Source organism: Clarias gariepinus, chromosome 14 (assembly GCF_024256425.1).
Source record: "Clarias gariepinus isolate MV-2021 ecotype Netherlands chromosome 14, CGAR_prim_01v2, whole genome shotgun sequence".
Classification (NCBI taxonomy): domain Eukaryota; kingdom Metazoa; phylum Chordata; class Actinopteri; order Siluriformes; family Clariidae; genus Clarias; species Clarias gariepinus.
The window spans coordinates 7,591,957-7,655,904 of NC_071113.1; the positions used below are offsets into that span (position 1 = coordinate 7,591,957).

The window sequence follows — 63,948 nt, forward strand, 5'->3', positions numbered from 1 at the left end:
CTACTTCCTCTATAAATGGAAGTCTTTGATACATCATGTAGAGTATTTACAGCTGGGTTTTTGTAATCGAGCTCCAGTCCAGGATGTGAAAAAGATTATTTAAGCAGAATTACAATATCAACTTTGTGTCTTTCACCTTTATATATTTGCTCAACTTTTACTTGTGCAGAACTTTTCATTTCCGGTGTCCCATTTACTCTCAGGTCTTACAGTTTGACAGTAGGCGAGGTCGTTTCTCTTGAAACTTGGGTCTTTTTGCTTAACTGTTCCTGGCTTAAAATTCCTACAACCCACCTTCTGTCCCACAAAAGCCATCACACCTCCCCAGATTAACTACTGGCTATGCAAATCAACATTATGGTTGTATCATCTCATGTCCACGTCCTTACTTTCTTTGTTCTTCATTCACATTGCTTCTTCTTTACTTTTTCTTCTTTTTGTCCTTCTTTTCTGTAGTTACACAAGACAGGTTCCGTTGTATGTTTAAAATGTTAAAAAAAAAATTAAAATGATTTGGAAAAAAGGCTTGTAAATAGTACCATTAAAAAAAAAAAAAAAATCAAACCCCTCCAACTGTTGTCGGTTGTCTGACCTGTGTATGATAGTTTCTCATGTGTGGTGTGATCATTAGGGCCATCATTTTAACACCCTACTTATTTTTGCTTAATTATTGATCTTTGTAAAGCAAAGCATCGCTTGTATTATCTTGCAGGCTCCCCCCGTAAAACTTTGGCACATAACTAGTCCCATATTGTTTGTTGTAGACCCATGAAAGAGGTGTTAAATTGTGCGGCTTATTCGGGAATGAGGTGCTACAGTAGGACTTTACTCACCAAAACATCCCATAGACTTAACATTGAGACCAACTCTGACAGATTGTAGTGCAATAAATTTTTTATAGAAATCTTAAATTTACCACATTAGAAGTGGCTTGCAAGTTGTGTCAGGACGTACCACAGGAGGGTACAAGTTGTGCCCAATTTTGCCCCGTTGACGCATAATAGTAAAGGTACTTCTTATTGAAACAGGAAGTGCTCACAGTTGCATTCTCTGCTGTGGTAACTTCCATAGGAACCGAACCTAATTGTGGATATAGAGACTTGGGAGGGGGGCTCATTTTACTCAGGCGACCAATCAGTCTCTTAGGATCATCGTGAAGCTGTCAAGCCCGCCCTAGCAACCACTTCTGGGCACCTTAGCAACTGATCCTGTAAACTCGTTATAAAAGGCCCAGAGGCCTGAGTTTTGCCACAGCAAGCACACTTACCTACACTTACTCTTTTTATAAGACGAGTGTCTTCGTAAAATCACATGGTAAAATCATCTAAATACAACTGAAAATATTTCTTCAGTGCAAGAAATTCTTGCCTTGAACAGCAGACATTTCAGTGTTGGAATTAGTGGTCATAATTGTTGAAAATTTTAAATTGCTTAAAAATTTCATTCTAATTATGATTTACAATGTTGGTAAAGACATGGGTCATACAGAAGCACAGTCATCAGTTTATGCTATATATAAAATAATGGATGTTGGTGCTTGATCCACCTGGTGGTTATGGAAGGCCTTGGTTGCCTCTTGTTTAATTTCAACAAACTGCACATTTTGAAATAAAAGTTAACCAAAGAAAGGCTTTGTCATGCATTATCAAGCTATTATTAGTTGTAATCAAAGTAACCAATGTAGCATGGCTTACTTTCATCACACACTGAGCTCCAGGTAGCTACCGTCATAAACACTGGAACAGTAATGCTTTGGCATTAAGAGGCTGTTCGAAATGCTTTGCTTATGCACACCATTAGCCAGTAAAAACCGGCTTAAACATGCTATATAAAGCACCTGATGACTAAACATTAAATGTGATGGATGTTTTGCAGATAGTGGTGCAGGGACCCTCCAGGGTCCGGGGTTCGATTCCCGGCCAGGCTCGATTCCCGTCTATGTGTGAATGGAGTTTGCATGTTCTCCCTGTGCTTGGTGGGTTTCCTCCGAGTACTCCGGTTTCCTTCCACAGTCCAAAGACATGCAGATTAGGCTAATTGGCGTTCCCAGATTGCCCGTAGTATGTGTGTGGGTGTGTGCCCTGCGATTAACTGGCACTCTGTCCAAGGTGTACCCTGCCTCGTGCCCCAAGCCTCCTGGGATAGGCTCCAGGCCCCCATAACCCAGGATAAAGCGGTATGGAAAATGAGTGAGTGAGTGAGTGGTGCAGGGACAATTAGTGGCATCAGGAATTTTACACCAAATGTCATATTTCATCCTGAAATCTGGTCACCTTTCCTGGGAAGATAAAGGGGGGACCTATGATGCAAAAGTCAATTTGTAATTATTTTAAACTTATGGACAAAAGAAGTCTTGCACCTATAAATGTCTTACAAAATGTGTTTCGGTCAACTAAAGAAAGTTCTATTTTATGAAATAATGTCTACACTGTGGTTTAGTGGTCAGCGTCAGTGTCCCGGTTCGAGTCCCGTCTCGGGTCTATATGCATGGAGTTTGCATGTTCTCCCCGTGCTTGGTGGGTTTCCTCAGCGTACTCTGCAAGCACGGGGAGAACATGTTGTCCAACAAATTATCCGTAGCATGTGTCCGCGTGCTGCGATGAATTGGCACCTTATACGGGGCCTCGTGCCCTAAGCCTCCTGGGATAGGCTCCAGGCCCCCCGCAACCCTGAATACAGGATAAAGCGGTATAGACAATGAGTGAGTGAGTGAGAATGAGTCCATTAGCACCAAAAATTAAAAAATCTTTTGTGACCCTGTTACACCAGCAGCAGTAATGGCAGCATTTTCTGTGGTGGTGTCATTTCTGGCCTTCCTGACCGAGAGCAATCAGCAGTGGAACCAGTTTGGAATCTGTTCCATAGCCTGCAAATGGTATTCCTGGCAGCTCCAAACCATCCGATGACGTCTGCTTGGTTGGACCATGGCGAGCATTCCGTTAAAGCTTTCCGATGGCGCTGTGTCTGCTAGCATTGTCTAAAAGGGGTATGATCGAGTGCAGACAAAACCGCAAAATCAGAAACAAGTCATGCCACCTGGACATAATCACATGGCAAGTGTGTTATGCAAGTGTACTGTACAGTGCCCCTTAAAAAGATGTGTGTTAGGGTATCCATGATAAAATAATACTCTATTTAGAATGATAGTAATTTTAAAGTACCTGTGTTTTCATGTAGTAAGGCAATCATCAATTCCTGTATATTTCAGGGGGAATAGGGGTGACCACTGATCTATACCCCTTTATTCTGTAAACAGGGTCACGAGGGGGGCCTGGAACCTATCCAACGAGACTTAGGTGCATGAGGCGGGGTACACGCTGGACGTGCCACTGTAATAAAAAAATGATATAGGCGTCATGGTGACATAGTGTTTGGCATCGTGGCCTTGCACCTCCAGGGTCGATGGTTAAATTCCCACCTCTGCATTCCCAAATTGCCTGTTGTGTGTGTGTGTGCGCGCACGTGTGCCTCGTACCCAAAGTTTTCTCTGATAGACTCCAAGGCCCAGCTGCGACCCTGTATACAGGATAAAGTGGTATAGAAGATGAAAATAAATAAAATTTATATAATTTATAAAGATATGTATTAATTATTATTATTATTATTATTAATTATAATTAATATAGAACATATATTGTCACATTACCAAGGAACAGGGAAACTCCTTTCTCCTGAGGAATTTCCAGATGATGTAACACAGATGACTGATGATAGTGATGATTGACTTTAACAAGGTCTTGACACTAAAGACTCCTTACATAGTTTTTTTTTTAATATTTGCAGTTAAGCGTTCTAACAACCCATTGTTTTTCCTCCATCTACTATTAATCTTAGATTACTGTGGTTTATGCGTTGTTGATATAGAAATGAGCACAAAAGTATAAACTTGTGTGTTTTGAATCAAAGCCGGTACTAATACCAGAGCTACTGAGGTGGAGTCAGTGTTCCAGTTGTTCAGTAGTGTTGAGTCCACTCCATTTACTCTCCAAGTAAATCCATGTTTCCATGTTTGGGACATTCCATAGAGTTGTATGCTTTCAACTTTGTGGCAACGAGTCTGGAGAAGGCCCAGATACAGTACGGATGTCTTCTAATGTGGTACGTGTAAGGTTTGGAACAGCACCAAAACCAGCAAGACGAGTTCCCCAGTTATGAATGTTAAATGTAAGTCAACACAGGTGTTTAGAAACGTTGTGTTGGAATGCAGGAACGTTTCGATTTTCGCCCTGGAACAAGACGCAGATGAATCACGGCTGCAGTGTTTCCCGCTTGCCCCTCTGCGTGTGTGCAGTTTATTGTATTTGAAGAACAAGCAATTACCGCAGATTGCCTGTTGATGTTGGCCTGCTCACCTGGAGTGAAGTTTCACTTCATGTATAATGGTAAGTGATATTATATTTATTCTGTGGTTTCCATTTAAAAAAAATAATAAAACAGTTATAAAGGTACAGTGGTTGCATTAGAGCATTTGAAATCATGTTACATTATATGGATTTATGTGGTTTCTTTAGGGCAACTTACGACAAGGGCATTGGTGGCTCAGTGACAGACTTCTCGCTTGGAATGTGGACGACCCCAGCCAAAGCCAAATGCAAATAACTTGGCACAGGTTTTACGCTGGATGCTCTTCCTGACACAACCCTCCTATTCTATGCAGGCTTGTGACTGGCACTAGAGATGCCCTGTGTATAAGAGGGCATTGGATCTCTGTGGCATCGGACTGGACGGGCAGGGTCCCCACAGGCATGGGTAAATCTTGAATTCCCATGATCCTATCACAAGTTTGCTGGGATAATCAGCGTTAATGTTATGGGCGATGGGTCTATCTTTGTACTTTTAACTTTCTAAAGGGAAACACCTTAATTAGAGGTTCTAAATAGATAATTCAAGGAAGAAAATAACTAAACGCCCCCCCAGGAGCATAACAGAGCCACTTGTATTTCTTTGACTTCTGATTTGTCTGTGTTATAAATCCCTCTATCCATAGTGGTTTACCATCTTAACACCAATCAAGGCCATTTTATAAGGAACATCAGCCAAAAGCACTGTTATTCTTTATAGCCTTTATTTCCAAATTCACATGTACATTAACAAGAATCAGTTATTATTAAAACACACAAGAACAATATTGACAATCACATTTCTCAAGCTAAAATGTACAAGCGCAGAATTAGGTGAATGGTGTCAATGAAAGCAGCATGGCAAACCCACCAGGTCCGGAACAAGACCTTACCCTCAAAAGCGGCGGCCACTTGTGGATCGCGGTACCTTCCCTCGACCCACTCTTGTACATGGAACACAACTTCGTTCACCCAAGGCAAAACGTCCAGTAGCCCACATACCACATACAGTATACAAACCCCATCCAGGAACGTTCAAAAACACACTGCCGATCCATATAAAACAAACAAAAAAACCCATAAAAGACCAGATAACGTAGCATGCAGATAATCGTGGTGCAAGCAACAACCGCTGAACTGCTCTGCTTTTTTTTTTTTTGCTTTTTTCATTTTTTGTTTTTCAGCACTCATATTCCTTGGCAAATAGATGAATCATAAATGTTAATACACATACATTGGATAACTAAGCTATCTATACAGCTCCTCCTCCATCACAAAGAAAGTGGGGGGTCGTCTTCTGAATAATATATTCCCTTCTATTTCTATAACAGCGCCGAAAAAAAAGCACAATCCAGATTACAGAATATACAGTAAAAAGAATGTTGTTCAAAAAAAAAACAACAACAAAAAAAAAAACCTGGAGGTGATGCAAAGGCATGCAAGGAGCATAGATAGACATTTGGAAGCTTGATGGACGTGCTGTGACAAATCAGTCTAAACTACGAAAAAAGAAAAATTTAGCAGTGTCATTGGTTGAAAGCTTGATTTTGCAGAAATCAAATCGCCGTGTGCCGTGAAAAACTTTTTTTTTTTTTAGAGTTTTTAGATTTGTTCCAAATGGGAGTGTACACACAATGTGCCTTCCATGCGATTCAACTGGGGTTTGAAGGACAATACAAGAACACCGTTGACAGTGAATGTGTAAAAATGTGACGACAGATCAGTTTGGAAATATGTTTTCGGGTTTTTTTTTTTTTTTGCTGATAGTTCTATGACCACCTTTTCACAGTACAGGAGTCTGGACGTGAACAAAGCACAAAAAACGGGTACGGAACACTTTCGGGTTAAACATATACTCTTTGCATGTACTCCAATTTCATGAAGCATTTCAACTCATAATCATCCCTACAACTGAATTATCACCAAAGCACACATTTCTAAATAACCAACAGCAGCCCCGTCATTACAGTAATGATAAAAATGGTTCGGAACTTTTTTTTTAAATGTCAAATCAGGTACATATTTGTGTACAAAATGTTTAATACTAATAACCTCTATTCCCGACACTGGGTGAAGGTGAAAATGCTTAATGTTAGAATATAAATGCAAGTGATTTATTATCACCAGCGCTACACTGCTGCAATGAGCGAAAAAGTTAAATAGGAGAGGCATCTACAATGCAGCACAAAACCAAAAAAAAAAAAACCTTAAGACTGCCAGCAGGTTCAAACACTTGTTTTCATATCAAATACATCTCATATGCACAGAATAATACTGCAAGAAAAGTGCCTGACAAAACAGCGTCTCATTTACATCAAGCTTGCAACTCCATTTTCAGAAATATCTCATAAATCCTGTTTAGGTATTTTGAATACAATCCCCCTTGCATGATGAACTGCAACCTAATGTTAGATGGAAATTTGGAGAGATATTAAAAGCCTTGACTTTTTCTTGAAGCAAAACACTTTCCTACCACTGTAATACCCTGTTTCTTACTAATACTTGCTTTGCAAATACCTATTTTGAAGCCTGTTTTTGCGAGACCCTCCATATACAGGGGGCGTTCAAGTCAAATCGGGACTTGTGATGAAATTGCATGTGAATAAAGGAGTAAAACTGATTTTTTGTTTTAAGCAGAGTACGATGATGAGACTCACTGAATGGTGAAATGTCCAGGAACAACGATCCCGGCCGTGGTGCCTCGGAGCCCACTATAATCACTACAATCAGAGAACATTCAGGGAGTGGAACTCCTGATTCTTGAACATTGACGAATGACATGCAGCCAACTTGCAGATGTGACACATCTGTCTGTGGGAACTGTGCACACAATCATTCACCAACACCACTTGCACTTACAGGGACTTTGCTGCAGGTTATTGCCATATCCTGACCTCACTCCAAGCCATTTTCCACACGGTAAAGGAGTTCCTGGGAGGCTAGCATTTCAGACAGAAAGCAGGCAGTCTGCTCATGCCTCAGGTACTGAGAAAACTTTATACCTTAATGAAATCCAAGCACCGAGAGAAATAAAGGTAGTTTTTACTGTTATTCTGCACAATCAAAAGTCCTGCTTTGACTTGAACTACCCTCATACAATTCCTACTTCATAGGAGAAAGTGAGCAAGAACATAAGAAGTGAAAAATACAATATTTCTCCTATTTTGTGAGACTGGGACCAATCGAAAATCAAAAGATTTAGAAATCGTAACAAAGCAAAATGAGATCTTTGAAGGTAAGAGGTACAGCTAAAGAGAGACTTTTAGCAGTCACAGGCATGATGCTCAGGACATGGTAAGGCCTAATACAAATCTTGTTTCAAAACTTTAACAGTGATAATGAGGGCTCCTCGATAAGGGATCCTCGTCAGCCACAGGATGGGGAGATGAAGACTTCCGTATGTCCGTAAGTGACTGTAACAGGTGGGTTTAGGACTGAGGAAGGAGGACGTGGGGAGAGATCACAAGCCCTGCATGGCCAACGAGGCGCTCACCTCGTCTGCAAGGGTGGAGAGCTGAGGTGGGTCAGCCATGTTGATGCTGCCAGAGGAGGAAACAGTGCTGAGCTGCCGGGGAGACTCTTCCAGAGAGATGATCTCAGCGCCATGGTCAGTTCGGGCCTTCGCCTGCTCGCGGAACATCAGCTTATGTGTCTCAATCTGGGGCGAGCAAAAATAAAACCTAATGTTCACTGGGTCTTACAAACCGAGTTATACAGAATTATATACTTTTTGTTGTTCTGCGATTTATATAGTCAATGGCAACATCTGGAGAAAAGGGTGCTATAGTTCGACTCTGGCGGAACCTTAAATCTATTGACGTTAACCATCCAAAGGACATTTAAGGACATATTTTTTCTCAACATGAAAGTTGAGAAAAATTACAGTAAAAACAGATTAACAAAAATATAACAGTTGTCGCTTGTGGACAAAAACAAATCCTTTTTATTCCACTGATAAACTCAAAAAATATATCTGTAGCATGGTCACAAATCTCATGAAGATTCATGGATATATTGTATTTATACTGTATATGTACATTGCTTTAGAACATCTCTAGACGGCTTTGAAACTAACAGTAGAAGATGGAATAAAGCCAAATCTAACGCCATGCATCTTTTTCTTCATTGCGGTCAAGTGAGGTCAGTATTTTATCAGAATTGTCCCAGAACAATGTAACAACACTGATTCTGATGCATTTGGAAATGTTTAACGTTCTTGTATTCAGTCTGTACACAAGTACCGCCAAGCCAGGAGCCGTTAGTTTGAGCATCTGTTGTCGTTAATAAGTTTTTGCCTTTGGTTCCAGACTTTCGGGCCACCCTGTATAAAAACCTGTAAAAATTTGAATGTGTCATCGTTTATGTGTTGATGGAAATCAACAGTTATTGAAAACGTTTGTCGGCACACTCAGAGGAACATCTGTTCAATCAAACTTCAGCTATTGTTAGCCAAAAAAGTAAACCTAATACTGTGTCAAGTAATTATTAAAACATGGTGTAATGGTTTCCTATCTAAAGTTGATTTATTTTTTTCCTTTAACAGCAATGTGTTTTATTCTTCTGATACAAAAACGACTTGCTGAAGCTAAATTAATTCATGGCAGACGCTTATCCAGAGTGACTTTTTATCTTATTATACAGATACATACGTATTTATCTCATTATGCACTTGAGCAGTTGAGGGTTTGGGGGTTTGCTCAAGAGCTCAGCATTGGCAGCTTGGCAGTGCTGGGATTTGAACCTGTGACCTTCTGATTTGTAGGCTGCCATCCTAAACACTAATAATCCATAAAACACAATAGTATCTGTTTTTAAATATGTTCTATATAAACATTCCTTTTTTTCTCTTATGAAGTTAATAATGATATTAAAAAATCCTACTAGTCACTACTGAGAGAGGTTCTCTGTTCCATCTTCAGAAACTGTTACAGACACTGGAGCCTCCTTCCTTACATATATCCTCACCGAAAACAATTACACATTTCATGTGGCCTATCCCTCATACACATCCATATGTAACGTCTTATTATAGAAATTATAGTACGTTAGAGCAAATATAAAATATAACCTGCAGTTATATAGAAAAAAAATCAGCCATGTCTACTCAATCAGAATTAATAATTTAATAGCAGTAACAATAAGTAGCATCTGATCACTAAACATAATAGCAATAACAGAAATTCTACAGTTACTCTATGTAGTCACAACATTTTAAACCCTTGCCTTTTGTGTTTTTGAGGTCCTGCTGTTGTGATGCAAACCTTCTAATTTAAAAAAAAACTTCCACATATAAATATTCCTAACAGTGCCATAAAAAGTTTTTTCTCCCATCCGGATTTTTTGTTGTTGCATATTTGGCACAATTAAGATTAAGAGCATCAAACAAATTTAAATATTACACAAAGATAACCTGAGTAAATACAAAATGCAGTTTTTAAATGCTGATTTCATTTCGAAAAAAGCTGCCCAAACCTACCTAGAAAAAGTAAGTGCCCCCCTTGCTAAATCATGAATGAACTGTGATTTTTTTGGAGTTAAATCTGTTTCCTGAACCCAGGCCTGATTACTGTCAGGCCTGTTGAATCAAGAAATCACTTGAACAGAAACTGTCTGACAAAGTGAAGATCTAAAATCTGCACAATCTAAAGAAATTTAGAAACAAATGAGAAACAAAGTAATCGACAAGTATTAGTCTGGAAGGGGTTACCCAGCCATTCCTAAGGCTTTGAGACTCCAGTAAGCCAACAGTCAAACATGGTGGTGGTAGTATGACAGTATGATGGTCTGGAGCCATATGTGATGGAACCATGAATTCTGTGCTCTACCAGAAAATCCTAAAGGATAATATCTGGCCATCAGTTCGTGACTTGAAGCTCAAGCACATTTGAGTTATGCAGCAGGGCAATGATCCGAAACACACCAGCAAGCCCATCCCTGAACGGCTCAAATAAACGGAAGTTTTAAACGTGGCCTAAACAAAGTCCAAACTTCGAAGATCTGATTGAGATCCTTAAACAGGCCATTCATGCTTTAAAACTCTGAAATGTGGCTGAATTAAAAGAATTCTGAAAAAAAAGAGTGGGCCAAAATTCATCCACAATGATGTCAAAGACGCATTGCCAGTTATCACAAACGCTTTGATTGCTGTTGTTGCCACCACGGGTTTAGAGGGCAATTAGTTTTTCACATAGGGCCAGAAAGGTTTGGGCAGCTTTTTTCCCCTTTTTACATTTAAAAACCACAATTTGTATTTCCGCGGGTTATCTTTGTGCAATATTCAAATTTGTTTGTTGATCTTAATTAATTAGGTGTGATTTAAAATAAAAAAGGAGCAAATATTTTTTCACAGCACTGTAAATAAAGTCAATTATTCAATACCTATCACGCCAGCAGAAAAGAACATTTATAGCATTATATATCAAAGACAGTTATGTAAACCAACCAGTGAGTTCGATATGCTTAAAGTGCTCTTCACTCCTCACACACCCATCACTGCTTTTTCCGAGAAGGTGTTTACGGTATTGCTTCATCAAGCATTTATGAGGATGGATTTCACACACACACACACTTTCTTCCTAGATACTTACTGGAGTCTTCAATCTTTATCTGGGGGTTGCTGAGGTGGATAGGTTCTGGGGAGACACTGATGGATGATGGGGTGGTGGGGTCACTGGGGTCTGGGGAGAGAGAGCCCTCATTTTGGGGTGTGCCTGCACCTCTCCCTTTCTCTCTCTAATCACCCAGCCCAACGAGGCAAATGAATGGTGACATTAGCAACATATGGAACCAAAAACATAAGAAATGAAAATTAGATGGTTGCAACATAAATTTAACAGGGAATGCAAAATGAGAACAAATTCTTGAGGAGACTTGAAAAAATAAAGTGCAATAAAGGAAACAGAAATGATAGAAAACGTTTCCAACAGAAATAAACCGGAAGCAAAATGGGGCAAGGATTATACACTATATGCCCCCCCCCCCATATGTTAAACTTAAGTGTTCTTCACAGAGCGCTGGTCTTTTAACCCTCTGGGACGAACTGGGATGCTGACTGCACCTTAGGCCTCATCATTGTGGTTGAATTATATGTGTTTCTTAAGCATCCTAATGACATAGGATGCTTAAGAAACACATATAATCAGATGTCCACAAACTTCTGGCCATGTACTGTAGATTTACCGTCACCTCTTTATGGACTGGTATGAATTATGGATAAGGAAAGTTATGTAATCCTCTAGGTCTTGTATTTCCTTTAACCACACCCAAAAGTTCAGGCATTTTATGTGTGGAGGCAAAAGAAAACCAGAAAAGAGATGAAAGAAAGCAATATGAGAAAATGGAAGGAAAGGAAGCAGCCACTAACAGTTCTCATGGTCTATACCACTTTATCCTGCATACAGGGTCACGGAGGGCCTGGAGCCTATCCCTGGAGACTTAGGGAAGGAGGCGGGGTACACCTGGACAGGGTGCCAATCCATCACAGAGCGCACACACACACACATTCACACACTGCGGGCAATTTTGGAAACACCAATTAGCGTGGGAGGAAACCAGCAGAATGCAAACCCGGATCCTGGAGGTGCTAACCACTAAGCCGCTGTGCCACCTATTAGCTGTTCCGTTAACTTTGAATTCTCTCAGACTAGACTAGCTCGACTTCCTCCATGAAACTATGGAAGAAAATATGATCGTAAAAAAAAACAAAAAACAAAACATTAGATATCACTGGCTGAATTCTCCTAAAAAAGTTAAGTCTAATTTTCAAATTTGTAATATGAATGAACGTTAACTTTTAGAAAACTCATTCTTGAGCCCTAAGTATGATTAATAAACATAGTCCTAATGCAATGTTTAAATGTCAGGTAAATACTTGTGACAATATAGAATTTCCAGGTGGTTGGAAATGTTGAAGGGAATGTTGATGGAAGCACCAAGCATTCTGTGATTAAACCATTTGACTTAATGGTTTCTGATAAAACCCTTTTGTTTTGCCTACCTTCCTCTGACCACCTCCAGCCACATGGCCAATGTTGTCTAGAGAGCGGATCTTCGACTGTGCCTTGAATTCCAGTTTCTCAGATCTGATCTCAATGTTTCCACCCCCTAAAAGAAACAAAAAAATGAGAGGCATTGAAATCATACTGGGACTTGTGATAAGGGCACCGATTCACATTTACAGAAGACTTCAAGCACAGTACGCTGATGAGACTCTTAGCCGCAGGAAAACATTTGAAGGGCGCAAATGTTCTTTAAAAACATCCGATCTCAGCCGAGGTGGTTCAAAACCCAATGCAGTCGATTCCATAAACATTCAGCGACTTGGAAAATGGACGACTTGTTGCCAACTTGTTGAAGAGACGTCGGAGTCTGTGGGAAATGTGCACACAATCATTCACCAGCACCGCTTTCGCATTACAGAACCTTGGCTGGGGGTTATAGCCACATCCCCCGTACAGTCCTGACCTCGCTCCAAGCCATTTCCATATGCGTGGACCATTAAAGGAGTTCCTGGGAGGCCAGGGTTTTAGGCGTCAAGCTGGCAGCGCTTTCTATCTTGATGGTATCCAAGCACTAGTGAATCACTGGATAAGTGCCTTAGTGTGTCAGGGAATTATATAGAGAAATGAAGCAAGCTTCTACTGTCATAACGGTCTTGTTTTTCGGCAAAGCAAACGTCCTGTTTTGACTTAAACACCCTTTGAACAATCTATCGCAGTGCCCCACTGTTATGAAGAGTAAACACAAAGTACACGACAAAGCATCTACCTGGCTTGTGGTGGATGTTGTCTTTTGAACCACATTTCGCCTGCACGTTGCTCAAGTCTATCTTTTTGTGAACAATCTGGATCTATAAAGCAAAAACAGAAAAACATTGCACTTTAAAGGAAGTGAACAACAGGTGGCGTCATTAGTCCATGCGTTTGCATCATGCATTTTACACTCCAAGACATCCAAGCAGGCGATGTTGGATTTTTTGAATTTGTCAGGAATCTATCAGGAGTTGTTCACATGACATCATTACATCAACGTAAAACATTATATAGTTACTATTATTAGATATAATTTTTGGTAGATAAGATATACATTTGACAAAGCCAAATAACACGTAACTTGCATTTAGTGGCCTATAAATACATACAGTATAACCATAAAAGTATTACTGTATATCTTAATCTATGGCTTTTAAAAATGTCAACATCATTGAGATGATAATTATAAAATGTATGTATTTAGAGACAAACTAAATGTCTTTTAGTAAGGTACTATAGAAGGCATACCATATATATTAAATACAAATAAATAACATGTTATACTTTTAGCTTCATTAACCTGCATGGAGACACAACAGCAGCACAACACGACTGTGTGCAATCCCAAATTCCCAAAATAGATCTAATGATCTCACTGGCATGACAGCCCACAAAGGTCAGGGGTTTTCTGGATAAAAAGACTGCACTTGTGCTCATGATGAGGTCATCTCCTTTCTGTGGTAAACTACTGGCTACAAAGAAAGGGGCCCTCGACCCAGCTGTCCAGAGCGACACAATCCAGTTACTGTGTGGCGCTGAGTGACTGGGTCATTTAGTCTTCTTCTTCTTCACCAGTGCACTTCAAAATGATATATGAGTATATGCAGTTCAAACTTATATATGAGTGCTAACGACAGTTCACGACCTCTGCTACAATGATTAGACTCTTATGTTGGAAAACGTAAAGAAGCAAATTTACCCTTGACTGTTACGAAAAGTTTACACTGAAAACTAAGGAAAAGTCAAAAAAAAAAAACATCATCTGGGCAGAAGCACATTAATATATAACGACTTTTAATAAGATCACACTGTGCAATCAGCCAATCATATTGAAGCAATGCAAATGCATAAACTCATGCAGATCCAGTTCAAGAATGGAGATTTTTTTTTCTGCGACTTCCATTATAGCTTAGTTTTTCCTTCCTTTCGAAAAAATATGATTATAGTGTTGAAAATTGGTAATATTGGTAATATTTTTGGGGGGCCGGGACGGATTATTGAAAATTTTTCCCTCGTCTAAAGAACTCGCCTCTGGAGCGAATCAAATTTCTATGCCGAGGTATCACTGTATCAGGCTATCATGGGTGCAAATTCATCCAAACGGGACAACTAAATATTAAAAAAACACTATTTCCATTTATACAGGTGTGCTGTTTGTTCAAATTTTGCAGGATAAGCAGGTGTTCTTATTAAAGTGGAATACAGTAAGTGTAAACCTTGAAAGCTGAAACTACCGTCAAAGCCGCTGTTACAAACATTAATCAACCTACTGACCAATCAAGAACTCGACAGCATTGTGATATTACACCTCCTAAATAAACATTGTACATTACTGTAATGGTCATGAATTGAAATGGGGCTATAGGCATTTTTATTTGCCTGAAATATACAAGTAACGTGAAAAGTAAATATGAAGAACATTATAATAATAAACAATTTAACCATGGTCTTTGCACAAGCGTATTATGCAGCTTTGAAAATCCATTTCACTCTTTAACCCCACCCCATCTCAGTCTGCTCAGAAAGAAAAATATGGCTAAAAGCAGAATGAGAACTTTGTGTCCATCGGTCAGGAACTGGGGTTTCGGACTTACCTATTTTAACTTCGAGAGCCCTAATCTTGACTACTAACTTTAAAATTTGAACCTGTTTTCTCGGACATTTCAATATTTTCCAGACGTTGTCGTTCAAATCTACAGGACGTCTCATGCATACTAACGGGGAAAGAAACACTAGACACAACTGTAACTTTAATGAACCTGTCCAGCAAGTACAGGGTAACACCAGCACAATGTCAGAGCGACAACAGGACAGAGGGAGTTTTACATTTCAGGGAGTGAGTAAGCAAGTTAACAGACTAGCTCAGGGATCAACAAGCTGTTAACATTCACGTCTGCCAAAGGTCTCTTGAGCAAATGAAAAGGGATTAATGCAGATTGAGAAGTCAGAGGGGACTGGCTGAAAGCATACGAAGAACATATTGCGAATGCGGAGGACACTGAACTCCTCCCGTGTTTACTCACGTTGCCACCTCCGGGTGTGTGTTTGATATTGTCTTTGGAGCCGCACCTAGCCTGCACATTACTTAAGTCCAGCTTCTGATCTAGAATCTGAACCTGAAAGAATGAACAGGTTTGGGGAAGATGATAAAATTCACAATAAGGACTGCCTGTGGAGACCAGGGAGAAGGCCCAGGGAGAGGAGGAGAAACAGTAAACTACCAGCCATTATCATGAGACACACAAGCCATGACTGTCAAAGCCAACAAGATAGACATGTACCATTTAGGTAGTGAGAGATGTGATAGATTTATGATAGATGACTAGCTCACTCACTCATCATCTATACTGCTTTATCCTGTATAGAGGGTTGTTTGGGCTGGAGCCTATCCCAGTAGACTTAGAGCACAAGGCAGGGTACACCCTGGACCGGGTGCCAATACATCGCAGGACACACACACTCACACTCTACTAGGGCAATTTGGGAACACCAGTAAGTCTTTTAATCTGCATGTCTTTGGACCGTGGGAGTTCCCGGAGGAAACCCACCAAGCACGGGGAGAACAATCAAACTACATCCATGCACACAGACCCAGAGGCAGGAATCGAACCCAGGCCCTGGAGGTGCAAGGCAAAATAAAATAGAATAAAAACTTCAGAAATAGTCATAACCTCAGGAAGAACCAAGACGTGAGAGTGTTAGAGCTCATCCCATAGTTACTCACATTTCCATTTCTAGGTACATGTTTCATATTGTCTTTGGAGTCAGGCTTTGATTAAACATTTTTGAAGTCCCACTTTAGTAGAGTTATCTATTCTGTCATAGGAAGCAAGGACAGAGCAAAGCGGAAAAGAAACAGACATCTTAGAAGAAGGAGCTTTTATTTATATTTACCAGTGTCCCCCAATTCTGGTCCAGCAGTTCATTGGCACTGCATATTTCATTTTTTTTTTAATTGGTATGTAATATTCATGTTGTCATCAAGAAGCATTTAATTTTGTAGCATGTAGGTTTTCCAAGACCGGGATTGGGATACAGTGATGTACACCAACAGGAATGGGTCAGTTAGTGTGGATAAGATGAACCCGAGTCTCACTGCTGTTTAGTTTGATTATTTGATTAGTTTTATTTTAGTGTAGCTTAAAAAAATGCAAGATGATAGATATTTGTCATAGGTAAGGGATGAACCAATGAGATTACCGTTTTTGAAACTGGTTTGGAAGAGAAACTGGTTTGCATAAAAAATGCAACTTTATGATAAGGGGCAAGATTAGGACCTAAGGATAAAACCACAGTGGTGGCTAAAAGTATTAAGACAACATATGTCATGTGTTATAAGTTGTCCCTGTGCATAAAACAGATGATGTCACTAATTAGTTCACACTTATCTGGATGAAAAGTTTTGCTACTTCAGAATCAGCTGGTTTATTTTAGGGATGGAAGAACAAATAAGTGCAAAAATATAGTTTAAACTAGGGAATTCTCAAGTGAATTGTGAACTTCTTTGCATGATCTCCAGAAAGAAATCAAGCAAGCATGGATTGAGCAATTGATACCAGAGTACTGCTCACATTCATGAGTTTTGACTCCGGGTTCTAAGAATGTTCCTCAATACTTTTGGCCACCGCTGTAAAACTCAAGGTTCATCCCATTGTTACTCACATTGCCCCCTCCAGGTACATGTTTCATATTGTCTTTGGAGCCACACCTAGACTGAACACTAGAAAAATCCAGCTTCTGATCAAGAATTTGGATCTGTTTAAGGTAAATGTGGGGGAAAATTCATTAGAAATAAAGGATATTCTTCGCTTTAGCTTGTCTTAATAGTTGTAACCAGGCACAAGATTACAACTTCACGTCAGTGCATTAAAAGCAGAAGTTATTTTTTAATTGAGCCTTGAATGTATAAAATGGGTAAATGTCATTATACTAGCCGAGCAGCCTGAAACGGTGGTTCTTTTCCTTGCACTTTAAGGAAATAAAGGTGATTAGAACGTATGGCCTTTTGTTCCATATACCTTGCCGCCTCCAGGAGTGTGCCTAATGTTGTCTTTAGAACCACATCGAGCTTGGACACTGCTGAAGTCCACCTTCTTATCAAGAATCTGGACCTGTAAAAAAGAGGCAGGACAGAAAAGCAAAAACTTAATAGGTCACATATTAAGAAACAATAAAGACCGTGCCAATCTATGAGAAATTTCAAATAGAATAAAAAACATTAATAGAAGCCACACTCCCATCCAGTATTGGAATAAGTGTAACAGTAGTTTTTGGTGATGATAACTGGAGGAAGAACCAAAACTTAAGGTTCATCCTATAGTTACTCACTTGGCCACCTCCGGGTACATGTTTGATATTGCCTTTGGAGCCACACTTAGACTGAACATTACTAAAGTCCAGCTTCTGATCAAGAATTTGGACCTGTGAAAAGGTAGAGTATTGGTAAAAAAAAAAAAGTGAGAACATGCAGGGCAAATGGGATTTGTTGACTAACTGAGGAGTTTTGGAACTAAATTAAGAAGAGGATGTGTTGACATGGAGCAGATGTTCTGCTGTTGTTCTACTTAGGCTTTAAAGTATATTTATAATCATTACATGACCTGGAACCACAATTTCTATTGTTGCATATCTGAGATGTAAATCTGAAGACTGCCAAATGGTGATGTGATTGATACCTTCAACCAATGTTTTTGGAATTACTTGAACTGACTGAACTTAAAACAGACTGAAGAAATCTAATAATAGGAAGTACCCGGCCTCCTCCAGGCTGGTATTTGAGGTTGTCAGTGGAGCCGACTTTTGAGCGCACACTCTTCAGGTCAGGCAGGGGCGCAGCAGCAGCCAAAGGGGCCGGAGAGCGGTTCTTCATGGAGCCAGGTGATTTTGGGGTGGAGCGGATGACTGCCACCTTCTTCACCTCCTTTCCTGCTGGAGTTTTACCACCTAGGGACTTGCTGGCTGGTGACTTAGGGGTGCCAGGACTACTTTGGCCACTAGCCTCAGGTGTCTTAGGAGACTCTAAGAGAAGAACACAGTTTAAATGGTAAATTTCAAATTTACATTAACGAGTTCCATCTCTTTAAACATCTTACCTTACCTTCACAATTCAACATCTCTTTATTCTAATATTCTATCATAACAATACTCAATATTAATCAGATCTTTTAACAACTGTTTTACCTTTTCCATTTTTCTTTGGGTCCACTTTCACTGTATTAAAATAACAAAAATAAAACAATAAAAAAACCACATTAGCATAAACGTGACAGTGCTGCTAATATAAGAACGGGGGTTAATTTAATTTTAATTAATGGACATGCTTTATATTAGCTTCCCTAGGTAAAGACTGCTAAGAGTGTTAAATCTAAACACATCTATTGCATTTCCTATCACTTATCACAATCAATCGGTCAATTGATCTTTAAGTAAATATGGACCACTGAGTTATTCTTATGATATATTCTTTCTGTTTTTTTTTTTATTCTTTACTTATGATTTATTGTTCAAAGTTTGAGAAAATTTGAGATAATTAAAATACAATAAAAAAAGAATTTTCCAATATTTGAGAAGTCTGAGAAAGTTAACAGCAGACATCAAGATAGAACCTCCCATCTATTAGAAAAATTCTGAAACACACTGTCTTTCACTGGGAAGTTAGGATCTCACTCACCTGACTGAGGAGGGGTCATTGCTGGGATCTTCGTTCCAGCAGCATAAGGCCTGCTTCCAGGAGCCTGACAGCCAAAAAAAAGTGTTGTTAGTAGATTAGCACTTCTGACAAAGGTGTTTTTTCCATGTTTGCTTTTAGACGATAATTTTATCTTAAATTTCAATTGCTCATCCTTGGACTACAACAGGCACAAGAGGTGTCTGGAGCCTTCCCAGGAGACTGAGCACACCAAGGTGGGTACACACCTAGATGGGGTGCCAATCCATCACACCCTCATTCGCACAATACGGGCAATTTGGGAACGCCAGTTAGCCTAATTCACATGTCTTTGGATTGTGGGAGGAAACCCACCAAGCATGTAAAGAACATGCAAACTCCACACACACAGACCCCTAGGAGGGAATCGAACCCAGACCCCGGAGGTGCGAGGCGACAGTGTTAACCATTAAGCACCGAACCTCCTTGGGGCAAAATCACTTTTCAAATATAATTCACACGCTGCATGCAGCAAATTTGTCGGTCAGTGTAGAGAAGGACCAGTCTATTGTTAGTCAAAAGTGAAGAAAAAAAAGCATATCTCCACTGTAATGGAAGTGTAGATTAAGTCATGTCTAGCAGAAGCAGGGGAGAGGTTTGCTCAGCGACTATACTGTACAGTACTTACCCTTGGCCCAGTCCCTTTCGGTAAAGCACTTGTAGGTGCTGAGGGAGAGCTAGAGGAAGCTGAGGATTTTTTCACAATGGTGGAGGGTCTTTTTAGAGAGGATAGTCTAGCTTTTGCAGGAGGTGCTTTAAGTGTCTTTGTGTCATAAGATGAAAATGACTGAATCAAAGGAATACAGATAATGAACAAAATAACGTAGACCGGACAAAAAGGGAGGGTTTATAAAAGAGAGCGATGTAACAAAACAACATGCTTTCTTACCCGTTTCTCAGTATCGTTGTCGGTCTTCGTTTGAGCTGCCAGAGAGAAGGATTTGGGTTAAAACAATTTGTTAAGACATTTTTTTTCTCTCTCAGACTTGACCTTATTTAACCAGAATAGGCACATGTACCACAGGGGACTGCCATGCTTTCAGAGTTCTTAGAGAAATTTCTTTTCCTGTATTTGATGTACTGTGTATTATAAAAGTGCATGAGGAATAGAATGATAGTTCGCGATGGATCACAAGAACACACAAACAAATTCATGCAGTTATGACATGCATAAATGGGACTTATGGGACTTGTGGAAATGTGGCCAGCAAACGTGGCCTTCGTCAATTAGCACAAATACAGGCCACATGACTGTCAACCAATATCAAAGCACAGCAGGGTGACAGAAGTTATATGAAAGTAAAGCTTCAACAAACAAAGATTTTTGGGGCAACAGGCGATTTCCATTAATGCTGCATTTATTTCGCAAAAGGACAATGCGGCACAGCTTAAAATAGCTCTGAAAAGCAAAAGTAGAAGGAAATATAACAAGAGAGGACGGGCTGGGATTTGGGTAAACAAGACATCACAGACCTTTGAACTGAGATACTGGGACACGAGATTTTCTGGCTGGTGAGCTATAGAATGTGCCTGGAGAACTGGTTGAGTCCTTCAAAGGAGGAACAATTTCTTTTCCGTCTGTCTCTAGGTCTTCAACTAAATCACTTTGATTGCCTTCATGGGGTACCAAATAAAAGTCTGCCACTGATACAGGGCTCTGTACGTGTCCTCGTGGTACTGTGGCACTGACAAAGTCCTCCTCAAGTGAAGGTTTTCCTTGGTCATATTCACAGCTTGAATCCACTGATGCATTGCCATTGGAACGATGCAAGATACCCATACTGGGTATATCTTTATCTTCAAATTGTGTCATCATATTTTGATCTGGTACAGTTTGTTGTCCATTGTATGGACCTCCATCAGTGGAGTCAAGGCAGGATCCTTGGTGAAGAATCTCTTCAGGAACTGAGGAAACGTCAAGTTCTGTGACTTTGTCCCCAACAGTGGAAAGATCTTCCAGGGCTGAACTGCGGATTAAGAAGGAAACAGGAAGGTCGTTCTCCAGGGAAAGGCTCCTTGTGCGATCAGGACTGACAGGTCGGTGGTGCAGCTGCTGCTTAGATGGGCCACTCCAGGTCGTCATTAGATAATGTTCTTCTTCTTCTACTTCTTCTTCTTCTGGTATACTCTGGTCTATAAGGCCGCCACCCAGCTCTTGCCAGTCTTCATCATAACCCCCTGAAGCGAAGTCAGTTGCTACATCTGAAAATATTGCCGCACTTGCTTTCAGAGTCTATGGCATAGAAACTTTTCAATTTCACAAGCTAATGGAAATCTTTTACTGCAACAACCAATCACTGCCACTTTTCCACAAGAAAAATATGAACAGAACTCAGACTGACGAAATGAAAAAACAACAGTATGGTAAACATCATTATTTTGCTAGCCCTTCTAACCAAATGATTCTAAACACATATAAGACATAAAAGACACACAAAAAGGGCAGTTTGTGATCTGTTTTATTCCCATGCTATATGTTATAAGAAACTAGTCCATACGTTACATCATATTAATTATCAAACAAAATGTCACAAAGATTAATGTGGCATGGTGAGATGAACAGTCATGGGGAATAAGTATACCTTTCGTTGAAATGTATTTTTGCATTTCCCAAAGAGAAAACCAAGATTCAGAAACCAAGTGGGGAAAAGTAAGTACACCCCATATGTTAGTAGCATATAGAACCGCCTTTGGTAATAGCAGATGGTGAAATGTTGTTCTCTGCCCCCATCAAGGAGTTACCACCTGATCCACAAACATTTCCATTGGCAGGAATTTGACGGACCCCTTATTCAGAGTGACTCTCATTTTACATCTGAGCAAGTAAGGGTTGAGGGCCTTGCCCATGGGCCCAACAGGGACAAATCGGTGGTGTGACCTGGGACCCTCTGATCAGTAGTCCAATGCTCTAACCACTGAGTTACCCTGCCACATATACCTGTAACACTGGATGCCCTTCCTGACACAACCCTCCCATTCTACCTGGGCGTGGGGAGAGAATGCCTTATGGCTACCTAACCCATATGGTGCATGGCAGGTGAGGAGCATACCCTGAGCCAACGATGCACCATCAGACTGCTGAAATGACTTACTGTAGTCAAAGCGAGAACACAAGCCCATTAAAGTGCTGTGGTGCAATCTTTAAAAAACGTGTTCACAAACAAATGCTCTCAAACATTCTACATCACAAGCTATGTTGTAGAAGTGTGGTCAAATATGTCTCCAAAACATGCAAGAGTCTGGTAAACTCCTACAGAAAACATTTACTTAATGCTATTGTTGCTTATTATAGGGTATAGTTATTTTTTCCCATCTGGTTTCTGAATGTCGGTTTACGTTTTGGAAGAAAACAAGTACATATTGAAATCTGTTGTCTATTTTCTTGTCAGCTGAACTTATTGTTTTGTATATAGAAGTTGGTAAGGACCACACAACATGATTGTTAGCCCCCGTTAAATAAAAACATGCAAAAGAACTGAGGGAGAAGTGTACTTTCAATTTTCCCATGACTGTACAAGCTCTGCTGAACAGTAAACAGATAGGGATGCTTATATCCAGAACTGATTATCAGTAATGCATCGATATTGGCCTGAAAGTCTGGATCAGTATCAGAGTTTGACTTGTTCGGAGCACAACACAGATGGTGCATGTGAGCATGTGACAGTAACTCAGCACCGTACCATCATCACATCGTTTGATGTTTTGAATAGCTCGGCAGTAGAAGCTTCTGATATCACCCGACTAATATCAATAAAAATCTCTAATATTAGATTGAATAAATCAGATAACATTAACAGTACCTGTGGGGCCTCCTGCTTGTTCACGCATCCATGAACGAAAAAAGAAAACAAGAAGGTATTAGAGAACTGTGATTTCAACCCATTTTCTCATGAATGCACACACGCAAGAATAAATAAATGAAGAAAAAAAAAAAGCGGGGAAGGTTAGCTGCAATAAACTGCCATTTCTCTGAATGCTAAAAAGCAGTGCATTTAAAAGCTTCTCTAGAAATATCTTTAAGAAATTGAAAACAACAACAACAACAACAACAAAAGGAATAGCTCATTTTTGGAGACGATAGAAGCACAAGAGTAAGTGCTCCGGTGAAGCATGAAAGAAAATATTTCTAACAAGCTGTTATGACACGTCAAGCAGCTGTTAAGAGTGCCTTTGGCACTTTGCTCAACATCACACCCATGTCACTGCAGTCATTAGAGGCATACAGTAAATACAGTAAATGAATGAAGAAACTCAGCGCATTATCTCCTGACTGAAAGAACAGCCTCTCCTTCTTTATATTAAAACACAACATGTTAACATTCATTTAAAAAGGGGGGGAAAAGTAAGGAGCACAGCCTATAATGTGGTTCCACAAAGGCAGATAGCTGCTGTTAGAGCAACACAAAGACAAAAGGTTGTGGAGTTAAAAAGTGGTCCAAGGCGAAACCATAGCATTCCAGCAAAAAGCAAAACACATCGCTCATGAAAGGCAGCAATCAGCGGTTGGTGGCGCCTACCACTCTGCCCGTTTGAATCAGCGGGAGCAGCTGCTGGCTGAGCTTCTCCGTGTGCTTCTGCAGAATCCACCAACCCCTCTATTAGACAACAATTGAAACCCTTTAATTAGTCAGCGCCAACAATAGCTGCATGTTAACTATTTAAGGGCAAAAAGAGCATGAGTCATGATACAGTATACTGTATGTTTTTCTATTAAATCTTCAAATTGACTTTCATAAAACACACAACATATTAGGGATAGATTTATAATGCATGACAGTTTGGTTGGGACGTCTATGAAGGACGTCTTTTGTACAGTATATCAATGCTTAATATGTTTAATATTTCAGCGTAATTTTTAACATGATTATGTTAAAATTAAAGGTTTAAGATCCCACAATCCAAAGGTTGTTTTTTGTTTTTTTTACCATGTTGCTCCTCCTCCTCAAGGGAGGTGGTCTCATCCTGAGGAAACTCATGAGCTAAAGCTGGCTCTTCATCAACCTGTTCCTCTGTAAAGCACCAAAACAGAAGAAGATGTTCAAGGCTTTTAAAAAGTTCCATACTGTATATGTGTTCCATATCTTTCACTAGGTACTGGCACCTCATTTGATTGACTATATAGAACCATGCGACTTGGACAAAAAGACAGGAAGCAGAGCTGGAGGTGGAGGAGCTGAAAAAGCTGTGATTCACTCTTTTTTGAGAGTGACAATAATGGACAGAATGAGGGATGGGTATATTAGAGGGACAGCACAGGTAGGACAGTTTGGGGACAAAGTTAAAGAGGCCAGATTAAGATGGTTTGGACATGTGCAGAAGTGGGATGAGGGGTTTATCATTAGGAAAAAGTTAGAGGTGGAGTTGCCAGGCAGGAGGAGAAGAGGAAGACTCAAGAGGATGTTTATGGAAGTTGTGAGGGAGGAAATGCAGGAGGTTGAGGTGACAAGGGAAGATGTGGTAGACAGAGTTAGATGGAGACAAATTCGGTGACCCCTACAATGATTAGACTCTTAGCCACGGTAAAACATTCGAATGGTGCAAATCATCCCAACCAAAGTGGCTTGGAACTCACTGCAGTCGTTCCAGTTAACATTCAGCCAGTGGAACACCTGATCCTTGAAAATCAATGCATATCTTGTGGCTAACTTGTGGAAGAGACAAATCCGTCCGTGCGAACTGTACAGATAATCATTCACAAACAACACTTGCACATTAAAGGAACTCGGCTCCCCCGTACAGTCCTGGCGTCAATTAAAGCCATTCCCAAGTGTTTGAGCCATTTAAGGAGTTCTCAGGCTGACCATGGTTCCAGTGTACTGAGAAAACTTTCTACCTTGGGATAAGTACATTAGTGTAGCAGGGATTAAACGGGGAAACCTTATGCTATTCAGCACAATCAAAAGTCACAGTTTGACATGAACACCTCTCATACACTCCCCTTACTTTCAGCAAAAGATGGAAAATAGGTTGGAAAATCAGAAATCATGAATCAATAGTCGCTGCACCACCATGCCACCTCAGTACTATTTTGCTAAAATTAAATTATATTTAAATGACGATGTTTTTTTCGTTAAAATATGACGATGAAGGTTTCTCAAACATCTATATCATGGAGTTGTTTTTTAATATAGTATTGTGGAATAATAAATATTATCTGCATATAGTTTATATTTTAAAAAGACATTTGGATTAGGGATGTTAATGCCATATGTGAAACTATATTAGTTTCAATACACTTCCCTTAAACGAGGAGTAAAAGCCAAGGCTATATATGATACTAGGCTATGTAAAAAAAAATCTGGTTTGAGTTTGTCTCACATATCTTAATTAGAATGTATTGATCATTACAACTTTTAAGACATCCCGTATTTCTAAAAAATTAATGTTTATTTCAGTTTTCATTTTAAAAGGCTACCAACCAATATGTACATTGGGTACATCTGGGTTGAAAGTGGAAAGTAGCCGGTATTTACAATCCAACAATGTGTACGTCATATCAGCTTATTCATAACTGCAGATATTTTTTCATAATCACTGATTTTTTTGATAATCAGGTCATATATACTGTAATGCATTGCTGTAGGTACATATCTACCTACTGTACTCATGTAGGACTGAATTTCTTTTCAAGAGAGAAATGGAGTTGGAATAAATGGGGAACCATGTCAAACTCCCAACATTGATGCAACAACAGAAAATAATAATAAAAATAATAATATTTTATTTCAAATATTTTTGCAACTCTGTAAATAAGCCTTATTCCAATAAAAAAGACCTAATCATTAGGTAAGTATTTATCAGATATCCTCTTGAGCTTCGAATGTCCTTATACTGTATATCCTCGTCCAATTGTCATCTGACGACGGTAATGTATAATATGTTTGGCAAACGTCTTCCTACTGAATTTGAACACATGTATTAAGCTTATAGTTATTAGTAACAACACTATGAAAGCATGTTCCATGGTGTAGAAATTTCCAAGCTTTAAGCAAATTGCAGTGCTCAGCATGACACACACGCCCACTTTACCAGTAAGAGCAATCTTAGTCTTTTAGACTCTTAGCTTCATGGACGGTACGAACAAAGCAGTGCTAGAACTTTCAGTTAACACTGAAGAAAGAAAATCTGAGCATACAACTAAAACTTTTAAAACATGGAGTGGGAAAGGTGGGTTTAAGGTGGGAAAGCAAGCCCAATGCGGGGTTCATGCCATGCTACAGTACACCTCCTCACCAGCAGGATTGCTCTCTACTTTTGAGACCTCAGTCTCTGATATAAGCTTATCTTCTATCAGTGTCACCGAAACATCCTGGGACACCTCTGTAAGGAAAAATATTCATGATTACTTGAACACATCCAGGAGGGACATACTAAACACTCACATGCTGACAATTTATTCAAGTTGTTGTAGGTCTTTCACAGTGGACCATCCGACCCAGAGACAGGTTGGCACAGGTTTTAAATCTGATGCCCTTTCGGACACCCCCCTCTCATATTTAGATGGGCTTTGGACCAGCACTGCATCCAGTGGCTGGGAATCGAACCCGGTCCTTCCACATGGCAGGCAAGATCCCTACCACTGAACCACCGATGTACCACTGATAATTCACTATTAAGTTATATTTTGACATTTTTTTAATTAAGAAGGTAGCATCATGACTATCACATGTCTCCTGTTTGGAATTGGCCCACCCTCTAATTGTACACTTTAACGCAAACTGTCCTGACTTTTTGTAGTGAAGAGGACACACGTCTCTTTTTGGTCCGCGTGAGGGCTGTAGGCTACGCACCATCGTGTGAAGGGGTCGTGAAGGAGGTGAAGAGAGAACATTATGGCAGTGCTTACAGCATTTGAATGTGTGAGACACAATGGAGGCTACTGTGCATAAGGTTGGCACACTTGTAAAAGGCTGTCAGTCAGTACCACGGCTGCATCACTCTGTTTGTCTTTCCACATTTTATTTTTCCCTAGATGTGTCACAGCAGTCAACAGTTAACAATTTTGAAATGATCAGGTGCGCTGACTAGAGTTCTCACTAACCATATCACAACACTGTCTCAGCTTGCTAGTAATTCTGCAGCCGTTTTGGATCTTAGCACTGAATAAATTATGAGAAGCTAGCAGGAGCAGACCTACAGTCTAAGTTTACATTCTTAAGTCTTAAGCCCAGTTCCCACATTCATGATTTTTGCCATGGAATTTTTAGCATCAGGTTGTTATCACTTATAAGCAAACTTTCATATGTTACTGCAATTTTTGTTGATAACTGTGATATGCTGTGCAAGGTTAAATGTATCATCACAGCTATGTTGAATACTGAGAGCACTTTCATACACAATGTGACTAGTTGTTAGTGAGGCTAATCAGAAAAAAAATCTTTGCTAGGTAGTTAAATAGTGGATTTTTGGTCAATGAAAAAAAAGGTCATAGAGAGGGTAAATGGAGTGTGTGGTTCCCACTGGAGGAGGAGGTGTGATGGTGTGGAGATGCTTTGCCAGTGACACAATTGAGGGCACGCTTAACCAGCATGGTTGCTATACAATTTTGAAGCGAAATGCCATCCCACCTGGTTTGCACTTAGTGGGATAATCATTTGTTTTCCAACAGGACGATGACCCTAAACACGCCTCTAGGTCATGTAAGAGATGTTTGTCCAAGAAGGAGAGTGATGGATTGCTGCATCTGATGATCTGGCCTCCACAATCACCCAATCTAAATCCAACTCAGACTGTTTAGGATGAGTTTGACCGAAGAGTGAAGGTAAAGCAGGCAACAAGTACTCAACACTCCTTCAAGATTGTTGAAAAACCATTGCAAGTAATAACCTCATGAGTGAACGCAAAGCAAAGGATTCTTCTACTTTGAAGAATAAAAAATTAGGTTGCGGTAACAAAGTTTAATTTTGGAAACTTCAATACAAACTTATTTTAGAAGCTTTAAACATGAACAAAGCTTGACACATGGGCACCTAATTTCAATGCAAAAGATTTTTTAGTATGTGTTAGAATTCAGATATTATGCGATTTGGATGTTGTGTCGACACCGTGTTATACACTTAACAAGTATATACCAGAACTCTACCATCGAAAATCGTCTGTTTTTCTGTGCCGTGTCATATTTCACATTAGCTTTGCCTCTATCGCTTTACCGCAACGCCATCGCTAATGATGTCAGAGTGTTTCAAAGCCATGATTTTCAATCCGTCGCAATCTGTTACAGAAATTATTAAAGTGGGAACCGAGTTTTAATTAAAGACATTTGATAACTGATAACTTCAGTTACCAGAGGTATCTCAAGATCCAATAAAACATAAGATAAAAGAGGATCAAATTTGAACCACTAATGGTTTTTAGACTTAAGTTCCTTTTAACAATGTTAACAATGATTGACTTACACCATACACAGCTATCGAAGAAATATGATTCTTAATTGCCTTTAAGGTTTCTTCCTCTTGTTGCCTCAAGGAGTTTTCCCGTTTCACTGTCGTCTCGTCTCTGCCTTGCTCATTAGGGTTGAATTTAAAATGGAAATCTGATATCCGGACTTTCTGTGGAGCCACTTTGAACTGCAGTTGTTATGGGAAAATTCACTCTGTACCATGATCATGTTCATACTGCTTAGTGAGTTAATAAACAACCAATATAAACTAGAAATACAGCCAGATCTTAGAGTTTTTCTGGAACGGTTAAAATCTGATTACATTTTTGAACGTCTCAACTGGACTGAGAACCAACCATGCTACTGTCTTATTTTTAATGTAATGGTCTTTTTACAAAAAGCCATTATGCTACAATAACACAAGCACACACACACACACACACACACATACACACTGTTTATAGCAGGGCTGAATCAGTACCACATACTGCACTAGTACAGAGTTCTTAGAGGAGACTGACCCAGATGCCAGGATTACAAAACAGAACATACAGCTGCAAAGCCTGGATTAAGGGCCTTGTCACGCATGGCCTTGTTGTCTTTATGTAAAGAGATTAACTGTATACAAAAGACTACACCAAAATGACACTGAACCACCAGCTGCACTGTAAAGCAAAGATAAGAATAAATAGATAGCCATAAGAAAGATCTGGACGTTATGATCACAAAAATAGAAAACATAATCACGAAAACAATGTGATGATTTAAATCTGAACTGTATGTTATTACCACTTCAATTATATTCACACTGCATTTTGGCAGATTTACATATAACAGGAGAAAATCATTTAGCAGTTATATTTATTAGCCATAATATAAAATATTTGTCGAGTCTATACTGTGCATGAAGCCATTACACGTTATCCAAAATATTATTTAAACTCTCATGACAATGTCAGTATTATCCCATGCTTGCACAATAACCTCTGTTTAGGAATAGACCTTGGTGTCAGATTTGATTCATCTGCTCATGACAATCTCTCCTTCAGAGACAATTACATTTGCCCTTTTACTTTATTTAGTGTGCTTTGCAAAATACTAAGCCCTATGCCGAGTCAATCGGATGACTGACATTAAAATATGACAATGAAGCTTTCTCAAACGTCAATATTATGGAATTGGTTTTAAATATAGTGTTGTAAAATAATAAATATTATCTGCATATAGTTCATATTTTGAAAAAAAAAACATTTGGACAAGGGATGTTTATGATTAATGACTAATCGATAAATTTGATTCATAGATTTTAAGAATTAATGATCGTAATTAGTTTTGCGTAATATTTCTCCGTAGCCTACATATCTATTAACTTGTTAAACACAAGAGGGACCATATTGGACACTGTATCTTTTGCAGCCTCATGTTTGACTGAGGATGGAGAGACAAGGGTAGTGTTCAACAACTTTATTGTATTTTTTTGTTTTCTTTTCTTTTTATCCCTCATTAAGCACCATTAATGTCTCATGTAATTAATAGTTCGGTATGTTGTTAGAAATAAAATAAAAAATGAACTCCAGGAAAAAAAATGTGATACTTGTTATTTTTAATTATCAACTATTGAAAATAAATATTCTTTCTTTATTTAAATATTACATATTCTGTATCCTGTTTTGGCCTTTACTTCAACCAATCTCTGTTTAGAATCCTACGATAGTCAGAAGCACCCTCGATGAGTTATAAGAAAGAAACTTCAACATTTTGATCAGCTTGGAAACACTTCCCACTAGCCACCTCACCTTTCATTGGACTGATGCCATTCTCAAACTGCTCTCCATGGTGACGGTCGTTGATGGTCATGTCAGCGAGGGAGTTCGCCATTGCATTGGCTGAGTTGCAGTGGTTAGAGTGGCTGTTGAATGAATCGTGTTGCTGGTCCATGGCAAATAAGGATCAGTCTGAAAGGGTAGAGAGGAAATAGTGAAGGGAGGCAAAATAGGAATTCGGGAATAAAAGGAGAAGGGTGGGGGGTAGAGAGAGAGAGAGAGAGTGAAAAGACGAAGAATTTATCGGCATTTGTCTTAGAGAAGCCCTTACTTCCCAAGCACAGTCAAATTCCAGATAAATATACTGTAACCTCACAACAAAAATCTGCAGGAGTCCAAATGTCTGTACAATAATGAGCAAGGGGCTTGTGTCAATAGAAATCATTCACAAAGACCATCATCATCTTCTACTGGGATCATAGGCTCAATGTAAACAGACCCAAGGCCTATTCAAGCCAAGCTATTTATATGCGCCAACATGTAGGTCCAGCATAGGGTTTCAAACATGCTCACCAAAATAGTACACTCAAGCAGAAGTGAGTGTGCTCTCTTACACCAAGAGCCAAGACTTCCTCTTAAACGTGACTGCTTACTTCATTGTAAAAGCAAATGCACAGAAACAGATGAATTCACTCATAACTGCATGTCTTTTAGTGCCATCGGTGAATAGAGTTCATTAGTCAATTAAGCATTTATATGGTTTAGGGCATGTCAAGAACGTTCAGGTATCCCAAAAAAAAAGCTTCATTAAAATCATAGGTGGCATTCAAATAAAAGTGCCTGGAAAGCATGAATATACTGAATGAAATGCTAATGGCACTTCTGTCATGATTTATAGCATCTATTAAAAAGGAAATGTTCCTACTCATAGATACAAAAGTCCTATATTATGGTCCTCACTACACTGATCACTGCATGTGACTACATTTGGCAGTAAGAAGATCTTGCATAAGCTGGCAGCTAGTTGCAATATAGAATTGTTTAATTGCAATCGGCTGCAATTTATTACAGGTAATATACACATAATCTGGAATTTATGTAGAGTTTGTTTTTTATATATATACAGTGGGGCAAAAAAGTATTTAGTCAGCCACCAATTGTGCAAGTTCTCCCACTTAAAAAGATGAGAGAGGCCTGTAATTTTCATCATAGGTATACCTCTATAACTATGAGAGACAAAATAGGAAAAATAAACCCAGAAAATCACATTTTATAAAGAATTTATTTGCAAATTATGGTGGAAAATAAGTATTTCATCAATAACAAAATTTCACCTCAATACTTTGTTATATACACTTTGTTGGCAGTGACAGCGGTCAAACGTTTTCTGGAAGTCTTCACAAGGTTTTTACACACTGTTGCTGGTATTTTGGCCCATTCCTCCATGCAGATCTCCTCTAGAGCAGTGATGTTTTGAGGCTGTCACCGGGCAACACCGACTTTCAACTCCCTCCGAAGATTTTCTATGGGGTTGAGATCTAAAGCCAGGCTAGGCCACTAAAGCACCTTGAAATGCTTCTTGCGAAGCCACTCCTTCGTTGCCCGGGCGGTGTGTTTGGGATCATTGTCATGCTGAAAGACACAGCCACGTTTCATCTTCAAAGTCCTTGCTGATGGAAGAGGGTTTTCACTTAAAATCTCACGATACATGGCCCCATTCATTCTTTCCTTTACACGAATCAGTCGTCCTGGTCCCTTTGCAGAAAAACAGCCCCACAGCATGATGTTTCCACCCCCATGCTTCACAGAAGGTACAGTATGGTGTTTTTTGATGCAACTCAGCATTCTTTCTCCTCCAAACACAAAGTTTTATTTTGGTTTCATCTGACCATGTGACATTCTCCCAATCCACTTCTGGATCATCCAAATGCTCTCTAACAAACTTCAGACGGACCTGGACATGTATTGGCCCTTGTGACTTTGCTCCCAGCTCTCTGCAGGTCATTCACTAGGTCCCCCGTGTGGTTCCGAGATTTTTGCTCACAGTTCTTGTGATCTTTTTGACCCCACGGGGTGAGATCTTGCGTGGAGCCCCAGGTCGAGGGTGATTATCAGTGTTCTTGTTCAGTTGATTTCTTCACACCAAGCTGCTTACCTATTGCAGATTCAGTCTTCCCAGCCTGGTGCAGGTCTACAATTTTGTTTCTGGTGTCCTTTGACAGCTCTTTAGTCTTGGCCATAGTGGAGTTTGGAGTGTGACTGTTTGAGGTTGTGGACAGGTGTCTTTTATACTGATAACAGATGCCATTAATACAGGTTATGAGTGGAAGACAGAGGAACCTCTTAAAGAAGAAGTTACAGGTCTGTGAGAGCCAGAAATCTTGCTTGTTTGTAGGTGACCAAATACCTATTTTCCACCATAATTTGCAAATAAATTCTTTAAAAAATGTGATTTTTTTTGGATTTTTTTTATCTTATTTTGTCTCTCATAGTTGAGGTATACCTATAATAAAAAATTACAGGCCTCTCTCATCTTTTTAAGTGGGAGAACTTGCACATATGGTAGCTGACTAAATACTTTTTTGCCCGACTGTAATTTTGAGTTAATAAATCAATATTGGCAAATATCCTCTTAATGAGATAATTTCTCCAATTATTTGCTGTTAGCCTGTAAATGAATACATCTGAATTCAACATCATGCAACATCATGCAATCATGCAATCGCTTTACATGTCAAAATAATCATGCTTTTTTTTAGATGGCATAGTGGTTTAGTGGTTAGTCTTACACCTGCAGGGTCCAGGTTCAATTCCCGGCCAGGTTTAATTACGACCTCTGTTGTGTGAGAGGTTTGCATGTTCTCGCTGTTTTTGGTGGGTTTCCTGCCACATTCCAAACACTAGGCTAATTGGCGTTCCAAAATTGTCCTTATTAAGTGTGTGCGCTTGTGATGGATTGATACCCTGGTGTGGTGTACCCCACCTCGTGCCCTAAGTCCCCTGGGATACGTTCCAGTCCTCTACACAGGATTAAGTGGTATAGACGCTGAATGAGTAAGTGAGTGTTGTTGTTTTTTTAATCAAATCTTACAGCCCTAATGGCAACTCAACCTTCAAAATACAAAATAATTATATATCCTGCCTGACACGTCAGCTGAAAGCACACTCACAGTTGTGACACGCGCAACCCTGTCCTCTAGACAAACTCTGACACGTACCTCCATTTGCCCTCTGAGCTTAATGTGTCTCTCCTTATATATTCAAGTCCAAGTCTAGACATGCAATCAGAAATGTAGAGATAGCAGCAGTTCCTCCATTAGAAAGAATGCTACCCTCAGGGCATATGCTTAGAAATGCTGTGTAGGGGGAAAGTGGAAAGACCTTGACTAAGCCCTAAACCCTGTTACAGAGCAAGATCAGCTCAACTGTATCCTTTACCGTACATTCTGGACAGATGTCTGTCTAGACATGCAAGGAAAGGGACAGCGGGTTCCACAGGGTGCCTGATTAGGATTGCCTTGGGAAGTAGACGCACTGTTTGACCGAGCTTCCCGAGCCTTTAGGAGATCATTAAAACTGAAGGGATATTTTGTCACCAAACAAACAGCTTGCTCATTCACTTTTCATCTCAACACTTTCCACAGGCATCCAAATACGGGATATGTCTCACACAAGAAAAAGAGACTGAAAGAAATATTGAGCATGCACTTCCAGGATTCAGAAAGAAACTACTTTGCCTGGTGGGAAAAATCTCACCTGGTTTATACGCCATTAGGATACACAAACCTTACAGAACACGTGATGTTTGTACAAGGATCCGGCTGATGACCATTTGCTTCTTCACTCATTTACTGCCTCGCTTGTCAACCACCCAAATCGGGTTTTTGACCCTTCTGCTTATCTAGCTGCAAACTATAACATAGGCAGGGTGAGGGTCATCTCTCTACAGAAGGACATGAAAAACCAGCCAACATGACATGGTCTTTTCCTGCTGATTGAGTACTCAGCTTCAAGGACAGATAGAGATCACATCGTACTTACACAAGGAGGTGTCTTTGTTTGGTGTTTTATTAGAGGGGAGCGCAAAGGTGGACCAGTGTCATGTATGTATAAGCATTTGGAATGCAAGCTTGGCCCAGAGTCTGTTTCTTCAGCAAACCCACCAACGCAGGAGGGAAATGAAGGTTGGCGTGGAGGATTAGATAAACAACGATATTGACACAGCAATAAAAAGACACGCCTTATTTTACAGTTATTATCCACGAAATACACAAACCTGTTCAGGTCGCCATATGTACAGGATGTAACTCAAACAAGTTTGTATGAGTTTTTTTCATGAGAACACACACAAACACTCTGGCATTTCTGTTTTCTGTTTTTTTTTTCAGTAGCACATATTTAATTCTTGTTAGTGTCAGGACACAGCCTGAATACCAAATGGCTGGACAACCTGATATTTGCTCTTCACGGGTTTCTAGACATGTTACTACGAGGGTGTGTCGAACAAAGTACTGTATCTAAGAATAATTACAAGCTATGCCTGGATGCTACTGTAAGATGGGTCACCAAGTTTAAAAGACATCACTAAAGCCACAGTTTTACGTAACCATGGCTGCATTTCCAGACTGCTGGGTTGCCATGTTCACTGACCTAGAAACGCATCTGATTCAAATAGAGTTGCATAGCGAGTATTCACCCTGAAAGCCCTGAAATGGATTTACAGCAATTGCGATTTTGATACAAATTAACACATTATTCAACAATATTAAGGTGTGATAGTAATCCATATTCACTATTTAGACAAAAGTATTTGGCCAAACCTGCAATGACATTGTATCCAAATACTGTACATATACTTCAATATGGAGTCGGTCCCCCTTTTACAGCTATAACAGCTTCCTGTCCACAAGGTTTCAGAGTGTTTTTGTGGTAAATTCATGCTTATTTATTCAGTAGAGCATTTATAAGGTTAGGCACTGATGCTGGACAAAAAGACCTGTCTCACAGATCTCCATTCCAGTTCATCCCAAAAGTGTTGAGGTCAGGGCTCTGTGCTTGGGCCAGTCAAGTTCTTCTAAACAGAACCCATCAAACCATGTCCCACAGTCGTGTTGGAATAGAAAAGATGTCTTGGTATGCTGAAGCCCTTCACTGGGAATAAGGGACCTGATTAGAACACCTCAGTTCAATAATTAACATGTTTGGCCGAATACTTTTAGCTGGCAAAAGTGCATAGTTGCAAAAGTGTATTCACTCCTTTTAGATTTGTGGTTGCTTATTTGACTAATGCTTTTGACTTTGACCTAGCTCCTATATTAAAAGTCATGGGCGTGACATATTATTTCCATTTTTAACACAGAATTTATCGACACTTCAAGGGATTTGAGATTGTTTTAATAAATAAACTCTAATCATATATAAATTTCCAGAATTTGTCCAGTCTTATCTTTATGACGCCTTTTTTTAGGTATGTTCTTCAACAAACTTTAAGCCTTCCATGAACACGTGTATAAATAGACAATGTGGACCCCATTCAACTAATTATATCACTTCCTGCAACTGGATGCACCAGACCTAATTTAGGAGTTTCACAGCAACACAAGAGATACTCATATCTTTTAAACATTTTATTTGTAAATAATTATGCTAATGATTTTGATCCTTCCACAGACACCTGCTATTTTTGTGTAGTTTCATGAAATTAATTAAAGCTAAATTACTTCAAGTTGTAATACTAAAAGTATTACAGGTTTTAATACCAAAAAATGTCAAAAGCATCAGTATTGACACTGCATGACACTATAGATATATAGTAAAATTGGATATAGTTTCCATCATGATCACATATCTTAGTCCTGGGTAACGTAATTATCTACTTCTATTTATCTAACTAATTATCTACTATCTATCTAATTATCCAGTAGCTCCCCTGGTATCTGGTGATAAAAAAAGCCCATTAAAGGTTTTGTCCTAAAATGTCTGTGCCACTGTTGATCCTGAGACTGAATCATCAGGGCTTGTGGTGTACCACCTGAAAGATTATATGTTTTGCAAAAAACAGAATTACATGGCAAAACCCTTGTGTGTGATTGAGGATGGTACAGGATCAGGGTGCTCTCCTCATGGATGACTGCCCTTGCCTCTCTGACCCAGCTTCAGTCAGCACTGTATTCTTTGCCCAATCTTATAACCTACCCATTCTCTCCAGATCTTTTTCACTCTCTTTTTAATCCTCTTTCTCTACCTGCTTTGCGAAGAAGCAAGCAATTACATAGTTGCTCTAACGTACAGTACTGCAAAAAGGCGCGGGCTACTGCTCATTTCTTGCATGTTTAATGTAGTCTTGAGGAATAATTTTCCAGGCTTATAGGGCTTTCTCAACACTCATATTTGGCAAGTTTGTGGCTCTCATTTTTTAGTCCATTCCCTGTACCTGACCAGTTTCAGTAACCTATAAATCATTCAAGCACAAAAAAAAAACAAAAAAAAAACAGTGAGAAACAGGTGCAGATGATGACGGACGAGCAGGCCGGTGATTAGTATACTGCTGATGCTTTTTGCTGAATGGTGAGTGGCTGGAATGGACAAGAGGGGAAATGAAGTTGCTGCTGAGGTTGTTGATCCACATAATTTAATATAATTTAATTTAATATCAAGAAATGAACTTTTGCATAGTACTGTACGTCCATGAACACTGTATATGAAAGAAATACCTAAATGGGTCATTCCATATCAACCTGTGTTAAGATGGTATACATAACTTATATAACTTTGTATTTATGACCAGGGCAGATCTGAATGGTCAGTTGACTGGGGGTTTGTCTACAATTAGATCTATATAATATTTTGCCGTTTAAAAATTTTTCAATAATATAATATACGTTTCCCTTACTTTGCTAATTGTCAGGCTACTGTTTTGTTGATTCTTTATTATCAAACCTTAAAGGTCCTATATTTCATAATTTCTTTAAAAAGTTCTCAGATCTCCACAAAAGTGTGTCTATTAATACTTCAACGGGAATATCCCTCATATTATGCATTGTTCATACCTTGATCTCCCTATATTTTACCCCTTCTCCTAACACACCGTTTCTGTGTCTATGTAAATGAGCTACTGTTCAAGTCGAGGGAGGGTATTTTATTGTTTGAGGTCACAATAGGGGAAAATCTAATTGGCTTGTTTAAGCCCTGGCTAATACAAAAATAAAAAAAAAGGATTTAAAAAAAAAGCTGTGAATCTTTCCCCCATGTTTATTGTTTGTACACACCCACTGGAGACTCATCTGAATGTCTATAAAATATAAATAATATGATATATGATAAATATAATTTGTCAAAAAACCTTCTGAAATAATTTTGATTTATCTTTACCAGATAGTCCAGCCCTGAAATTGTGCCAGCTTTGCAGTTTTAGAAATTTGCCATGACACACTGCTCAAATGTGTACTGGTTATATTCATGTAGTAATCGAACATCACATGTTCTAGTCACCTTTCACCAGTTAAATAATGCAGTTTAAAGAATATCAACTGAAATCTGTGTTTTACTGCATTTCACTGGTAATGAAAATTTAAATATACTGAATAGAAGATAAGAATACTAGAGATAACATCCATCAGTACTCCAATTCAATTACCATTCCTGCCAGTCTGTGCAGTTAAAGTGGTTTTGTAAGCTGAGGCAGTCATGTGGGAAAAACATTTTCACCCTTTTATTTGTTGATCGGTTTACAGCTGTTGTGTCTTAACACAGTAAAGAGCTGCGAAAAGGATGTTGCATTCCTAAAAGGCCCCAGCAAGGCACTCTGGGAAACGGGACCATGAGGAATCCCATAAATGTGAACTTCTGGAATTCTTTTCGTCATGGTTCCGTTGGAAGGTCTAATGGCCTAAGTCTATGCAGCTGCACATTTTCAATGAAAAACATGATCCCCAATGCCTGTGGCACTGATTCTTATCTCAGCGTGCCGTGCCAGCTTGTCTGGGAAGGACCCTGATGATGTATCGAGCTTATTCATAATTCCACTCTGTTGCTCCAATTAAACACTCATGCAAGAAAGCTGCTTGAAGTAGTCGCTGAAAAAGTTTCTTCTTTTTGAAAGCCTGCCAATATCAATGCCAAATTTACAGTTTTAGAATATTACACAATTTTGTAGTAAATATTTATAAGCCAGGTCTAAATACAGTATTTTTGTCCAAAAAGTAGTAAAAGTGCATCACACTTTATAATAAAAACATCTAATTCTTTACTGGAAGTCCATGAACTGCAAGTACTGCAGACTACTGATCTGAAATGTGTCTATGACTTGCATTATACTGGCTGGATGGACTTTCACAGGGTGGGGGTTGGGATTCTTGGCACCAGGATATCAGGATGTTGAACGGCAGAGTCAAATAAACAGTGTTGTACCATGCATACACTGAGAATCCAGTCAAGCTGCATCAAAAGAATCATACAATACAACCTTAGTCACATTCTATAAGCAGGGCATATATTGTACATATGAAATGTATGTTGCATGTTGTCACATGTACTGTAGGTTGAATGTTCTTGCACTGACTTGCTCGTTTGAGCTCCTATGTCGCTTGGACATTTGCTGCGTTGTGAGGAAGAATAATATTAAGCTTTTACACTAAAATTTTACATGTATTACTGCGTATGAATCATAACTAATAACCCATTAATCTGTCTCCTGAAATAAACATGCCTTGACTTACAGGCAACTACTGCTTTTACTGGGACTGTGACATCCTCATTCTAAATTTGTTCAGCAGTAGTCTTGGTGAATTGCCTGTAACTGTAGTGCAAACTGCAGAAATAAATGCTGTCATCATTTCTTACTTATTACATTTATGCTCTGCATTAAACATGAAAGTAAAACACAGATGTGAAGGCAGTTAAACATGTTTTATAGAGTAAGATAGAGTACTTTATACTCTAAAACAATCCGCTTTCAGAGCCTCTTCCAAACGATTTAGAGGAGTTATTAATAAACTTACATTTACTATGTCCATGGCAGGGAAAAATAAATCAACTTACCCGGCTCTCCTTTTTTTCTTTTTTTTCTTTTTTGCTAAATTTGTATTTATGTAAACACGTCTAATGTGAAGTCAGTTTCATTTCAGCAGGGACTCTCAAATATGATCTGACAAGACAGAGTCCAATCACATTAACTGGATTTTTATGACTTTAACACACCTGATTCAACAGAATGACTGATTCCACAAATTCAGTAAATGTTTACGAGTATAGAAATGACTACCCTTTGGCACTACAGATGTTTAGCGATTTGGATCCCAAACAACAAGATGCTCATATCGTATTCTATCAAGGTGCTTAGGAGAAAATTTCCTTCAAGGAAATGAACATAAACAACCATAAACGCTGACAAAGTGTTTCTTCATCAAGAAGGCACTCATAATGCCACCATGCATGATCACTTCCAATTCTTTTCTCAAACAGATCACCAAATGATGTGCAGATATATGTCTTATCTAAATTAGGTCAAAATACAGCAATACCTTAAGGCATTCTTTCGTCAAGAAATTCCAGACAGTGCCTATATTTGCTTCCTCCCAGTCCCCGGGCAATGCAGAACGATGAATACATGATGCACATGTGCTGGTGCAGAAACCTAGCCCTAGACCTTATGGTAGTCCCTTGAGGACTGGATTGGAAAACAATGGCTTTAAGATGCATCAGTGAAGATGTCATCTGTCAATAGAAGGAATAGCTGCAAAAATTACCACTGAGAGTAATGCCAGGGCCTCTTTTCACCCCCTCCTCCAATCCAATTAAGGTCCATGTGCATGCAGGATAACAGGCTTAATAATCAGCACTGCATGTCTTATATAGTGCATCAGCAAGCATAAGATAGACAATATGTAAATCTTCAGACACATCTATTCATGCACATTTGGTGTGCTTTTGCACGGCTTTCTCTGTGACTGAGCCTTTTCTCTTTTTTTTCCCCCCACACAGTCAGGTGCATGTCTATAGGCGATGACATAGCCTGGAAAACCGTCTCGAGCCGACAAAGGGACTGCATTTCCATCCATACATGCAACGGCTGGAGCGCGCTTCTGCGCAAACTGATGCCCGCGCAACGATAATGATGATGATGATGAGAAGATGCTTTGTGCTTTTTTTTTTCTTTCTTTTTTTTACGCATGGCGAGGCGTTCATTAGATGAAGAAAAAACACACAATGGTCCAATGAAAAAAAAAAAAAAACACAACCTACAACAGCAGCAGCTGCAACAAAAATAAACCCGACATGTGGGGGAAATTTTTTTTTATCTCCATTTAATCACAGAATGGGAGAAAAACGTGTCAATCACAGGGACACATGTTTTTATTTATTTATTTTTATTATTTATTTATTTATAAGGGAGTGGGACTGCCATAATAAATACCGTTACAGTGGAAAGGTGGGTTTTATTCCTAAGCCATTCCTTCTTCATAGGGCATTTTATCATCTTCTCTGCTATTCCGAGCAAAATATTATTATTATTATTATTACTACTACTATGAATTATATTATGCACAGGGCCGACGGTCTCTCATCTCGTGCAAATGAAAAAAAAAAAGAAGACAGAAATGCAGCCCAGTATAATAACATGCGCCGCCTTTAAAACCCGACAATTCATAAACGCAGCGTTTCTGGTGTAATTCACGTCGAATGCAACAAAATAATGAATAAACCCAGTATTTTAGATGTTAATGGAGAAAGCATTGCTTACCTGCCCCTGCCGAAGGCGTTATTGTCTCTCTGCAGCTGCAATCGCGCACACTGTTGCCTGGCGCAGTTCCTTCAGCGACCTGATGGAGGCCGGGGGCGCTAGAATCACATCCCCTGACCGTGCTCCAATTACGCACGTGTTCTCCCCCTCAGTGCTTTCTCTGGCAGACAGTACGTCCTAGAAAACACTTTAATACAATATAAATTACAATTACTTTACGTTGATTTCTCCAATACAAAAGGAGTTACATTTATTTTATATGGCTTTTTTTCTGTCACGGTCAGAGGTGGGCAAAGTACACAAATCCTTTACATGAGTACATGTGGAGATTCCTTAGGGCAAATATTATTAAAGTGAAATTAAAAGTTCTCCATGCACATGTACAGTACACTTGAGAAAAAGTAGTTACCTTCAAATTTACTCTATTTAGCTCAAAGTAGGGTTTTTCATAGTAAAGTTCCTTTCCACTTTTGGTCACGGCCCAGTCACACCATGGTAAAAAAACAACAACAACCTGACATCATCTCTATCTAGACTTTAGACTGCCCTCCAAGATGCTTAAGAACTTTTACTCCTCCACCATCCTGACAAGAAACATCACAACCTGATGCACCGTGCAGGACAGACGAGCTCTACAGAGGGTGGTGCCATCAGCTGAGCGCATCATCCGCACCGAGCTCCATGACCCGCACCCAATCTATAGCAAGCGGTGCTGGAACAAGGCCAGGAGGATAATGAAGGATCTCAGCCACCCCAACAATGGACTGTTCTGTCTGCTGCGGTCAGGAAAGTGCTTCCGTTCCCTAAGGGCCAAGACGGAGAGAAACTGAGGAGAAGCTTCTTCCCGCAGGACCCTCAATCAGAACACCACACAGGGATAAAGAATCTGATTCATTCATTTACTTTTGTTCCCTTACACAGTAAACACTCTCCCTACATTCGTGGTAACACACTACTCATCACGTTGCACATTTACACAGTGCTTACATGTTGCACACCTCTGGTACTTTGCACATAGTTCTGCATGTTCTTGGACATTGCTCATTTCTCTAACTGCACTTGCCTGTAATTTCCCACTAAGCATGGGGAAAACATGCAAACTCCATGCACACTGATCCAAGGTGGAAATCAAGCCACAGTATAAATACAGCATCTATCAAGCAAAATTATCATAGATAAAACAGTATTTCAAAATATGTAGAAAAGGAAACGATAAAGTTAAAACTTAAAAGTAGTTATTTTTTAGTAGTTAGTATTTAGGCACAACTATGATATATCTGAAGGGTCATTAGCTCTCTTTAATATAACCCTAAACCTATGCAGACAAATTCAACTTCTTTTGCAAACAATTCGTTAAGTAAGACATCAAAGTGTTAAAACCTTGTTAACCTTGGGTGCTGATTATAATAAAAAATATATTTCACTGTTATTATTTACAATATATGCTCTACATGTTCACTCTTATTCTCTGACCCATTGTATTATGTGGATAACTGTTAGTTAGATTATATTAGACTGGAAAAAGAACGAGTCTTGTTAAATTGACTAGTATGTAGAGTAGAAAGTGGTTGCTCAGACATAAGCCTTCTCATTCGAGCATCATGAGCTCAGATTAAGTTCTGAGTTCAAGCTGATTTTGCTGGGCCATTAAGCAAGGCCTTTAACCCTTATTGGCTCCGTTCTATAAACGAGATAATTATAAGTCACTCAGTATAATAGTGTCTGCCAAATGCCATAAAATGCAAATGATATTTGGATACACATAACTGGCCATTATATTCCCATTTATTTCTGACTTTTGGGGGAAATCCAGTACATGCCCAAATGTACTGTATATATACACTTAATAAACATCTAATATATATTTATACAAGATCTTTACAAGATTTTTGTTAATCAGCTTAGAAAATAATCAGGAATAATGCAGTGATGTTTCCTCAAAGCTCTATGGTCCATGGTTTGATCCTGAGCTTAGTTTCCTCCAAAAAACATTCAGGTACTTAGAATTAATAAGAACTGTGATCACCGTGCCCTGCAATTACATCCAGTGTTACCGGCATATGCTCTGATAAAGTGGTTCCAGTGGATGAATTAATGAAAAGCTTAATATAGAACTTAGCATTGCATAACATCCGGCTTTCCGTTGCACATCAGTTTCTAAGTTAATATAAAGCCACTAAGAAAAAGGCATCTCCGGTGTCTATTCTGCTGTTCATTTTTATGGATTTTAGTCTCCTCAACAGTATCACTATATGCATTCTCACCAAATGTTAAGTAGTGGACATGGAAAAGAGTATGTTTCAGATTGTTCTATATATTACTGAAAAGAAATAACAATCAGATTTTATCGTGAATCATTATTAATTAAAAGAAGGTTTAAATAAGATTTTATTTAATTTGCGAAAGACTGCTAGTGAGTTTGTAAACGTTTTGGTCATTAGCTTGCTTTTATAAGTATATAAGTATAAATACTATAAGGTAAACATATTTACAGACCATATTCACTACATTTCCAAAAGTTCATGCAAACAAGTTAGCATAAAAGTATACAAACACCAGAATTGTTTTTTCTTTCTGTGCTATAAGTACCTGGTACAGACTAAAAGGTTGCTGATTTTGGCTTCACTCATGAATCGTGTTGTATATGATTCTGGGATGCTCGTGTTTGCAGACTTTTTAAATAAAGTGGTCAGATTTGTGTGCATTAGCAGTACTCATGTTTTAACTTCCAGTGTCCATGCAGGCATGACTACAGCTGTTGGGATTACAGAATGCACTCCAACTATTGTGGTTCAAACCAATTTTTCAGAAAACAGTGCCACAAAATTACAATGGTCAGAATAATGAAGTGCTGGTAGATGGTTTGCATATTAAATTGGTAAAGCCTAGTGAGGAGCCTTCATAACCAGTCCAGAAGGTTACCACATAGGAGTTGCTTTAAAATAACAAGTATACATTATAAATATTCTGTTATGATATACAGTATTATAATACTGTCAGATTATTGCCATATAGATATGCCAATGGTCTTAATTCAGTGTGCATGGAGTATTTAATCATTTGGCTTGGGTGCGCCTTTGACTCTCTCCTTGGGGTCTGTGTGCATGGGAATAAATACAATGGTCACCATTGGTTTCACAGTCCCTATATGGATGAATATTTAATATTAAGATGACCAGGCTATGATGACACAGTAGTAATTTCCTTACTTATTTCCTTTATTTTTTTCCCTTACTTCCACTCCTCCTCATTTATTCTCTTATCTTGTGTTTGCGTTGATCAGACTTCACTGGCCTGAGAAATTTTGCACAGCTAGGAAATCCCATGAGATTTTTCTCTCATTCAAGTTAATGTTTGAATGTTGGGGACTTTATTTTTTTTTATTCTTTCTCTCACACACCCACATTTTCTGTTTGGAAACGAGCCCAGGAAAACATCTGTCACTTTATTTTCCCACAGTTGAGGAAAGGGATTTGTCCCAGGGCCAGGCTCCACAGTTTGGTAGGTGTGTGTGTGTGTGTCCAGATCAGGCTGTATGAATCTAGTGTCACTGCTTTTTAGCATCAGGACAGCATTCAGCATTTAATATTACGTGATGAAAACTCTGCTCTTAAAAAAAAAAAAAAGATGAATTGGACTCTGAGTAGTGCACACACAGTATATCTGTAAAGTGTTTAGACAAAGTGCAAATAAATGTTGTGCCTTGAAGAAAAAAATATTTATTTTTCCTAATAAAAAGGAAAAAAAATGGTCACATAGGTAATGAAGATAATTTAATAACCCAATTAAATCAGTCACAGGGTGATATGGTATAAAATGCCATGTTTGGCCAGTAGGGGTCAGTAAAGAACATGACAGTCAAAGAACAATCTAGAAGCCGATGACGTCACAAGCCAAACAGTAACTGATTTTTTAAGGCACTGACGTTTTAATTACAATTTTTAAAACAATGGCTTTTAAGGCCTGCTATATTAAATATGATTATTATAAAGTAATAAAGTTACTTAAGGAAAGTAATGCTTTCCTCTTACTATTCAAAGAATTGACGGGAAAATGTAACTAATGTAACATTTAAGTAAAAAAATATGAATCATAAAACAAAATTAACATTAAAATAAAATTGATACTTGTTAGATTACATTTCCTTTACATAGATATAGAAACAAAATAAAAATCCAATATAAAGGGTATAAAAGATAAAGCTATAATCGTAGAGAACTTATTATAATTTTATTATTATTATTATTAGCCGGACATCATTGATTTAAAAGCCACCCTGCCTAACACCCACTTATACTGCAGCATATCATTTCTTTTTGCACACCACTAGGTGGTATGTGTGACCCATTCATGACAAAAAATTTTAACAGCAATACAGTACAGTTCTCTTTCGTTCTTTTTTTCAAATTATTTGCATTAACACTTTGAATACATTTAGCTTTAAGAAAAAAGAAAGACTAAATGTTCGAGTCCATGATAGTAAGTCTATTCCACTTTAAAAGCTGGTAAAACTCTGCTGGATTCTGGTCCTGTTACACCGTCATTGTGTCTCCATCTTCACTTCCACATCGGGACATTCCTGTTTTTGTGCCCGGTAGTAGCCTAGCAACTGTTGGTTTCCCACTAAACCCTTTTTAAAGTTGGATAAAGAGGTAATGACATAGAGCTGCCTATATTACTTGCTTGCATGAGGCCTGGAATCTAACCGGAAACATTATATTGTTTGTTTATGTAAAGATTAAGATTAATGAATTGAACTCATTTGTACATGTCATGTGTTACATTCAGACAAAATCTGTTGTTGTTTTTAATAAAGTACCAAGACAAGAACAGAGTACTTGTCTGGCTCAGGCACGGAGTGCCTGGCTGGCGAGGGAGTTTTATCACTTTATTCTTATCCTGGAACTGATCTGCTTGTGCCTGTCAGAAGTGTACAGAGAGCTACTGCATCTAACCTGTCAAGTCTGCATTCAACTCCTATGAGTAATGATTTTGCTCTCAAATACCGTTCTTTATTTTAATTGAGAGGCTTTTACCCAATGAGACTAACAAGTGGGGAACAATCCGATTCAAGCAAAGTGCTGACCATTGATGGTGTAAGAGGCTTTCTCAAGAGGCTTTTACACCACAAATTTGGAGGCATGGTGGCATAGTGGTCAGCACTGTCGACTTGCAACTCCAGGTTCTTGGTTCCATTCTCCACATGCCTGGGGGGTTAATGTCCTCCAGGAACTCTGGTTTTCCAAAGACATGCAGACTAGGCTAACTGGCCTTTCCAAGATTGCTCTGTGGTGTGTGAATGAGCATGCGAGTGTGTGTGTGTGTGTGTGTGTGTGCCCTGCAATGGATTGGCACCCCGTCCAGGGTGTACCCCATCTCCAGGGATAGGCTCTAAGTCCCCCATCACCCTGTATGCAGGACATACAGTATACAGTGTTACAGATGGTGAGTGAGTTTGTCTATCTGTTTGGAGACCTCAGGGTTGTTGCCTGGGTGTTTGACGTTGTTTGATTGTTTCTTAATCCAGCAAAAACACTGAGGTGTTTAAAATTTTCCAACAATGCTACTCCTCCTGCTACACTTGTACTTGGATTACCCAGTCTAACCTATCAGTGACATTGCTGTGCTGAGAATTCCCCAATGCCAAATTGTACAGACATGGTAGTCCCTGTTCTTTGATCTAAATTTTGCATAAAATTGGAATATAAAAAACCTGAATGTATGCAGGGTTGTTGTTCTAAGCCTTCCATGTTTGTAGTTTTGTTTGGTAATGTGTTAAAAACTTCTGTCCAACCTTTTTTCTTTTTTAATATTTCTTGCACAGTCCCATCTTTGATTCAGTTGTTAAATCGTTCTCTTGTTGTAAAAAAAAAAATGCTGCAAAAGTAGTAACAGTTTAAAACAATTAATTTTTTTTGTCTTTAATGTAAAAATTATCACTTTTATTCTTCCTTTTTTTTTTTTTACCTTTAAGTCGGTTGTATGCGTACCTAAAATTACCGCCTTCAGTGAAAGTAAAAGTGACTCTCTCTGTGAAGTTGGTTCCTTACATGCTCCTGTTGGTACCCAGTCAAAATTCTCAGTTAAAAAGGTGCCATTTTCTAAGCTCGTTATTACATATAGATCATGAAATGAAACCTGTGATTCTGATCTGTCATCTTATATACATTTTGGGATCTCAATCTGAGGTGTATTTGATGTATAGTTAAAATTGTGTATTGTCATTCTAATACTTATGGAGGGGATTGTATATGTCTATGCCAAGGTTAACTCAAGACAGGTGGACCTGATGGCCAGTGATTATGATTAAGACAGTGCTCTATGCCTCCCTCTAGTGATGCCTTAAGGTCAAGTCAGCTGTCTCCTTACTCACTCACTCACTCACTCACTCATACAGCTCATCATCATCATCATCATCATCCTGTATTTAGGGTCGTAGAGGGGCCTGGAGCCTATCCCAGGAGACTTAGGGCACAAAGCGGGGTACAACCTAGACAGGGTTTATCCACTGCAGGGCATAAAAACAATTGACTCCAGACCCTGGAGGTGCAAGGTGACAGTGCCTCTTTAAGGAACCTTTACTCATCTGTTACAGAAGGGACAAAACATCAAAGACATATACTGTATGTAAGGAGTGAACTAAATGTTTAGCCTAATACAGTACAATCTTTTACATGCAACCATTCTAGATGTTCCACAGATTTATTATCCATCACTTATGATGCATCACCAGAGGTGTTTTTGTTGTCCGGTAAATAAAAAATGCTATGAAGTGTGAGAATTAAATATTTATTTTTTTCAGTGGCAAGAGTTCATTTATTCACCTCCTATACTACTTATCCTATACAGAGTCGGAGGAAGCCTGTAGCCTATCCCAGGAAACTTTAGGCCACATGACAAAAACACACACGGACCTAAGGTGGGAATCGCACCCTCGACCCTGGAGGTGCGAGGCCTCAGCAGTAACCACTATGCCACCAGGCACATCTTTGTGTGCATTGCTTGATGCTATCATGTGTCTACACAGTGGGTTACTCTTTGATCCCTATAGATTAAATGGCATGTTTTCTTTAAAGCTATTACATCATCAAGCATTAAAGACCCATTTTACACACACCATCACTTTTAAAAAGTATGTCACTCAAACGCTCATATACACTTTCTGACACTTTATTAGGAATGAGTGTTTATTAGTTTTTTTGTTTGTTTCTTACTGCCCAACTGTCCTGTTTAGGGAAGTCTGAGCCTATGACAGTTTCTTGATCTTGGCTGACAGGAGTGGAACCTGAACTAAATTTGGTGCTTTTCTGAACTTTTTTGTTGTAAATGTAAAAAAAAGATATGCATTACTACATCCTTCCTGGCAGCTTGAACCAATCTTAAATTTTTTTTTTCTGCTTAAACCCTAGAGACTGTTGTGTTTAAAAATCCCAGGAGATGTGCAGTTCCTGAAATACTCACAATAGCCCATCTGGCACCAACAACCACAAGCCACATTTAAAGTCACAGAGATCACACTTTTTCAGCATTCTAATGTTTGAAACAATAACTTTTTTGTTCTTTGACCGGTAACTGCAAGAATTTGCAGGTGTACAGGTGTTTCTAACACCTGTAGTGTAAGTTTCAGTTGGACCATGAAGAAATTTGAAATAAAGGCCATTATTATTTTGAGGGGCATTAAACTCTGATTTCTTGTACCCAAAGAATGGTGTTACTACCATATATCATGTGACCTACACCTCCTAATTATTGCATGTGCAGACACTGTACTGAGTAAAGTTCTTGTTATGCATCATTTTACACAGGCTTTGGTTATATCCTGGACTTTACTTAAAAAAAGGCACACACACACACACACACACACACACACACACACACACACACACACGCATGCACACATGCATGCACACACACACAAACACACAGACAAGCATACACACCCACACACAGAAATGCACACCCCCACACCCCCACACCTAAACATGTGTGTGTGTTAAATTATATATATATATATATATATATATATATATATATATATATATATATATATATTAGTGCTGTCAAAGTTAGTGCGTTAACGCATGCGATTAATTTGAAATATTTAACGCATTAAAAAAAAATTACGCAATTAACGCGGTTGCAGTTTTTTTTATTTCCTGTTGTGGCCGACGTGTGTTCAACGTGCAAAGAAGTATGGATAAGACCAAGGAAGGACTTTTAGACGGAAAGTTTTAGTATAAAACTCTGCCGGATGGTTCTGTGGATAAAACAAAAGTAATCTGTACATTTTGCAAAGCCGAATTTAGATACCAGAGAAGTAATTCGTCTTTGACATATCACTTAAAAGCAAAACACCCCACCGAAACAATCTCTACAGGGCCTCGCCAATGTAAATTGCATTGATTGTTTTGAAATTCAAATGACACAAATGGCACATACCTGTGTTTTTATTTCTGTAATAAATATGGCTTTCAAGCCAACAGTTAATTTGGAGAATATTGATGGTTTATTGCAGGTATGTTGTTTACATGAGAAAATCTGTGTTACAAGTTAAACAAAAATTCCAATAAACAATCATATTTGAATTTAAATAGTTTCATTGTCTTGAGTTTACATTAATTATTTACATTTACATATCCAAAAAGTTTCAGTCTTTTAATTGTGATTAATCGCGATTAATTGCAAAAAATTAATTAGTTAAATTTTTTTTTATCGATTGACAGCACTAATATATATATATATATATATATATATATATATATATAGTGTGTGTGTGTGTGTGTGTGTGTGTGTGTGTTAAATTATAAAGCCCTTGATGGAATCTGTTATGGCAAATATGGTTCCAATATTCTTGGTATTACTTTGGTTCTTACGATCAAAGTAATAATAACAAAAACAACAACAACAACAAAAACAACAACGACAATAATAATAATAATAACAGCAACAATAACAGGAACAACAACAACAACAACAACAACAACAATAATAATAATAATAATAATAATAATAATAATAATAATAATTGGTAGTGTTTTTATTAACAATAACACCAATTAAAATAATAAGAATAATAATAATAATAATAACAGTAAGTAATTCATTCATTTTATTATTATTATTATTATTATTATTATTATTTTAAAATGCCACCATAAACATTTAAGGACACATTGATTAGATTTTTTTAATGGACAATTTTATTTATTTATTTATTATTCTTATTATTCTTTTTTTATGTCACATTGAACATTTAAGGATACATTGGTTTAAATTTTTTATGGACAATTTTATTCATTTATTTATTTATTTATTATTATTATTATTATTATTATTATTATTATTATTACTATGATCATTATTTTAAAATGCTACCATAAACATTTAAGGACACATTGATTTTTTTTTCAAAATTAAAATTTTATTAATTAACCAATTAATGAATTAATTATTATTATTATTATTATTATTATTATTATTATTATTAATTAATTAAAATGTCACAATTAACATTTAAGGATACATTGGTTTAGGACAATTTAATTAATTAATTAATTAATTAATTAATTAATTAATATAATAATAATAATAATAATAATAATAATAATAATTATTATTATTATTATTATTTCAAAATGTCACAGTATTGAAACCTTTTTTTTTTAGCCTATTTAATTAGTTAATTAATTATTATCACTACAGTGTTAATACTACTACTACTACTACTACTACCTCTGGTAGTGCACTGTTTTGCCGTAATACTTAGTAAGTGCCCTGATTGGGGCAGCTCCACTACCTGAGGCGACTCTCAGGTTTCACTCGAGCTGCTCCTGCGTCAGCAGCAGCTGTGAAGGAGATTGCTGTGGCCACAAGAAGCCGAGAGTAAAGATTTCAGCTGAGAGCTTTTAAAGAAGACCAAAAGGACTAGTACATCTTAAAACCCTGTGGAAATATTAACCAGGTGTGCAAGGTAACGTATCTGCTCCTGACTCACCACTTGTTGTCATGGGAACGAGGTCAAATCAGGTAAAGTTGCCAGGACCTGAAGCGTTATAGCTCAGGTCTGTAGCCTAGCTGATTGTTTATTAATATTTACTTGTACATTGGTGTGATTTATTCTTTATTTTTGATTGTTTACATGAAAAAAACTTAAAAAAAACCCATTATTTATTTATTTATTTATTTATTTCAGTGATGGATCAATAAATAGGGCTCTAGAATAAGGCTTAAAAAATTTTGTCCAACAACAGAAAGGATTACATCACTTTTTTATTTTGGTGCAGTATGCATCGATATATTCTTGTATATACATATATTCTATGTATATTCTTTTAGCATGTACTTATCTTATAATACTAATATTAATCTAAACATGTATGATTAGGTAGATATTTTTCCTAGAAGGACTACTTTTACTGTGACTGTTTATGATCACATGCTTGGGAGGTATCCATAAAATAGGATAAATTTACTTATTAGAGAATTTAAATCACTAACACCTTCTCTCACTTCTCCTGTACACACACTTTTACAGTCACGTATTCTTTGCCACAACTTTGGCACAAGTTAGACCAAAGAAGTACACTTTTAATCCCTGACACTCAGTGCTAGGCAGACTTGGTGTATACTGTGCACCAGTTAGAGTGCGTTCTGTTGGAGTCCATATCTTTTTCCCATCGCCAGAGGCGGGTCGGTGTTAAAAATAGTTTGTGTCTTCATTTTAAGGCTTGATTGATGCTGTTGGAAGTGCTCGGTTGTACCCCACCATACCTCCACTGTTAATGCACGTTGCTCTAGTCAGCAGTCTTGTTGATGGTCTAGTGGTTGTCCCTTAACCCGCTCACCCTCATTTTTTAAATAATAAAAAAAAATCATTATCTTGCATGACAAAAGCATCTTTTTATATATTCTGAACAATTTGCTGAACAAAACTTACAGGCACTCCATTTATTTTCTTATGTATTATTATAAATGACTGTCCTCTATTGATGTGAAATATATATAAAGCAACTGTTGTCTATTCAGATTGTGTTTGTCTTTTTGAAATATACATTTAACATATCATTTGGTTTAAGCTGAAGGCAGAGAAAAATGTTAGATTTTTGTCTAATAGTTATTCAGTGGTGAAGAGTAGCACAGAACTGACACGAGTACGGTATATTGAACATAAGGCTTTGTAAGGATCTCGTATATGAATGTGATCTCGTTTATGTGTGTTAGAGCATTGAGCATTGAGCATCACATGCTCTTGGACACAGAAGGTGTTGGTTTTGGGTTTCTTTCACTAGGGACACATGTGATCACATGTGAGAGTATGTCTCTCCTTCTTTCTCAGCCTAATGTTGGCACAAGGTGAAATAAGGTTAAAGACATATATTTGAACCTGAAATCCACATTCTTATGTGGTGAGAAGGCTTTAACCTTTTCCTTATCCTCATTTTAATCCCGGTATCATAATAAAAAACAAGGCAACATGAAGGACGTCGTGAGCAAACATCATAGGCATTCACTGGTGCCTCAGCAGTGTACAGAAACTCAGATTAGTTTCTCCATATCAGTCTTTCAGGCTTTTGTGAATATATTGGACAATTAGTTTCCTAATGTACATTACTGAAATATATTAAAATACTGTTTGTGAAAAACATGTACAGAAGAATAAGCATAAAAAAATCTATTGCAAGTTGCTTGCTGTAGTCACTATAAGCTTACTATCCAATTCATACTTTGATTTTTATTACATTACAGCACTCCAAAAATCTCTAACTGAAAAAAGAAAAAAATAAAGTTATATAAAGTAATCTTAAAGCAGGCTATTGTTAATGCAAGGAACGAAAGTTTAAGATTTAAGATTCCAAGAACTTCATCAATCCTAGAGGGAAATAGCGCAGTCTTGGTTACAGTTGCTTATTGTCTTTTTAAAAGATTAATAAATTAAATAAAAATGATAAAAAAAAAAGTTAGTGCAAGTATGTGGTGGTCAGGGGTAGCTCAGTAGTTAAGGCATTGGACTACGGTTTGGAAGATCCCAGGTTCAAACCCCACAACCACCAAGTTGCCACTGTTGGGCCCTTGAGCAAGGCCCTTAACTCTCAACTGCTCAGATGTGTAATATGATAAAAATGTAAGTCGCTCTAGATAAGAGCGTCTGCCAAATGCCAAAATGTAAATGTATGGCACAGCACATGAGTCATGCTAGAAACAAACAAAAAACATTTTATTATCAGATCATGACACTGGCGTACTGAGAAAACTTTTTAGTTTGTTGGTATCCAAGCACTAGTGAGACACTAGGATAAGTGCATTAGTGTAGCAGGGGATTATATAGAGAAGAAAAGTGAACGTTTACTCTCATAACAAGTGTTCTGTACAATCAAAAGTCCCAGTTTGACTCGAACACTCCTTTTATTCTTTGTATTTTTAACTCAGTGTGAATAATTTAGTGCTTGGAAGCAAATATATTTTTTCTTTCATATAATAAATAATAGAATAATAAAATAAATTAGATAAAAAAACAACTGAATAAATTTGTCTAAACACTTAGATCTGGGAATTATATGATAAAAATTTTTAAACTGGCAAAAAAAATAAAGTGTCAGATGTTTATTTCACTTTGCTATACGTAAGGAGGTATTGTGATCAGTTTTATCTAACGTCTATTTCTTTAACGGTCATGGTTTAGTATGGTTTGTGCTCAGATATTACAAATTAAAATGTGTAGTCCTTATTTTTGCTATTTAAAGGTGATTTCTTTCTGAAATAGATCTTTAAGAGTTGCAGGTAAACATATCATTGCCAAGGCTCTTTGCATGCCATAAGCTGTTTGTGCCTTAATTCTGTATTCTTAGTTATATAGTACAGTATACTATACACTTAATAGTGTTTGTAACAGTTACTTTTTATACATGTAGTTCCTAAGAAAACATGCCTCGATCTATGATATAAGGGAGTAGTACCAGCCATAGTACCATGGCGTATAGATACAGTAAGAGGGTCATTCAAGTCAAACCGGGACCTGTCATGGAACTTCTACTGAGTGAAGACATAAAAACTGATTGACATTTACAGAAGACTTTAAGCACAGTACAGTGATGAGACTCATTTAAACAGTGCAAATGTTTTAAAGAAGGCCGCACATCTGTCAATGACGATCAGAGCTCGCTGTCATTTCTGTTAATATTTAGCCAGTAGAACTTCTGATCTTCGAGAATCGACGGATAACTTGTCACCAGTCTGCGCTATCATTCACCAGCACCACTTGCACATTACAGGAACTCAGCTGGGAGTTGTTGCCATATCCATATATCCCATATACAGTCCTGATCTTGTTCCAAGTCATTTCCACATGTTTGGGCCATTAAAGGAGTTCCTGGGAGCCCAGCGTTTCAGACATGAAGCAGACAGTCCGATCATAACTTCAGAGTACTGAGAAAACATTCTACCTTGATGGTATCCAAACGCTAATGAGACGCTGGGATAAATGCATTAGTGTAGCAGGGGATTATATAGAGAAATAAAGTAAGCATTTGCTCTTATAACTGTTTTTTGTACAATCAAAAGTCCCAATTTGACTTGAACGCCTCTTTAATTCTTTGTATTTTTAGCCCAGTGTTATGATACAGATATATATATAAAAAAAAGCACACAATAATTTAGTGCTTTGAAGCAAATATAGTTTTTCTTTCATTCCAGTCTAAACATTTAAATTATATAAACCCCATCTTACAGGGTAAAATACAAAACAGGATTTTGCGAACTTCAGTTTTAAAAGTGGAATTTAAAAGTGCTGACGTTTGGCAGCTTTAATAAGTGTCAGGCAATAAGTCTTACATTACTGAGCATACACTGCATACACACACATACAGAATGTCTCCGACTGAATAACTGTTCTGCAGTTCTACTGTGGATAAAATCATGTACATGGAATTTGTTATTTAAGTTATTTACATTAGAACACATTTGACACTTATTACACATTTGACCAATTTGTTTCTGCAGTATTTGGAGATTATATTTAGAGGTTTTTTTTTTTAACTCAAACACTTGGTTTTTTTGCAAAAATCCAGTCTTGCTTCACTGACTTGTCTTGCTTCACGCACCCAAGCATATCTGTATGCTTATGCACACACACACACACACACATGCACACAAGCATACACACCCACACACAGAAATGCGCACCCCCACACACCCCCACACACAAACACACACTGAGAACTTTCAGCTCTAGACACCCAGAAGGAAAACAGCAATGATATCACTCTTACTCTCTTGCCAGTTGTTTATGACATTTACACTCCCACTATCAAATTTTCAGTGATGCTAAATCTTTCCAAGCACAAACCAGTATCTAGCATAACCTCAGCCCAAGTTTTCACAACTGTTTGGCCACATTAAATAGCGTACAGCCAGCTCTGCCCTCACTGTACTGTACCTCTGTGCACATTTTCACTATTATCTAGAATAACTTGGTTTGCTTTGCTCGGCCAGGCTCGCCAGAGAAAGCTTCGAGAAAGCAGATTGATAAAGAGAGCAAATCTGGAGATGTCACCAGGTCACAGGAATGAATTCTTTCATTTGTGCCATAGAATATTCGCTCACCATGTGCCACATGCCAGGCATGGCTCTAAGTGCTTTTTGAGGAGGGACTCACGTTAAGGACTGATACTGTTGACATGGTATAAAAGAGGACTAGTTGTGTAAGACGGATTATTTTAAGATGCCATACACACATTTGAATTAAGTTTAATTTAGTCCTGGGCTTCACTGAATGTTTGTATATAGTGAATTGCGCACATCCTAGGGAACTCTTGGCCCAGGAAGTTCCCACACTTTTGCTGATAAATGTATGTCAAGTTATATGTGTTTCTTGTGTGCCTAAGATAGACAATTAAGCCGGCAAGTAAGTTTGTCTGTGTGTGAAGGTGTGTGCATAAGTGTGACTTGTTATAGCAAATCAGCAGATGTCTTATTATCATTTTTAGTATTGTTCAAATGGGATAAATATTCCAGATACAGGATTGTTCAATAATGATTATTTATTTATTTATTTATTTATTTATTATAACTGTTTTGTACAGGATTAGACATGTCAGTTTTAGTTTACAGAGACTAGAGTGTCTGCCCAGCGTATGCATTGCTGGTACACCAAAAAATTTTCATATGTATGTGTCTCACACAGTGAAATCTGTGCTGCAGGAAATATTCATTATCTATGGATAAGGAAGCTATATCTAAACACTTACCAAATAAAAAGCCATATAAAGAAGGTAATTTGTTTCTGAATGGGGATGTGTTTATGTCACCTTCCAGCTGACTTCCTTTTTTTGGGTCAAAATTAGTAATTCATATTCAAATAAAAAATTTTACATGTGTTTTAATTTTTTTCTTTTTTTAAATCATAGGTGTATACAGTAAAGATCCTCGTTGAGCAGCCAGCTTTTTTTCTGCATGCTCTCTTCAGTGCCAAGATAGGGGTCATACAGGGTATGTTAGGAGCTGCAAATATTTTTTGTATTTATATTTATTAAATAATTATATTACATTCATATTTAATATTTTTTTAATTTAATAATATTTACCTTGTGTAGATTAATGTTTTACTACAGCAGGCTGCAAAGTGCCTAAAGATGCAATTGAAAAATTGGTTATTTATGCAACAACCTCATTTCCCGTCTCATCTGCTCCAACCACTCAGCATTTAGAATCACCAAGTATACTAATTATTAGCCTGATCATCTGTCATCATCTGCACCTGTTTCTTACTATTTTAAAGTTGAAATTGTTTTGTGCTTGAATAATTCAAAGGTCAATGTATGGCTTAACAAACAAACAAAAATCCTCTGAAACTGCTCAAGACTTTTTCACAGTACTGAACAAATTGCTGACAAACAAGTAGAAAACAGTACCAGTGGTGCCAACTGGAATGTGGCCACCACTAACACAATTTGATCTTGTAACTGGTATATTGAGTGTGTGGATTTGTAGGTTAAAATAGAACTTATATATATATATAAGCAAATTAATACTGAATTAATACACCTTTTTTTAAGGTACACAATATACCGTGCATCCGGAAAGTAATCACAGCGCATCACTTTTTCACATTTTGTTATGTCACAACCTTATTCTAAAATGGATTAAATTCATTTGTTTTTTAGAATTCTACACGCAACACCTCATAATGACAACATGAAAAAGTTTCAAAGTTTAAAATGGAAAAAATTGAGAAAGCACATGCACATAAGTGTTCACAGCCTTTGCAAAATTAAGCTCAGGCGCATCCTGTTTCCCCTGATCATCCTTGAGATGTTTCTGCAGCTTAATTGGAGTCCACCTGTGGTAAATTCAGTTGATTGGACATGATTTGGAAAGGCACACACCTGTCTATATAAGGTTATGTCAGAGCACAAACCAAGCATGAAGTCAAAGGAATTGTCTGTAGACCTCCGAGACAGGATTGTCTTGAGGCCCAAATCTGGGGAAGGTTACAGAAACATTTCTGCTGCTTTGAAGGTCCCAATGAGCACAGTGGCCTCCATGGTAGAGAGGCCAGAAAGTCTTATCAGACCTAAGAATTTTGTTTCGCATGGTCTGAGAGTCCTTCAGGTGTCTTTGGCAAACTCCATGTGGCTTTTACTAAGAAGTGGCTTCCGTCTGGCCACTCTACCATATAGGCCTGATTGGTGGACTGCTGCAGAGTTGGTTGTCCTTCTGGAAGGTTCTCCTCTTTCGACAGAGGACCTCTGGAGCTCTGACAGAGTGACCATCGGGTTCTTGGTCACCTTCCTGAGACTAAGGCTCTTCTCTCCCAATCGCTCAGTTTAGATGACTCTAGGTAGAGTCCTGGTGGTTTTGAACTTCTTCCACTTACGGATGATGGAGGCCACTGTGCTCATATGTGCTGTATAAGTGGAAAGTAGCATCTCAGGTTTGTATAGGCATGTATGCAGCAAAATACCCAGTGCTGAATTAACACTCTGTTAATGAACTCTGACAGTGTTAAATCAACACTGGGCATTTTGCTGCTTTAAAGAATCTTCGGACTGATTTACACATTTTATGTGATGCTGAGCTAAAAATACTGCATAGTTGTGTTAAGAGAACAGATGGCCATGATACAGTCTTTTGTCTGAAATTGAAACCGATTTAATTAAAAACTTTTTCAACTTGCAGCCACTTTAAGGTCATAAACTCAGATCTAATTTTTTTTATTTATTTAACATTTATGGCAAAAGTTTTTAGTATTTCAGCAGTTTTTGAAATGTCGTTAAATAAATAGAGCTTCTTCTTAAAATTTTCAATTATGCAAACTATAAAGGTTTAACACGAACATGCTGATTTGCTGATGATATTTATGATCTTTATGAGGTGTTTACAACAATCCCCTGATCTAATCAAATTTTCCAGACATGTATTTTAAGGAGCAGGAAAAAGCCTGACCCCCAGAATACAAGGAAATAAAATGTAAGAAGGGGGAGGTGTTTCTATCATGTCATATGCTTTTCACTGTCGTGTCTCCTTAACCAGCCACCCCAGAATGGCACAGTGAAGTCTAATAGTGGTGGGAAAATGGCAGAGAGTATCCTTCATCCTTGGCACGAACTTCCGAAACAGCAATAGGAGACAGATTGGGCAAATAGACTCATGGGGGAGGGGTGTGATTTAGCTCTTATTTTTTGGGAATGGGGATTCGGATGGAAGGTTGATTGCCATGTCTGCACCCTTGTGCAAGATATAGTGTGCCATTTTTTCATATTATGGATTAAATTGCCATGCTGACCTGTTTATTGTTATGATGTCAATCAAAGAGTATAGATTATGGCCAGCTGGAATGAGCCAAGTCATCTCGGCTCTGTAACTCGACGCCCAACTGTGATGGCCCATGGCAGCTGGGAGGCCATCGTATCTGTGGTTAGGTGTATGTGTCATGCTGGTTTCTGTGTATAGGAGTTATACTAATCGAGTGCCTGCTCTCTAAAGACACTATCTTTGCCATGCCTCAGCATATTGAACTCTCTTTTATTTTATACATTTGGAGTTACTTAGGCTGTCCTTCATTTTCAGACCTATTGTCCTGTCCTGGTCATTTCCTCATTTAATATTACCTGATGGACTTACATAAGAACGTAGTGTGTAGTATACTTTTCCTATATTTGCGGTATACTTTGGTAAGGAAGGTGATATAAATTTAAGTCAATTATATAGTACTGGACTTTAATAATATCAGCTCATTTGTGATTATTTAAAGATAAGTATATGAAAGATAAGTAATGATATATTGTATGTCACTATATCGTAAGTACTGTAGGAATGCCATGCTTCCACTTCTAAGCCGACTTTCAACCTTCTTCCACACTTTGTCATTACCCTGACACTTTTATAGTGGGTTCAGCGTTCAAGGATTGGACTGAACTGTGCTAGAGAAGGGTAGGTACTGAGGCATCAGGTTTTAATAGTAGGTCATAATCCTCCACATATGCCCCCCTTAATATATTCCTTATGACATATATTAAGTTTGTACTTTATGCCTTTAAGTTGTAAACATAATTTCTGCAAATGAGACTGATGACAAAGTGACAGTGCACAAAATTTACATCAGTATACAATTACATTAATCTTAAAGAATAAAATGGGGCATTTACTTTTCTTTAGTGGTTAGCACTGTCGCCATGCACCTTGAGGGTTGAGGGTTCAATTCCCCTCTCGAGTCTGTGAGGATCGAGTTTGCATGTTCTCCTCATGCTTGGTGGGTTTATAAATATAAACAGTAATAAAGCATGCAGATCAGGCTAATTGGTGTTCCCAAATTGACCCATATTACCCAGGAACTGTATGCCAGTGCCGGTCCCAAGCCCGGGTTAGAAAATGGGAGCGTTGCATCGGGAAGGGAAAACCTGTGCTAAGTGTGCGTATGAACCAGATGGTACGCTGTGGCAACTCCTTAACGGGAGCAGAAAAAAAGTTACTTTAAGGCGCTGCAAGGTTCTAGGCATAGTATGGAGATGGATATCACTAACCGTGGTCCAAAAAGTATACTTACCAATTAAATTGGCCTGTGCAGCATTCTCCACAGGAAAACAGAACATAAGCACAGGATACCCAATGTGATGCAATAATAAATGCTCTTAATTAGAATTGGTGCTTCAGGTACATACTCAATTCTACCCATTTGGCTGTCATGGTAGCACCTTTTGCTAAGTTAGGGTACTGTAGGTAATAAGAAGCACTGTAGGTAATAAGAAGCACAAAAGCACTGTTGATCTTACCATCTACTGAAATGGAGCATGGGCCATGACAACAGTGAAGTGTCATCCAGCCAGCTGGTTCTTCAGCTCTTGGATGGCCCACTTCTCACTCTACTGCTGCATACATCTGCTCTGGGGTCACACATACTGTACAGTACACACACAGAACAAGATGGAGTGTTCCCATGTCCTTGGGACAGCATGCTCAGACTGGGTTTGGAGGTGTGTTCCTGGAAGGGGGTGGAGGATTCAATCAAGAAGTGGGTACAAATTATTGATAATACCCTGCCAGTCCCAGGACAGCAAGCACCTGCTTGATGGAGGTGAACACCTCAGTTGTTGGAGTAAATGACATTTCCAGATAGGCCGCGGCATATTGGTGGTGCTGGTACAGGATGAAGTCCAGAGAGTACATAGAACATGGCTGAGGTGCTGTGAAGGCCAAAACGGAGGACCATGTATTGCCAGTCACCCCTTGCTGTGCTAAATGTGGTTTTGGCTCTTGTTTGGGCATTAGGGTCACCTGCTAGTATCCTCTGAAAAAGCCAATTGTGACCGATCACAAGCACTCTTCTAAGGCGGTGTTATACAATAGGAATTCAGTCTAATTTAAACCCAGAATAAAATATAATTGGGCTGAGTTTTGGCAAACTGCATAATTTTGGCGCAATTAGCTGCTGTCTGAGGTGCAGTGTAAGAAGTGTCCCAGTGCTACAGTAGATTAATCACCTAAACAACCAGTCTGGATCCTGTATGATCAGATGGATTTTTGTCATGTCTTGCTGGGTGAGCAGGTCCATGGTCTGATTTTCAGTTCTGGATGAGTTCATGTCACTGCATCTGTGTACAGTACATATTATTGATTCCCACTGGAAAATAGAAAGAGCTGTCAATTTTCAAGTCTACACTTTTCCTTTTTTTGACACAAATTTTAAGGCTTTAAATATCATGATTGAGTTGAACTGATTAAACACAAAGTTTGAGCAATAAGATAAGTTGTTAGAACCTTAAGTTACTCTGACTCTCAAGAGCATGGCTCCTTTCTTATTTATTGCAAAGTTAGGTTTAGGGTTGCAAAATTTTTGTATTATGTACATTTAGGCATTCGGCAGACGCTCTTATCCAGTGCGACCTACATTTTTTTCTCATTATACATCTGAGCAGTTGAGGGTTAAGGGGCCTTGCTCAAGAGCCCAACAGCGGCAACTTGGTGGTTGTGGGGTTTTGAACCTGGGATCTTTCGAACCGTAGTCCAATGCCTTAAACACTAAGCTACCCCTGGCCCTACGTAAATGCAGTCCAATGTGGGTCTTCGTAGTTTTACATGGAATCATCCTCAGCAGTCACATAAACCTAGAAGCCGACCATATGGGGCCATCCTCATCAGCAGTACGTGGTCTCCATGAGTACTGATACTAGTTGTGGGGCACTATGATGGATCAGGATGTTGCAGAGAGCAGAGGGGGTCAGGATCACTGGTAATTCAGAAGTGCCATGTGTAGCTCGAGAAAAAAAGAGAGCAAGAGAGAGAGAGAGAGAGAGAAATTTAGGCATGATCAGTGGACACAAATGGGTAAGGTCAATGTATATTTTGTGCAGAGTGCAAGCAGTTTTGCCGCTCCTCATCTACCACACATCGCCGGTCACAATCAGACAACAATCAGATCACTTCCTTAGCCACTGCCTGCAATCTTTATTTAACTCTGGACTGAGTAAAAGTGTCATTTTCTCCACCCATTGCTAATCTTACTTGCTCTGCTTGATTTCTTTTTTACAACATCAGAAAAATCCGCCCATTTCTTTCTTCTGCTCAGGTGCTTGTTCAGTCCCTTGTTATTTCAATGCTGGACTCCTGCAACTTACTCCTGGCAGGTCTGCCTCTGTCCACCATTTGTCCTCAGCAGGTGATCCAGAATGCAGCTGCACATCTTGTTTCAACCTTTACAACCCCCGCCAAAAAAGATCCTTCCCAACAGTGTTTTACCGATGGTACAGTACTTAGTAAACTAGTAATACAGTGTAAGGATCTATCCAATGAAAGAAACTATAAAGCACTTTTGTAAGTCGCTCTGGATAAGAGCCAAATGCTTAAATGTAAATTGCATCATGCACTTCAGGGTCTGACTAAAGCATGAGTATAGTACACCAATGTCTGGATCTGTTGGACCCTCACCACCCGAAGCCTTTGTTTTCAAAAAAAATCTCCTGTTTACTTAAACATCATTTCTGACAATGTTTTTGTCCACACAAAATTGCAAAACCTTTACTCTGGGCTAATGTATTTACAAAAATGCTAGGCTAAATACATAGGTTTTTAACCTAGACTTAAACACTGAGACTGTTTCTGAGTCCCGAACATCAATTGGAAGACTATTCCATAACCTTGGGGCTTTGTAAGAAAAAGCTCTGCTCCAGCTGTAGTTTTTATAACACGTCAAACTGAAAAGCAGCCTGCATCTTTTGATTGAAGAAGGTGTGATGGATTATAAAAGACAAGCAGTTTATTTAGAGACTGCGGCGCGAGACCATTTAATGCTTTATAGGGTAAGTAAGTAGTATTTTAAAATCGCTGGGGAAATTCACTGAGAGCCAATACAGTGTGGATTAGATAGGGGTGATGTGCTCATACTGTATCTTCTGGTTCTAGTGAGGACTCTCGCTGCTGCATTCTGGACTAACTGAAGGTAGTCCAACTAAAGGTAGTCCAACCTAGATAAAACCTAGTGATAAAAGTATGAACACAGTTTTCTGCATTGTTTAGTGACAATATATTTTTTATTTTGGCATTCATTCATTCATTCTTTTCATTTATACACATGCCAATCTACCTGTAGCTATAAAGACTTTTGGGGGGCTACAGGTATTATGTCCGCCAAATTTGCCTCTTGTTATCCAATCTCATGTCTTGGTAAGGGTATTTTTAAAATAAAATTGAAGCACCACTATCATAAAAGAGAGCTCTGCTATTCTGTTAACTTCAAGTTTGCCTTTCCATGGCATTACCCCGAGTCTTACTAGTTATCACTCACCACTCTGTAAGCTATAGTATTGTTTCTAAGATAAGGTTTCTACTCAACTGCACAATTAGATTAATGTTAATGTGCTATCTTGGAGCAGTAAGCTTGCTTTGTAAGAGTTATTGGACCATAGTGTAAAATGCAGTGAAATAATATGACATGAAAGGAGTTTGACATCAAAACGAAATAAATGCTATTTTCAAACTTTTACTCTTAATGGGAAATTATTTCTTCCAGGCACACAAAGTTGTCTATAACAAAATGTTTAATTTGAAAACCACCACATATTCTTCTTTTAGAAGCTTTAAACCTCTACATATAGGTGCATTTCATAGCAAAAGTTGATGCATTGTAAAAAGCCAGTCACATCACTTCTTTCTTTGATGTGATCAGTCAAGAGAAACTACCAGCTTGGCAAAACAACCACTGGTTTGAGGGAATGAATGTGCTTAATAGTTTTTTGGAGAATGTTGAAGCAAAGAGAAAGGGATTACAAAAATGATGCATTATATAAAATAGGACATTAAGAGATGTAGATGTTGGACAAACACAATATTATACAGTATACTTAACAAAGACATGTGGAATACCGTAGTGTACCCTTCTGTTTCATTTCCAGATCAGCTACTAAACACTGACTAGAGGTGGACACCTGTTCTCTAAATATACAAAGATCTTTCTGCAAAATGGTTTTGCAGAAGTGGTATTTCTGCAGAAGTTTGCATTTT

The 63,948-nt window shown here is 38.4% G+C and overlaps 1 protein-coding gene across 7 annotated transcripts; it reads right to left on the bottom strand.

The window, feature by feature from the left end:
- Window positions 1-5,048: 5,048 nt before the first annotated feature.
- On the bottom strand, window positions 5,049-41,025 carry mapta (microtubule-associated protein tau a). Of its 7 annotated transcripts, XM_053511603.1 has the most exons (17): window positions 40,960-41,025; window positions 30,252-30,410; window positions 26,310-26,396; window positions 24,002-24,085; window positions 23,594-23,671; window positions 22,877-22,891; window positions 19,966-20,000; window positions 19,041-19,104; window positions 18,551-18,580; window positions 18,123-18,388; window positions 17,699-17,791; window positions 17,389-17,481; window positions 17,033-17,125; window positions 15,394-15,486; window positions 13,107-13,188; window positions 12,337-12,443; window positions 5,049-7,998 (listed from the first exon to the last, which is right to left on the bottom strand). In XM_053511603.1, the coding sequence occupies exons 2-17, from the start codon at window positions 30,391-30,393 to the stop codon at window positions 7,801-7,803; spliced, it is 1,560 nt and encodes a 519-aa protein (XP_053367578.1). In that variant the 5' UTR covers window positions 30,394-30,410; window positions 40,960-41,025; the 3' UTR covers window positions 5,049-7,800. The 7 variants fall into 7 exon arrangements, with proteins under 7 accessions (XP_053367578.1, XP_053367579.1, XP_053367581.1 ...); XM_053511604.1 differs by lacking the exon at window positions 26,310-26,396; XM_053511606.1 differs by lacking the exons at window positions 24,002-24,085; window positions 26,310-26,396 and having other exon boundaries at window positions 22,877-22,888.
- Window positions 41,026-63,948: the final 22,923 nt, after the last annotated feature.

Excerpts from the sequence above, each read along its gene's own strand:
- mapta (XM_053511603.1), bottom strand. The coding sequence starts at position 30,393 with ATGGACCAGCAACACGATTCATTCAACAGCCACTCTAACCACTGCAAC. Across the intron at positions 17,482-17,698 it reads ATGTACCCGGAGGTGGCCAA|GTCCAGATTCTTGATAAGAA; the intron begins GTGAGTAACTAT and ends TCTTTTTTACAG. Across the intron at positions 13,189-15,393 it reads ACACACCCGGAGGTGGCAAC|ATCCAGATTGTTCACAAAAA; the intron begins GTGAGTAAACAC and ends TTTGCTTTATAG.